Raw genomic sequence first — 70,452 nt, 5'->3', positions numbered from 1 at the left:
GCATCCAACTCAGACTGTAAAGCTTAGTGGCCGCCACCATTTCCAGTTCACTCATCATAAATAATATTAGTATTGCAGCCGAATTACGATTGCCTCTAAAAGTTAATGGTAGAGACATTCAATACTTTAAAAACCATTAAGACTAACAAATTAAACTTGGAACCATTTTAAATGACAGGACAGGTTTTTATCTAGTGGTGCTGGGGAACAGACCAGGATCTGCACATGCTAGGCAAGTTCTCCACTCTGGCCTGTACAGCCATTAGAAAATTCATACATGTAAACTGTACCATGGAAAAAAATGTGCAGTTTGGGCAAAATAGAATTTTTCCGAAAAGGGAATTTCTGCTCCAGTTTTGTTACTGGAGGCAGCACTGGAGAAGGAAGGTGGTGGCGCTCTTCAGCTTCTCAGTGGCCTGTGGTCTTGTGATGAGAAGGCCCGGGTCTCACACGCTTTGTCTCCCTGACTGATGCCCAATTTCCTTTCTCTAGTCTGGTTTTACTTGTGGTCGTTTCCAGTGCGTTTGAATCTGGACTCATTGCTGGTGAGTGTTTTCTTTTGTTTGGGGCTCAGGGTTTTGTTTTGTTTGTTTGTTTGTTTGTTTTTGCGGGGTGGGGAGCTTCAAGACAGGGTTTCTCTGTGTAGCCCTGGATGCCCTGGAACTCTCCTTGGAGACCAGTCTGGCCTTGAACTCACAGCGATCCGCCTGCCTCTGCCTCTTGAGAGCTGGGACTAAAGGCGTGCACCACCACCACTGCCCAGCTGGGATTCAGGTTTTTGAGACTGGGAGTCACGGAGCCCTGGCTGTCCTGGGATTCCTGCATCCCCTGCCTCCTCCACCCACCCCAGTGCCTCCGCCACACCCAGTGAGTTTTGTACACACATGCACACTTTTGTTGTGGGGTAAAGGCCTTGTAGCCTAGGAATTCACAATACAGCCAAGGCCAACCGTGAACTCCTGATTCTCCTGCCTCTGCCTCCCAAGTTCATTACTGAATCTGGCCGAATTATTTTTTCCTTTTGAGCACCAACTTTTTTGTTGTTCACATGGTGCTGGGCATTTAGCCCTGGGCTTTGCACCTACTGGACATACTTCCAGATTACCCTCCACTCCATCCCCACCTCCTCTGTGCTGAGAGTAAACCTTATGCATCCTAAGTACACTGCTGTTGAGCTCAGCCTTGGTGTTTAGGACAGGGCCTCTCAGGCTGGCCTCTAACTCAGGAGCCTTCCTCCATCTCCTGAGTGCTAAGGTCACAGGCATGTGCCACCATACTTGGTGGTTGGTGGGGGGTGCTTCTTAGGAGCACCAACAATATTTTATGCAGGGCACATCTTTAATCCCAGCACTTGAGAGACAGAGGCAGGTAGATCTCTGTGAGTTCGAGGCCAGCCTGGTCTACAGAGCTAGTTCAAGGACAGCCAAGGCTACACAAAGAAACCCTGTCTCGGAAAAAAGAAAAGAAAAGAAATTAATGTGGCCTGAAATACAGGGTTGGGCCACCGTGAGCCGGCTATTCCATCTCCGAGAGACCTGGCCATCAGAGATAACAGCCTTCGGAACCAGGAAGAACCTGCATTCCGATCTCGCTCTTTCCAGTTTGTGCCTCCCATGGGGATAGAGAACAGTAAGACTTGCTTGCCTTAATTCATCTCTGTTCTGCCCTGATACATCTCAAATGTAACTTTTTAGCACTTGACCTAAGAGAGTGGATGTGTGAGTTAGCGGCTGGGTTGCCTCGTACTAGCTGGGGTGTAGAGGTGAGTGAGATGCGCGTGCTGTGTCACATCCCTGAAATTCAGTTTTTTTTTTCCCTGATGCTGCTTCGTGCTGGAGACTGGTAACCATCACTGGTCTGAACATGAAAATGATTTCCCTAAGAGGTAGAGTCTTATGCTGTGGGCTCTTTAGAGTGCTAGATGGAACTTTGTTTATGGTTTATCAGTCCTCTACCCGCCCCATGACTTCTTTTACATTTCAGGTAAGTTGCTTAATAAAACTTGCTGCCTGAATGGAGGGACCTGTATCCTGGGGTCCTTCTGTGCCTGTCCACCTTCCTTCTATGGACGCAACTGTGAACGTGATGTACGAAGAGAGTAAGCTGTTGGGAGGGACTGGGAGGTGGGGACGGAAGGGAGAGTGAGGAATTCACTGCCCGGTTCTCTCTTCTTTCTCAGGCACTGTGGGTCTGTCCTCCATGGCACCTGGCTGCCCAAGAAGTGTTCCCTGTGCAGGTGTTGGCAAGGCCAGCTCCACTGTTTTCCTCAGACCTTTTTACCTGGCTGTGGTAAGCAACCATCTCTCTTTAGTCCTGCCGGGTCCCTTAGACGCCCAAAGGACTCCCTTTCTGTCTCCTGTTCTGCCAGAACCTTCTTCCGGGTCTAACTGGACCTGCCAGTCAGGCCTCTGCTTATAAAATAGCGTAAGGGCTCCAGAGGGCATAGAGCCTAGGAATCCTTGGTGGGTGCTCCCTCAAACACTAGGTCCTTAGGGAGTGCTCCCTTAGATGTGATGTCCCTGGGAAATGTTTCTTTAGATGTGGTGTCCTAGGCATATAAGGAGGTCTTTATGTAATGTCCTCTTAGATGTGGGACCTTTGGGTGCTCCCTCAGATGCAAGGCCCCTGATGGATGTTCCTGAAGCATGGGTTTTGATGGAGAATGCTTTCTCAGATACGGAGCTGTGGGTATGCAGTCCCTGATACAATGGATTTTGATGAGAGCTCTCAGGTGTGGGGGCCTTGGTAAAGGACATTCCTCAACCCATACTGTCACACTACCTTTGGAGTTCCCCCAAGTCTGCACTGGTAATAGGCAGGCTTCTGCTGAACACAGTGAACAGAAAAAGAGCTTGCCACTTACGCATCGAGAACTGCCCTCTGGTGTCGTCTGACCTTGGGCAGAAGATCCCAACAGACTCCAGGCCAGCCACTCAGAACCCACTGCTACAACTAATCCTTCCTGTACGCTGCTGGATTTGGGTTGGTTGTTTTGGGTGTTTTGTTGTTATTTTTGTCTTATTCTGAAGCCCAGGCTGGTCTGGAACTCACTCTATACCTAAGTTGACCTCAAACTCCCATCAGTCCTTGTGCCTCAGCCTCCATAGTCTGAGATTACAGGAATATACCACCAGCCTTGGGTCCCAGCACTTTGAACCCACTGGTGTTCTCTGGAAACTTTTTTGAGACAAGGTCTCGCCATGTAACCCTGGCTGGCCTGGAACTCACAGAGATCTGCCTGCTTCTGTCCCCCACCCCCAGTGCTGGGGTTTAAAATCTCCAGCCACCAGGACTGGTTCTTCCTGCACCCTAAGGGTCTGTGGTGGTTGGTCACAGCACCCTTCGTCTTACAGATCTGAAGGAGACAATGGCAAGAGGGACGTGGACGAGAGCAGAGGAGCCAGTGTCGTCCCCACCCCACGTTGTTGGCCAGAGTTGTCCCCACCCCACGCGGCTGGGTTTTTCTGAGCGACTCACATTTGAACTCTTTATAATTGAATGTGTGCAAGTTCATAAAGTAAATGAAAGTATACTTTCATCTGATACAGGATGGGACCCTGTATCCCCCAGTACAGGGTCTGTGTCTTTACCATTGCGTTTTGTGCATAGACATTATTAGCAAATGAGGATAGGATGATTAGATGAATGGGGACCATATTTTCTCCCTGGAATTTGGGGTCCAAGATGTGTTGTCCCCTTACCAGAGCCTAACCAGGGTCCACGCCAACATTGAGATAGAAAGTATCCAGGGAAGAGCCCATTAACAATAGATCTGCAGCAACTCTTGATGAAAGCTCTTCAGGGGAGTAAGGCAGTCATGTAGTTAGTCTGCTGATCTTGTGGGCACTGTCCTCATCCTGACTGTCCTCATCCAGTCAGGCCCTGCAGAGTTCTGGACCTAGACAGACGTGTGCTCAGGCAGTGGAGGCAGCAGGGAAGCTGGAGGGACTTCCCTTAATGACCAAGCATCTCTGCCTTTCAGGTGGTCATGTGATGGACAGTGATCTCCCAGCATCCAGGACTCCAGGACGAGCACCGTCTGTGCTGACTACTTTCATACTGGCTGGCATTTGCCTTTTTCTGGAAATGAAAGTGTAGCTGTCTGTCATATGAACTCAATGCCAGTATCCTAACAAAAATGATCATTTGTCTATCATTTGGAAGTAATGCTCATATGATCCCTGACACCCCCCTCAACACTAACTAGGCCTTACCTCTGCACAGCTCTGCTCCTTTCTGGCTGTGCTGGCAGTCAAAGCCATAGCCTGTGTGTGCCAAGCATTCTAACATTGAGCTATCCCAGCCTAAAAGCCACTCTACTTAAGAACTGTACTACATGGCCATATCCTGGTTTGTTTTTTTTTAATTTATTTCATTTTTATTTTATGTGCATTGGTGTTTTGCGTGCCTGAGGGTATCTGTCCCCTGGAACTGGAGTTACAGACAGTTGTGAGCTGTCATGGGTGCTGGTTTCTCTGGAAAAGCACTCAATGTTCTTAACCACTAAGCCATCTCTCCAGCCCACATCTTGTGGTTCTTGATAAAAAGTAATTCTTAACATTTCTTGCTAATACTTTTAAGCAGTTCTTAAGAATATTAAACCCTGGGTTGGGGTTTAGCTCAGTGGTAGAGCGCTTGCCTAGCAAGCACAAGGCCCTAGGTTCGATCCTCAGCTTAAAAAAAAAAAAAAAAGAATATTAAATCCTGATGTGCAACTGAGAGTAAATTCAGAGTAGGGGAAAATTGTTTAAGAAATTGTCTTTTAAGAAAAGAAAAGTAGGGGTTGGAGAGATGGCTCACGGGTTAGGTGCACAGGCTGTTCTTCCAGAGGTCTTGAGTTCAATTCCCTATAACCACATGGTGGCTCTCAGCCGTCTATCTGTATTGAGATCTGGTGCCCTCTTCTGGCCTGCAGGGATAGATGCAGGCAGAGCACTGTATATGTAATAAATAAATCTTGAAGAAAGAAAGAAAAGAAAGAGAAAAGCCAGGTGATGGTGGCACATGCCTTTAAATCCAGCACTCAGGAAGCAGAGGCACGTGATCTCAAGTGAGTTCAAGCCCAGCCTGGTCTAGAGAGCGAGTTCCAGGATAGCCAGGGCTACACAGAGGAACCTTGTGTTGAAAAACCAAAAAAGAAAAATAGGCCAGGCATTGTGGCACATGGCTTTAATTCCAGCACTCAGAAGTGCTGAAAGAAGAAAAAAAAAATTTTTTTTTTAAAAAGATTTATTTGTTTATTATGTATACAGTGTTCTGCCTACATGTGACCCTGCAGGCCAGAAGAGGGCACCAGGTCTCATTACAGCAACCATGTGGTTGCTGGGAATTGAACTCAGGACCTCTGGAAGAGCAGCCAGTGCTTTTAACCACTGAGCCATCTCTCCAGCCCCAAGAAAAATTATCGTACAGGGAAGCTGTAGAAGTAACTCGGGTCTGTGCGAAGGGACCAACAGGATAAGAAGGAAGCAACTAGAACAGATAGATTGGGGAAAATAGAATGGATTGTTTGATGCTTAGGTGGGGACAGAGAAGGGAGTTAAAAGGTTAAGTCATTCAGCTGCACTACTAAGTGCAGCTCAGGAGGCAAAGAGGAGGACTCCCAAGAATCCATGGCCAGCCTGGGCTACGTAGTGAGTTCCAGGTCACTACATCGTTTCTCCAAGCTATGCAATTGTATCAACTGTTGTAGAGGAAAGAAAATGTTTATAATATTAGTAGTAAGCCAAATTATAAAACAACATACTGTAAAGTCTGTTTTTATAATATATTGTTTAAGAGTATGCACAGTAAAAATGGGAACTCTGTTGATCAAGATGTGAGGAGTGGTTATTTCTAGTCGTAAGATGAACAATATTTTGTGGTGGTGGGTTGCTTTTTTCCCCTCTCTGTACTTAAAAATTTTCAAGTTCTCCATAATGGGAACATATTTTGTTTGTTTTCATAAAGAACACACAGACCAGATAAGCACCAAGCATCTGTCGGATGCTCAGATTTTGTGTGTGGGGTGAGGGTGGTGTTGTTTGGTTTTGTTTTTGCTTTTTCTTAGTTTTCGAAACATGATCACACTTTGTATGTAGCCCAAGCTGGCCTTGAACTCATCAAGTAGCCAAGAATGACCTTGAATTTCAGATCTTCATTCATGAATGGAGGGATTTTAGGCATGTTCCCTCAGTCCCAGTTTTATGCGGTGCTGAAGATCAAACCTAGAGCTTCATGTGTGCCCTCCAAGCATTCTGCCAGCTGAGCTGCATCCCCAGAGCACGACTCCAGCCCACGCCCAAGTATCAAAAGCCAGGTATTGTGGCACACATTTGTAATCTCAGCACTAAGGATGCTGAGACAGGAGCCAGCTCAGGATACAAGGTGGGACTGTCTCAAAGGGGGGAAAAAATGGGGATGCAGGCTGGAAAGATGCCTCAGCGGTAAGTCTTCACTGTGTGTGCAGTGGACCCCAGATTTGGCTCCCAGTACACCTACATGGCAGCTCACAACCACCTATAACTCCAGTTTCAAGGGATTCAAAATCCTCTTCTGACCTCTGGTCTCATGCACCCAGGCACATATACACATAAAATTATAAAACTTGGGGCTGGAGAGATGGCCCAACAGTACTTGATGCTCTTGCAGAGGACCTAGGTTTCGGGTTCCAGCACCCATGACAGCTTACATGGCTTCCATAACTACCATTCCAGGGGCTCTGGTGCCCTCTTCTGCCCTCCACAGGTGCTAGGCGCACAGTGTATTTGTGTGCACAAAGGTAAATATTTTTCAGCTCTCATTTGCGTGGAAATGATTCATGGCTATGGTAGTGAGGATGCCACTATACATCACCCTGCCTTCTGCTGCGTCATTTGTATTTGTTTTGTTTCGTTATATCAACTTTTTCTTTTTGGGAGAGAGAGAGAGAGGCTGATCTGCAACTTAGAATTCTGCCTCAGTTTCTCAATTCCCAGCATCATTAAGTACATTTACATTGGTTTATACTCATTACCCAACCATGCTAGGATTTTATCATCATTCCAAACAGTCTGCTCCCATTAAACACTGTGTTCCCCTTCACCCTGGTTTCCCTCAGCCTCTGATAACCTTAACTGTCTGAATTTGATCCCAGATGCCATGAAGAAATGGAGTCATGCAGTGTTTGTCTCTTTACAGCTGGCTTAGTTCACTTAGCATGTCAGTAAGTTCTGATCATGTTGGAGCATGTGCAATGCATGCATGCCTTACAGACAAACACATACAAACAAAATAACTTTAAAAAGGTACAGAGCAATTGAGAGAGACGCTTGACATTGACCTCTGGCATCCACATGTGCACACATGAAATTACATACATACAAAATAGACACACGGCTGGAGAGATGGCTCAGAGGTTAAGAGCACTGACTGTTCTTCCAGAGGTCCTGAGTTCAATTCCCAGCAACCACATGGTGGCTCACAACCATCTGTAATGAGATCTGGCGCCCTCTTCTGTATACATAATAAAACAACAACAAAAAGAATTACAGGGGAGACCGAGGAACAACTAAAATGACACAAGGTCCTGGGTTTGGTCCTCAGCTTAAAAAAAAAAAAAAAAAAAAAAAAAAAAAAATAGACACACAAGTGTAAAAGAATTAAAAACAAACAAACCTTTGTGCTGGTTGTGGTGGCACACAGCTTTAATCCCAGCACTATAAGCCTGGTTCATAATCTTGTTTGTGAGAGTCCTTTGCAAACAGTTTGGTGAGCTGTGTCAAAATGCTTGACTTAGCCAGCGAGAGACCTAAACCAGAGCTGGGAAGTGATAGGCTTCTGACCTTCTTCATGTCCCTTTAACTGTTACTCGTGATCATGTTGGGAAAAACAGATAAAGGGGTTCGGTGACACCCGCCTCCCCAAACTGGTCTTCAAGGGGCTAGCAGGAACTTCTGGTTTTTATAGAAAAAGGAAACAAAGAGGAGTGGGGTTTGTACAGATGACAACGGAGGCAATCTAGTCAGGCCTGGGATCCCATCTGTCACCTCAGCTCTGAGAAGTCATCATCACTTGGGTGGAGCACTCCAGTTCCCATAAGATGACGGGTGCTCACTCCTGCTCCAGGATCAGTTCCCATCAAGGAGGTGCTGTTGGGTGATCTCATCCTGAGGGTGGAGTGGAGGCATGGGGTTAGTGTCCTCCCTTGTCATAAATCAGTCCTGTCTTCCCTGGAACTCAAAGTAACCCAGATGAGAGTGAAACCTGGGGGAAACTGTAAAGAGGTCACAGTCAGAGGGGGCGTCCAGCCAAACAAAAGCAGTGGCTCCCTGAACAAAGAAGGCTAAGGCTGACCGGATAGGAGTAATGTAGTGTCCTGCTCTTTTTATTGTTTGGGTTTCTCGTGACAGGGTTTCTCTGTGTAGCCCTGGCTGACTTGGCTGTCTTGGAACTCACCTTGTAGACCAGGCTGGCCTGGAACTCGGAGACCCACCTGCCTTTGCCTCCTGAGTGCTGGGATTAAAGGCGTGTGCCATCACTGCCCAGCTGGTTTGGTTTTTTTAGATGTATTTATTTTTCTTAAAGATTCCTTTATCTTTATTTTATGTGTGTGTGTGTGTGTGTGTGTGTGTGTGTGTGTGTGTGTGTAGTGTGTGCAACGCCCAAGGAGGCCAGAAGAGGGCAGCATGGTTACAGGTGGTTGTGAGCTGCCAAGTGGGTGCTGGGAACTGAACCCGTGTCCTATGCAAAAGCAACAACTGCTCCTAACCGCTGCACCATCTCTCTGGCCTCAAGATTCACTTTGTTTTTAATCATTTGTATGTGGGGACGGGTGCCCATGTGAGTGCAGGGGCCCTTCGAGTCCAGAAGAGGGTGTCAGAGCCCCTGGTCTGGAGTCACAGGCAGGGAGTTATGAACCACTCCAGTGCTCTGGAAGAGCAGGAAAAGCTCTTGACGTCTGAGCCATCTCTCCAGGCCCTGCAGCCTGCCCTTTTAAGTAGCTAGGTGGAAGCATGAGGCTGCTTGTTCTTCATCTAGAACATATGCTTATACATGTTGATGCTCAGCCTTTTGAGAATTTAAGGAAGCTATGGACTTCCATCTTAAGGAAATGCTGTGTGTGTATAGCCATGTATAGCACACATGGCTGTACAAACAAAGACGTGTATGTTCAGAAGGATCTGCAAATTACGTGGCATCCATTCATGTTCCCCCGTGGTCCTCTTGAAGAACTGTCTCTGAAAGAAGAGTGTGGAAGCTGGACATGACCTTGTTTCACACACCAGTGGGTTTTCAAGGCCACGTCCCAACCGATCCCAGCCTTAGCCAAGCCTCTGGACTCACTGCCCCGCTGAGAGGGGGGCCTTGTTCATCAGTCAACACCACAGACCAGGAGGGGGTTGGGCCTCTGGGATTACATAGTGGGGAGAAGGCTGACCCCAGAGGGGCTTAGAGAGATGGGGACAGTGAAAGTTCCTCATATTCAGCTGCTGGCACCTCCATGTCCAGCATCAGGGGCGGTCAAGTACACAGTCACACACAAATACAGAGTCTGTCAGTCATGCTGTGACCTCACAAGCTTTGCTCACTCATTCTCAGGGACAGTAGATAAAGACTCCAACCTCATGGGCCCTCTGCTCCACCCCCTTCTCTATACAGCCAGCATCAGGCTGGCCAGGGGCTGCCATGTGGGCAGCTGTGTGTCCCTTGGATCCCATTGACAGGCTTGGGCTGACCTGAGTGGCTTCAGAGGATTCATTTGGAGTGTCTGGAAAGACCTCAAAAGTCGCTCGCCCAAAATAATCCTCCCAAAAGTTCTGCCAGAGAATCTCCCTGCTCTCATTTTTCCTCAGGGAATGACCTGGAAGACTCCAGAAGACAGGCTAGTGTAATCCAGGCAGCTTACTAGCTGTGTCTGCCTCAGCAGCCAGGCAGGGGCTGCTTATCCAGAGGTAATCGAATATGGATCAGATTTATAGAAGACTTGGAAAAGGTCAGGCCAAGAGTCATACAAATCCAACCCCATCAATTACAACTCTTGTCCTTTGCCAATTTTCAACGGTTTTTTTTTTTGTTTGTTTTGTTTTTGTTTTTGTTTTTGTTTTTGTTTTTCGAGACAGGGTTTCTCTGTGTAGCTTTGTGCCTTTCCTGGGACTCACTTGGTAGCCCAGGCTGGCCTCGAACTCACAGAGATCCACCTGGCTCTGCCTCCCGAGTGCTGGGATTAAAGGCGTGCGCCACCACCGCCCGGCTCAACGGGGTCTTTTAAGAAGTCACCAGGAGCCTGGACTTCCAATTCCCTACAGATTCGTACACCATGCCCCGGCCCTCATCTTCTCAGGCCACTGAGAGGCACTGACAGACCTGGAGGAAGGCTTTCATCAAGTCACCTTCTTACAGAATCTCCAGACCCCACGGCTGTGTTGTGGGGTCTTGAGTAGGCAGGGGAAGTGGAGCATGTAGGTCAGTCCTGCTGTCTCAGCTCTCTGTCAAGCTCTGTCTGGCCTCTACCCCAGAGGCCCAGCTCCCTTGGGCCTGTTCCCCTCCACACGCCTCCATTCTTAACATACTCTTCACAGCTGAAGTAGGTAAGTTACATCCATAGTGCTACAGTCAAATTATCTGACATAGACTAAGAAAGATTAATTTGGGCTTATAATTTTTTACATTTATTTATTTATTCTTCATTCATTCATTCATTCAATTATTCATTTATTTTAGGGTGTGAAAATCATACGTGCCTCAGATCTCAGGACTACCCTTGTAAGCTGGCCTTCTCCCTCCACTGTGTGTGTCCTAGGGTCTTAACTAGGCCATCAAGTTAGGCTGTAAGTGCCTTTACCCACCGAGTCATCTCACTGGCCCTGCTCATGATTTGGAAGGGTTTTATCCACCATGGCAGGGAAGGCATAAAAAAGTTTGTGCCAGTGGCCCCAGGTGACTAATTTCTGCCAGCTAGACCCCACCTCCTGAAGGTGCCACAGCCTCCACAAATCTCGCAGTGCCAGGAGAACAAGTGTGCAGAACATGAGTCTGAGAGAGAGATTTCAGATTCGAAACATCCTACCCCCCAGATTTACACTGAAGCATGCCATCTTTCTACTATCCTTTCACGAAGTTCACACATACTATCCTACGTATTTCACATCCTCTCCGACTATGAGGAAATGAAAGGCTGATAAGTCCTATGGAAAGCATCGTGACGTCCTGGAGGAAATGGAGCCCACCCCATGGAACAGTAGGAAGGACTGTTGTCAATCAATAGGAAGGCCTGTGCTCCCAGCTCTGGGAAGGCCTATCCTGCTGTGGTCAGCCTCTCCCAAAAAGCAGCCAAGTGAAGGCTGGGGATGCCACATGATCCATGTAAATAGTTCAGTTGTCACAAAACCAACATTATCAGGACTGGGGATGTAGCTTAGTTGGTAGAGTACCTGCTCAGCATGCATAAAACCTTGGGTTCATAATGACACTCGCCTATAATCCCAACTCTTAAGACGTAGAAACAAGAGTATCAGAAGCCCAAGGGCATTCTTGGCTACTGTACCAAATTCAAAGCCAGCCTGAGCTCCAAGAGACCCTGTCTCAAGAGAACAACAACAAAACCCGTGACATCACTAAGCAGCAGAGACCCTGGAGAGGTGTGCTACCCCCTCCCTGCCTCATTTCTGCTTTATGGATTTTGAACTTTCCTATGGCAGATCTAAGTATGGCCGGGAGTCAGTTCTTGCGTGTTAGCAGCGAGCGAAAACATCTTCCTCAGATGAAGAGCTGTTCCGAGCCCCACCACAAAAGCCAGAGATAGCCCTTCCTGGATTCTGCTGCATCTACAGACTGGGCTGCAATTGTGTTTCTTGCTGGGCCTCTGTGGCCAGTGACACTTGACCTGAGCTTGTACTCAGTCCGCAGACTTGGTGAGGCAGCCCCCTTCCTTACAAATGGCTGCCTCACGGTCTTGTCTGTGAATCGCTGGCTGAGCCAGCTTGTCGCTTTCCTGGAATGGAATCCGTTCTTGATGGTTAGCATTCTGGGTGCAGGCCCGTCTCACTGGCTGTTGTGCTTCGCCCGTTTGGCGGAGGGTTTTTTGAGCCTGGTTGTTGTCTCCCATGGGGCAGTCCTCTGTCCCTACTATTTATTTCTTTTCCCCTGTCGCCATCACATCTAAAAACTGCTCTTGTAGCCAAGAGCGTCTGCTGTGCTGAATGCAAATGTTTTCAAATCCAACTGTCCCCTGGCAGTCTCTTGAATTTTCCTTCACCATTTTGCAACAGCCCATGGTAACAAATTGAAGCTGAATAAACCCTTTATTTCCAAGAAGGAAGAGCAACTGCAGCAGTAATGCCAGCGATAACGGGCGCGTCGCCATCTGCCGGGGCCCCCTCTGTGGCGGGAGCTCTGCTGGCAGCCAGAGCAGCTTTATTTCCAAATGGCCTGCCTGCTGGGCATCTCAAGAGACTGTAGCATCTGCTTCCACCCTGCCTCCAAGAACTGTGTCAGCCACCAGCCTCTTGCAGAGTCTGAGAAGAGAGTCTGTGGAACTTTGAACTCACCCCACATCCACAAAGTTGGGCTGCTTCAACAGTACATGTGAACAGAAACCAATAGGGCAAAACAGGAAACTCTGCATTGCCCCATGGCTCACATCTAAAAACGCAGGAGACAGATGACACAGGAGTTGGGAGCTGTGACACACACCTCTGCTGCAGCAACAGGCCAAGCACCGGGATGGACTGAACAACGCCTTTTCTCCTTGGAGAAGTGGCTGGTGGCAGGGACGGTCTAGGGCATGCAAGATGAAACTGGAGCATCTCCTGTTGAGAGAAGGAAGTACTCAAAGGACAATGGAGATATATCACAGGACCAAGGGAAGCCGGTGTGGGTGGCTCTTACAGGCCACATCTGGGACAAGTTGAACGTTGGAACTAAATTTTGATAGTAATGATAGTAACTCATTAAATAAAGTAGTAGTTTTTGATGCCATGCTTATAATAAATAGATTGCTATTCAGGTAACGACAGTATGGACAGAAGTAATTCTTCTATGCTGTACAATACCAACTAACAAGAGCTGGGGAGCAGGTTAAGTCCCATGCAAACGTAAGTACGTTAGTGTACTTACTAGAGACTCATAATTGGTTAAAGTGAGACCCTGCCTCCAAAAATCTTCTTTAGGGAAAAAAAAGCCTGAGAAGCAAAAAAGACATTAAATAGATTCAGTGTAGGATGGGAATGTAAAACGGTGCCCGCACTCTGGAGAAGAGTTCATGGCTTCCAAAAACCTTCGGCATGTGCTGACCATGTGACCCAGCATCCTGGAGGAATGAACACTCACTCACACAGAGAAGTGAACTTGAATGTCCCTTTATTGGTAATGGCGCCAAACCAGAATCATCCATAACACCCTTCCTCGAGTGGATGACTACACTGTGGCACAGCCCCCCATGCGGCACACTCTGCGTGGAGGAGGATGAGTGCCCAGGATACGATGCTGAGTGGGAAAAGCCAGCCTCACATGCTGAGCGGTTCCATTTATGCAGCACTCTGGAAATGGCAAAATTACAGACAAGGAAGAAATGAGTGGTTGCCAGACACTGTGGAAGGAGGGAGGGATAGTGGTGGTTGTGACCGTAAAAGGCAACACAAGAGACCCTCGGTACGGGACAGGCCTAATCTCCACTGGAGGGAGAGGCACACACCTACACATGTGATAAAATAGCACAGCACATGGACCCAGTACGACCTGAAGAGGCAGACCTGGGTGGGACACCCTTGTCACTGTCCTGGTCTCAATCAAGTGCTGTAGCTATGCATGGTGCTGAAGCTGGGAACCTGGGGAGAACATGCAGGTTTCTGTATGTTTCTTTGCGGTGTCCTGTGAATCTACTCCAAAAACTTCAAACACAAAACAAGTCCAGGACAGAACCTGGGTGCGCTTCCAGCTCTGCCTGCCTGGAGCCTGGCACGCCTTTCCTTACTTTGTCTGGTACCCCAGAAATTCTCCGTGAAGTCTCAGTCCCACTCTTTGGGAACTTTATCGGCAGGGAACAGATGCCATAAAGAGGTATAAAGAGCAGACACAGAAATCCTGGGGTTGCCTCTAAGGGGGTCAACTCTATTTTTATTTTTTATTTTTTTATTTTTATTTTTTATTTTTTGGTTTTTCGAGACAGGGTTTCTCTGTGTAGCTTTGCGCCTTTTCCTGGAACTCACTTGGTAGCCCAGGCTGGCCTCGAACTCACAGAGATCCGCCTGGCTCTGCCTCCCAAGTGCTGGGATTAAAGGCGTGCTCCACCACCGCCCGGCGGGGGTCAACTCTAAATGCTGGATTCTCCATTGGTTTAAAAAACCCAGTCTGTCATTTACCGTTAATGAAGTCTCAGGTAAGATTCATATGTGTCTCCATTTTTTTTTTTTTTTTTTATCTGTAGGATGGGTTCAGTGATAGTATTCAGGTCGAAGGATCTCTGTATGGCTTAGTCCCTAGAGTTAATAGATGTTAGTTATTATCTACAATAATAGTAAAAATCAATGACGTATTATCACATACGTCACATATATCACAGAGAGATTATCTGATCTCTCACAGATGTTACCATGCCCACTTAAAAATTTCATTACTTTTTTTAAAAGTAACATTCTTTTAAGAACATTATTTTCTTATGCATATGTGTGTTTTGTCTGCATGTCAGTGCACTACTTGTGTTCAGTGCCTTATGGAGGCCAGAAGAGGTCACTGGATCCCCTGGAACTGGAGTTAGAGTTGTGGGTCCTGGGAATCAAACCCATGTCTTCTGGAAGAGCAGCCAGTGCTCTTTACTGCTAAGACATCTCTCTAGTCCCAAATTGTATTAAATTTCTTTCTTTCTTTCTTTCTTTCTTTCTTTCTTTCTTTCTTTCTTTCTTTCTTTCTTTCAGATTTATTTGTTTATTTATTTTTTTATGTACACTGGGGTTTTGCCTGCATGTATGTCTGTGCCAGATCCCCTAGAACTGGAGTTACAGACAGTTATGAGCTGCCATGTGGGTGCTGGGAATTGAACCCGGGTCCTTTGGAAGAGCAGTCAGTGCTCTTAACCACTGAGCCATCTCTCCAGCCCCTAAATTTATTTCTGTATGTGCATGTGTACCTGTGTGGGTGCACACACTACAGCACACACGCAGAGGTCGAAAGACAACTTGCAGGAGTTGGTTCTCTCCTCCCGTCGTGCGGGTCCCAGGGATTGAACTCAGGCTGTCAGTCCCCAGGACAAGCAACTTCACTCACTGAACGTCTCACTGGCCTTATCATTCCTATTTTACAACGAAGCTGGCAAGTCAGTAGAACTAATTAGTGTGGTTTACCTAATGATAGGAGGAAAACAAAAACACAGATAGGCTTTTTCCAAACGGGTCTATTTTAGAGTAGAAATCAGAAAAAGGATAATGTAAGGAAAAATCCAAACAGAGAACAGGAATAAAGAATAGACTGTAGTCCCAGAAAATAGTTTGTGAAAGAACACCTTAATTGTATTAAACTGTGAAGGAAACTGATTTTCACACTACACATGAATTCCTAAGGCTGGGGCCTCCTGGCTTGTCATTCTGGGACTCATCAACGGGTTTAACCACATGGATCTGTCTTCCTTTCAAATCTGCCAGCTTTTGTAACATGTTAGCTCTCATTGCGGACTTTATAGGACTCCTCCATTCCAGAAACATATGGAAACGCAGCAAAACACCAGGGAGAAGGAAGGCGTCCCCAAACATATGTTTGTAGTTTTTTCGTTTTGAATTTTTGATTTTTATGGCATTCATGTATTTATTTTGAGAGTCTCTAGCCCAGGACGGTCCCAAACATGCTGCATTGCTGAAGATGACCTTGAACTTGTGATTCTCCTGCCTCCACTTCCCAGGTCCTGAGATTACAGGAATGTGTCAGACCCTGGTTTATACAGTGCTGGGAACGGGACCCTTGGCTTCCTGAGTGCTAGGCAAGGACTTTATCTAGAGAGCTGCATTGTTATCCCAGGTTTTGTCTCACTCTGTTGCCCGGTGTGGCCTCAGCATCTCAGTAATCCTCCTGCCTCAGTCACCGAAGATCTGGGATTGCAGACATGAGCCCCCTGGCTCTATGTTTTGGAAAGGGAAATCTTAAGCAGTCCTCATGCTAAAATCTCCACATCAGCCAGAGACTTCTGAGCTCAAGGCAGTGAGAGAGGAGTCAGCACAGAAAATCCACCCAGCTCTTTAGTGCTCCGGGCTGAAAGTCTGTGTTCACCTCCTGTCTGGGTCTTTGCTAGAACAAATCCGTGACCAGGAAAGTTGACTACATTTTCTGTCTAAGACACTTGCCATGGAGGGGCTCCTGCTCCACAGGGGTCCAAGCACAGAGGGGACAAGTCTCCAGCACAGAGCCTGACCATTCTCTCTCTCTCTCTCTCATCATGCCTCCCTCTCCTGTAGGCCCCCTGGTCACTGAGGAAGAACTAGCAAAGAGCTTGAGCCAACTAGAACATTTGAAATGAAGCTGAAAAAGTGACAAATACAAAATTTTGCAAAACAAATCCCACAAACATGGTGGAGGCATGCTGAATTGGGAAGACAGTCTGCCCTGTCATTACCCAGGCCCCTCCTAAGCTGTGAGAGTTGTAACTATGCTTTCCGAGCCAGTAATGCAAACAGCACTGTATGAGAGCAGAAAATGCCTTGCCCTAAACATGTCTTACTCTTCCCCATGCAACAGGAAGCTCTGAAACACAGAGAATAAATAGGTCCAGGCAAGTGACTCTGGGTAGACACATGCACACATTTTTTTAAATTTTTTTTTGGTTTTTCAAGACAGGGTTTCTCTGTAGTTTTTCACCTTTCCTGGAACTCACTTTGTAGACCAGGCTGGCCTCGAACTCACAGAGATCCGCCTGCCTCTGCCTCCCGAGTGCTGGGATTAAAGGCGTGCGCCACCACTGCCCGGCTATTTTTTTTAATTTTTAAAGTAAACTGTACTGTGCTTCATTCTCATGGTGAAGACCTTTGCAGAAGTTTCTAGCTATGAAAGGAACTTCGAATATAAAATGAAGATTGGGAATTGAGAAAGTCTTGATCTAAAACTCAGTGGATCTGGGACAATCATAAATGTGTACTCCTGGAAGTAAACACAGAATAGAGGCTATGTGTGGTAGTTTGAATGTAATTCGCCCCCATAATCTCATAAGGAGTGGCATTATTAGGAGGTGTGGCTTTGTTGGAGTGGGTATGGCCCTGTTGGAGGAAGCGTGTCACTGTAGGGTGGGCTTTGAGGTTTCCTATGCTCAGGATACCGCCCAGTGTCTCAGTTGACTTCCTGTTGCCTACAAGTTGTAAGACTCTCAGCTACTACTCCAGCACCATGTCTGCCTGCATGCCACCATGCTCCCCACCATGATGATAACGGACTGACCTCTGAAACTGTAAACAAGCCACCCCAATTAAATGTTTTCATTTATAAGAGTTGCCGTGGTCATGGTGTCTCTTCACAGCAATAGAAACCCTAACTAAGACACTATGAAATCCCACATTAGTGGGTCAAGTGGGTTTCTTCCAATGTCTATAAGCCCAGGGGAGGAGTAACAGTTACATTTAGCTTTACAAGAGTGTTTTTAGATAGCTTGCTAAAGGTTAAGTGGATTGATTGGAAGAACCTGATGTTCACCTAACAGCCAACACCAACCTTTCCCAGTAGTCTTCCAACTCACAAAAGTTTCTTTTAGATTTATTTATACTATATTTTGTATGTATGAATGTTTTACCTGCATGTGCATCGTGTGCATGCTTGGCACCTGTAGAAGTCAGAAAAGGGCTTTGGTCCCCTGGATCTTAAGTTATTGACAGGTATGAACCACCACATGGTGAGATACAGGTCCTCTGTAAGAGCAGCTAGTGCTCTTAGCCACTGAGCCATCTCTCCAGTCCCAATTTTCCAACATTTTAAATGTTCAGTTTCATGGTGGATTTTCAAAAGAATGAATAGGTATTTCAAATCCTAGCTGGGCACAGAGAATTGTGATTTTAGATTTTTAGATTTATTTATACTATATTTTGTATGTATGAATGTTTTGCCTGCATGTGCATCGTGTGCATGCTTGGCACCTGTAGAAGTCAGAAAAGGGCTTTGGTCCCCTGGATCTTAAGTTATTGACAGGTATGAACCACCACATGGTGAGTTTCTTCCACTCACTGGAAGGCTGAGCTGGATGATTACTTGCACCTGGGAGTTAAAAACTAACCTGAACAAGATAGCAACTCAGTCTCAAGAAAGGAAACAAATAGAAAGGCCAGGACTAGCAGTTTATACCTGTAATCCCAGTACTTGGGGGAAGCTGAGGCAGAATGGTTGGCTTGGGGCCAACCTGTCTTATGGAGTAAGTTCCAGATGAGTCTGGGCTGCAGAGTGAGACCCTCTTTCAAAAAATAAGAGCCAGGTATGGTGTTGAATGCCTTTAATACCAGCATTCAGGAGGCATAGTCAGGCAGGCTAGCCCGGTCTACATAGAGAATTCCAGGCTAGCCAGGTGTGGTGATTTGAATGAGAATGGCCTCCATATTTGAATGCTCAGTCACCAGGAAGTGGAACTGTTTGGGAAGGATTAGGAGGTGTGGCCTTGTTGGAGTAGGTATGGCTTTGTTGAGGAGATGTGTCATTGGAGGTGGGCTTTGAGGTTTCAAAAGCCCATGCTGGAGAGATGGCTCAGAGGTTAAGAGCACTGACTGCTCCAGAGGTCCTGAGTTCAATTCCCAGCAACCACATAGTGGCTCACAACCATTTGTAATGAGATCTGGCGCCCTCTTCTGTATACATAATAAATAAATAAATCTTAAAAAAAAAAAAAAGCCCATGCCAGTCTCAGTCTGTCTGTCTGTCTGTCTCTATCTCTCTCTGCCTGCAGATCAGGATGTAAAGGTCTTAGTTACTGCTCCAGCACCATACCTGTCTGCTTCCCACCATGATGACCATGAATTAAACCTTCTTAGCTGTAAGCAAGCCCCCAACTAAATGCTTTCTTTTATAAGCTGCCTTGGTCGTGGTGTCTCTTCACAGCAATGAAAACCTAACTAAGACAGCAAGGTTACATGGTGAAATCCTGTCTCAAAACAAAGAAAACAAACAAACAAAAACCTCAAAATCTTATACTATAAACATTTTACTACCATTTTATTCTATTCTTTTGCTTGTTTTGGTTTGGTTTTTTGAGACAGGGTTTCTCTGTGTAGCCCTGGCTGTCCTGGAACTCACTCTGTAGACCAAGCAAGTCTCGAACTCAGAGATCCACCTGCCTCTGCCTGGGATTAAAGGCGTCTCCAGCACTGGCCCCCTTTGTTTGTATATAATGTTTATTATTAAAAGAACAATAAAACCACCTAGAGTGAGTGAGGGAGTTGATTTATCTATTTAGTATTCACTTAGGTGCTGAAATTTGAACCCAGTGTGTATCATATAGTGCACACAAGCTGACATCTCCAGAGTTTTGTCCTGTTTATACCTTCCATGATAACTGGTGCCATCCCTCTTACACCCTCATAAGCATGTTCAGAAACACAAGCAAAGTTTGATGATAACCCAAGCTGTGCTTATTCTCAGACAAGGATGCCCAAGATATTCAACTCAAAAAATACAACCAATGTGCTCCTTGAAAAGGCATAAAGAGGGGCTAGGGAGAGATGGCTCAGAGGTGACAAGGCTTGCTGCTTGTTTAGAGGACCCAGGTTCAGTTCCCAGCACCAATGTCAAGTAGTTCGATGTCCCAGAGGATACAGTGTCTTCTGGCCTCTGAGGGAACCCGAGCGCTGGTGGTATATACTCACACAGACCCATACACACAAACAAAAATAAAAGAAATCTTAAAAAATGACTAGACATGAAGGACGCTTTCAACCAAGAAGTCCTTCTTGCTTTGGTGCGTTTCTGGGAAAGAGCCACTGGTGGCCAGCCAGCCCTGCTCATGCTGGAGGAGGACTGAGCAGATTTTGAAGCGTCATCACCCCTGCGCTGTCCACGGATTAAGGGCTTCAAAGAACACCATGATTCTGTAAGTCATCCTGTAAGGTGACCCCAAGCTGTAGCTCAGCACGAGAGCCAGGGCTCCTTTACCCTAGAATACAGACAGGTTTGCCTGCCTCTCTGAGGATCCCTGTTCACACATAATCCACACCATGTTCTAAATATCAGCCCCAGTCCAGCCAAGTCATGGCCCCTGCAGGGCGTGCCAGGGCCGAAGCTTGCCTGGTGGGCAGTGGGATCAGGGAATGGGGACAATTTTTCATCAGGAATAAGGCCACCTTGTCATCTCGGTACTCTGCTGCTAATGGGTACCTGCAACCTTGACAGGCCCAGGCATTCCTGGAACTCTCCCTCCTGGGGTATAAAAGGGTTCTAACCTGCGGGTTCAGAACCAGGCAGTGGCCTCTGTGAGCTGCAGAACTGGGGGAGCAGGGCTGTGGCACTTGCTGGCTCTACACCACATCAGACAGCAGCAGACTCATCTCAAAGGTAAAAGATGTCGAACATGAGAGAGCCTAGGATGGAGGTTAGTCCTACGCTTCAAGGAGGAAGGGGAGTGGGTAGCCTCCTTGTAAGCTGGTTGTTTTCAGCTACCGAGTCAAAATGTAGGTCTTCTTGGCCAGTATAGCTTCAGATTAATGATGGCCTCTGGTTTTGACAGCTAACACAGGGCTGCGATTCACCTTTTCCTCCAAAACTTCCTTCTTGTATCTGCTCACCAGTGACCTAATTGTCTTTATTTTTATTTATCCATTTGTGTATTTTTGTTTTTTATTTAAGTCAGCATGGTGGCACACACCTTTAATTTCAGCACTAGGGAGGCAGAGGTAGGTGAATTTCTAAGAATTTGAGATTAGCCTGGGCTATATAGTGAGTTCCAGTCCAGTCACGGCAGCATGGTAGACTGCTTACATTCTGACTGAGAGACATCAAAACTCCAAACAACAGATGCCGCCGCGTCCCGCCCCCCTCTCACTTAGAGATACTGTCTCAATGGCTTCTCAAAAGACTGATGTAGGAGCACTGGCCCTCCTTGTGATCATGGTTCAGAAGTGAGTGTCTCAGACTGCAAAATGTACAGGAACCATGCAGGATTAGGATAAAAAACAGAATTTGATTCAGATTTTGGTCTTGAACCATTGATGTATTTGTACCAACTCCTGAGTGACAAGAATGCTGCTGGCCCAAGGGACAAAGGGGTAGCAGCACTCGGTGTGTTTCCATAGCAATAAATTGTCTTTGAGACTTTGTCAACAAGTGAATCTGATCCAATGAGCAAAATGAAAATTTTATTTAAAAAGTGTTCTGTTGTTTATTTTATTTCATTTCACTTGTTTTGTTATTTTATTTTAGAGAGACAATGTCTCTCTGTTTAGCCCTGGCTGGCCTGGAACTTGCAGCAATTCTCCTGCTTCTGTCTCACCAGTGCTGGGATTGTCCTAGTTTTTTGTTTGTATATTAACACACAGTAGAACACTAGGTTGTGTGTATTCAGTTCTAATGAATTTTACTCTACGTGTGTGTATCTCGACTCCCCCACTCCCAATCAGAATACAGGAGGATGCAAGATAACTCTGTTCCTCCGTATCTCTTGGGAGACAGAGGCAGGCAGGTCTCTGTGAGTTCAAGGTCAGCCTGCTTAGTGAGACCCTGGCAACTAGCACTACATAGATCCAGTCTCTCTCTCTCTCTCTCTCTCTCTCTCTCTCTCTCTCTCTCTCTCTCTCTCCTCTCTCTCTCTCTCTCTCTCTCTCTCTTTCCTCTCTCTATATATATATCTATATCTATATCTATATATCTATATCTATATCTACCAGATGAAAGTCCTTTGTCTTATATGTGATTTACAAATATTTTCCCCATTTATATCACATCCTTTCATTCTCTTAGCGTCTGTTTTCACTTCAATGAAGAACAGTTTGTTTGTTTGTTTGTTTGTTTCTCTGTTGTGAGTTGAGCTTTTCATGTTTTATCTCAGATCCCTGCTAAACCCCAAACTGTGAGAGAAAAGAAAAGAACTCTTGAGGGGCAGTGGTGGCGCACGCCTTTAATCTCAGCACTCGGGAGGCAGAGCCAGGAGGATCTCTGTGAGTTCGAGGCCAGCCTGGGCTACAGAGCAAGATCCAGGACAGGCACCAAAGCTACACAGAGAAAACCCTGTTTAGAAAACAAAAACAAAAACAAAAACAAAAGAAAAGAACTCTTTCCGATATTTTGTCTTAAAATTATATTTAGATCTATAATCTGCTTTGGGTTAATTTTTGCACCGAAGGGGGTTAATACTGAGTCTGTTTTTCTTCTCATGCCAATGTCTGATTATTCTAATGCTATTTATCGCAACATTATCCTTTCCCTCTCGGTGAGCTGCTGGACTCTGTTTTGTGCCGGCCTTGGAACATCAAGTTGTCATACCACCCATCTCCATTATGCAGCTTTACAAGTCAGTTGTCTCTCCAACTTTATCCTTCACTTTCAGAGGTTCTTTGGTTACTCTGTTCCTTTACCTTCGGCAGGTAAATTTCAGTATCAGCTCATCTATATCCGTTTTTAAAACCCACCCTGGGTATTCATCTCGTTATAATACATGGACAAGTTAGTTTGGGGAGACTGATGTCTTTGCTCTACTGAATCCCAAACATTGTATATCTCTGCTTATAAAGATGGCATTTCGTTCATCAGCCTTTAGCAAGCATGTATGTGTTCTATTGGATTAATATCTAAGTGTTGTTTCATGTGAGTGTTGTTTTATGTTATGAAAGCTATTGAGATTTTAGTTTTCATTTCTGATTGTTCATTGTTAACATGGCTTGGTTTGGGGGCATTATTAAATTTATTGAGTAGCTCCAGGAATTTATAAATTACATTTATTTGTTGGGGGAGTCATGTTCTAGTGCACATGTGGGAGCAGAGGACAACTTCTGGAAGTCAGTTCTGTCCCTTCCGCCATGTGGAACCGCTGAACACAAGTCGTTAGGCTTCAAAGCCATCTGACCTCAACCCCACCCCATTGTTAAAGACAACGTCTCTTGTAGCTCAGGCTAGCTTTGAGCTTATTGTGTAGCTGAAGATGACCTTGAATTTCCGATCCTCCTGCCTCCATCTCCCAAGTGCTGGGACTTTATGACTCACTGAAGATTGAACCTAGTTTCAAGGATGCTAGGCAAGCACTCTACTGACGGTAGCCCATCCTGGCTCCCCCAGGAAAATTTTGAGTACTTTATTCCGTGTGTACTTGAAAAGAGTGCCTGCTCAGCTGTCGTTGGGTGGAGTGTTTTGTAGAATATAAAACATTCTAGTCAGTTGGCGCTCAGATGTTTTTATATTTATGATTTCTTCAGCTATGCACTCTCTACTGGTTCCTTTGATTATCCAGAGAGGAGAGATGTCATCTCCAACCATACCCAGATGTGTCTGTTTCCTCACCCAGCTCTGCCAGGTTCTGTCGGTGTGTTCTGAAGACCCAGCCGCTTTCAGCACTGTGGCCCTTTCCGCTCTCAGTACATTGATTACCGTGTCTGGATATGGGTTTCTTTGGATTCAAGTTCTTGAAGCTATGTGGGTTTTTTTGTTTTCTTGTTTTTTGGTTTTCGAGACAGGGTTTTTGGCGCCTTTCCTGGATCTTCCTCTGCAGCCCAGGCTGGCCTCGAACACACAGAGATCCACCTGCGTCTGCCTCCCCAGTGCTGGGATTAAAGGCGTGCGCTACCACCGCCTGACACTATGTGGGATTTTGTTTGTTTGTTTGTTTTGTTTTTCCAAATTTGGGGAGTTTAGCCTTTATTTGTTCAAATGTATTTTCCTGCACTTCACTCTACCCCTCTCATTCACTGCCTCTAAGCTCTGAATTCCCTCTTTCCAATCCCTTAAGCTAAAACCTAAGACTGGGGTGGCTAAATTTTGCTGGGACCACCGAGACAGAAAAGGCCCGAAGGGTCAGCTCCTCCCTGCCAGGCTGTGACGCCCTCTACTGGAGGGCGGGTGTTTCAGCTTCAAGGCATTGGGAGCGTTAGTCCTTGTGTCTGTTTCTGGGTTTCAGGTTGTCCTGAGTCTAAACCGAGGATCGCTGAAAGCAAACGGGAAGTTTTGCAATTGTAGTCTTTCCCTGAAGGCCTCCTCCTGCTGTGTGCAGCTCAGAATCTCACGTGGCAGCACATGGCTTGTGTCCATTCTTTAGTGGTACATTCTTTGGAGAACAGTGGGGTGTCCGTCATCCACTTTGCCAGGAACTAGAACCTTTCTATTCAGCACAAGACATAAACATAAAGAAAATTTGAGGGGTAGGGGTGGAAAGATGGTCAAACACTTTGCTGCTCAAGTATGAGGATTGGAATTCCAATCCCAACACCCATGTAAAAGTCCAGCGTGATTCCATGTATACCTATAACAGAGACAGGAGGATCACTGGGACTTGCTGGCTGCCAGTGTAGCCAAAACATGAGCTTTAGGTTCAGGGAAAGACCCTGCTCCAAAGGAACAAGAGGGAGAGTGATGAAGGAGGATACCTGCAATCTTCTCTGGCCTTTGTGTGTACTCGTGGATGCATCACACACACACATACACACACACACACAAACACACACAAACACACACATAGACACACACAGACACACACAGGCACACACACAGGCACACACAAACACACACACAGGCACACACAAACACACACACAGGCACACACAAACACACACACAAACATACACACACACACACAGACACACACAAACACACACATAGACACACACAGGCACACACAGACACACACAGGCACACACAAACACACACACAGGCACACACAAACACACACACAAACATACACACACACAGATACACACAGGCACACACACACAGGCACACACACAGGCACCCACACACTACACATACACAGACACACACACACACACACAGACACATACGCATACACACACAGACACACACAGGCACACACACACACAGGCACACATAAACACACACACACAAACATACACACACACAGACACACACAGGCACACACACAGACACACACACAGGCACACACACACAGGCACACACACACACACACACACACACACATGCAGACACCCACACACTACACATACACACATGCAAGAAGGAAGATGGGGAGGTTAGATCACTGGCTGCTCTTGCAGAGGACCTGGGTTCAATTCCCCACATTGGGTGACTCACAACTACCTGTAACTCCAGTTCCAGGATATCTAATGCCTTCTTACGGCCTCCTTGGACAGACACTCCATGCATATGGTGTATATACGTACACACAGGCAAACACTCATAGTCATAAAATTAAAATAAATCTTTAAAAATAATAATAGCAATAACAATAAGAAGAATCTGAAAAGTGGCTAGACATTTTTAGAAATGTGAAAAACAATCCTGATAAAATAGTTGCTGCTAGCAAGTGCTGGCCATGGAGTTTGCTGTTCCATACACAGTCCAATGTGTAAGCAATGAGGCACTCTAGCCAAGAGTCATAAGAATGACCAGGATAAGCCGAAACTCAATAACAAAAAACAAAACAAAACAAAGAACCTTCTCAGATTCCTTCATTTAGACTTAATGCTCTAGGTAACCTGAGACTTGAGGGATTAAATTGTTGGCATGGCGTTGGACTCACAGGGACAAATTTATTTGACTCACTGAACATGAGTGGGCTCCTCATGCAGAATGGATGCCTCACAGATGTTATAGGTTCAAGTTTTCTGTAACTGAATGAATGTTATGGTTGAAGCATTGATTAATCTGGAAGGATGGCGCCATGGTGACTGTCTGAAGCAGAATTAACAGAATTAACTGCAGGGCAGTCTGGTCAATGGTGTCCTCAGCTGAAGAGACACAGAGGGGACATTTATTTCTCTAGAACAGTCCCCTGTACTCCCAAAGAGCCTTCCGACAGTTAACACCTCTACCTCATACTTCTGCAAGGAGGAGCAGCTGGTCTCTTTGTAAAAACCAGGAAACCAACATAAACACAGGGAAGTCATGCCCAGTGACAGATGTGCTGACCCTAGAGATGAGATGCTAATTCCAAGGTACCCCCTCACATCCCCATGGGTGAGAACAAGGGGGCAGGAGTGAATCTCTAGTCCAAAGACAGAAAAAACAAAACAAAACATTTCTCTACCTTTATGGACCCTTAATTTGAGTGTAATAAAATCTATCCATTTTTAGTATACAGGTTGATAAATGTTAACAATTACATACAGCTACCCAGTCATAATTATAAACAAGGGTACAGCACGTTTTCATAAACTTATAAAGTATCCAGGTACTTCTGCAGTAAGTGTCTGCCCCCAGCCCAACCAGCAAACTCTGTCCAGCTTCTGTAGATGGGGCTATGCCTCAGCAGAGTCCCTGAACAGACCAACTTCCCTCCCAGGTTGCTCCTGCCTATCAGCCTATATGCATGCCCCATCCCCAGAAGCACCCACATGCCCCTCAGACCAGAATGTGGACTCCATTTGTCTGAACTCCTATCCCAACAGCTGTCCCAAGAAGTACCCACTGCACTCTCCATTATAGCTGAAGTCACCTCAGGGCAGCCCTGTCGTATCCCAGTGTCCATTGGGGATGAGGTGGATGGGGTGTTAGATATCTTTGTTTGTCTCTAGTCTCTTGCTTTCATATTGTCCTAAAAGTGTGTTCCTAAAGTTGCCATTGATTCTTTTTCTTTTCTAAAAACAATGTATTTATTTTATTTTACTTACATGAATGTTGCGCTGGCACGTTTGTTCACCACGAGTGTGTCTGGTGCCTGCAGAGGTCAGAAGAGGGTGTCAGACCCTCTGGTACTGGAGTTACAGATGATTGTGAGCCACCATGTGGGTGCTGGGAACCGAACTCTGGTCCTCTGGAAGGGCAGCCAGTGCTCTTAAAGGCGGAGCCATCTCTCCAGCCCCCGAGCTTGTTTTCTTGAAGCTGCAGAGTTACTGACAGCAACTGCTACAGTGCCTCTCACAGTGACAATGACAATAAAAACAGATTCAGACGCTGAGGGAGTTTGAAAGTAAAAAGCATTTTTAAAGACGGTTTCTCGGTGGGGTGGCACGCACACAGCACAGCCCGAGAAAGCAGCAGACAGCTCGAAAGAGTCAGTTCTCTCCTTCCACCATGTTGGGACCAGGAATCCAACTCAGGAAAGTGCTCTCTACTCTGAAGCGTGCAGCTGCCTGGACTTTTCCATTTCTTCCTGCACGCATGGAATCCCTGTGGGTGTGTGACAACCTTGTAAGGGACAAGAAGGCTTCCCAGACGCTCCTCCGGGTGTAGGCTGCTGTGTGACACTGCTTATCCTGAAAGAAGAGTTGCCCTGCCACCAAAGCAGTACTAGCCAGCGAGCAGCTGACCAGGCACAGGGAGAGCGAGTCCCATACCCAGAAAGCCAAGCAGCACTGTGCACAATGAAGAAAATGGACTCTACGTTGAGATACCAGTATGCTGTGGGATGTCCTGTATACTGTGAATATATGTTGCTATGATTGATGGATAAATAAAATGCTGATTGCAGGAAGGATAGTGTAGGCAGGACAAGGAGAGAGGAGACTGCTGATGGAAGAAGACTGGGTCATAGCCAGGCGGTGGTGGAGCACGCCTTTAATCCCAGCATTCGGGAGGCAGAGCCAGGCGGATCTCTGTGAGTTCGAGGCCAGCCTGGGCTACCAAGTGAGTTCCAGGAAAGGCGCAAAGCTACACAGAGAAACCCTGTCTCGAATAACCAAAAAAAAAAAAAAAAGGAAGGCTGGGTCGAGGAGACGCTGCCAGCCTCCGTGATGATAAGTAACATGTTAAGATACCAGTAAGCCATGAGCCACATGGCAACTTGTAGATTAATAGAAATGGGTTAATTTAAGATATAAGAACAGATAGCAAGAAGCCTGCCACGCCATACAGTTTATAAGTAATATAAGTCTCTGTGTGTCTTATATAATAGTCTCTCAGCTATTCCTTTAGCTTTGATGATCCCACACCAGAAAACATTCTTAGAAAAATTTGAGGTCCAAGGATACAGTCCTATCCCTGGGAAAGATGAGATGCACCCAGAAGTTCAAGACTAGCCTGGGCAATATAGTGAGATGCTTCTCTTCAGAAATTCCAAATCCCAACTCGGGGATTGTACAGTACAATCCTAGTAATTCTAGTACTCAGGAGGTCAGAACAAGAGATTTAGAAGTTCAAGGTCACCCTCAGCTATGTAGGGAGTTCCAGGACAGCCCAGGCTGGAGACCCTGTTTAAAAATAAAATCCTTGGGAGGCAGAGCCAGGTGAATCTCTATGAGTTCAAGGCCAGCCTAGGCTACCAAGTGAGTTCCAGGAAAGGCGCAAAGCTACACAGAGAAACTCTGTCTCGAAAAAAACAAAAATAAATAAATAAATACATAAATAAATAAATAAAATAAAATCCAAAATTCAAAATTTTTTGAGTGCTGACACATTGCCACAAGTGGAAAATTCCACATCATGAAACTGTTTCATGCATGAAATTCTCTAAAATGGTGTCTAAAATTGCATCCACGCTATGTGCATAAGGCGTGCACCAAACATAAATGAATTTCATGTTTAGAACTGGGAAAACATCCCATTATGCATATGTAAATATTCAAAAATCTTTAACCATTTCTGGTCCCAAGCATTTTGGATAAGATATTCAGCTTGCAAGTGTATTCAAAACTTTGTCAGTTGCAATGCACTTTAAATCTATGACCAAATTTGAACTTGAGAGACATACTGAAGATAAGAAAAGTGGGACCCACAGGGTTTGTTTGTTTGTTTGTTTTTTAAGGAAAAGTCTCATTCGAGGCCAGCCTGGTCTACAGAGCGAGTTCCAGGACAGGCACCAAAACTACACAGAGAAACCCTGTCTCGAAAAAACAAAAACAAACAAACAAAGCAAAGTCTCACTATATAGCTCTGGCTAGCCTGGAACTTGCTATGTAGACCAGGTTGGCTTCAAACTCACAGAGGTCCATCTACCTCTGCCTCTTGAGTGCTGGGATTAAAGAAAGTATATTACTATGCCTGGCAAGAATTTTAAAATTTTTAAATTATATTTAATTTAATTAAATAATATTTTAACTTTTTTTTTGAAAATTTTATGCATGTAAGTTTTATTCACGCCACATACACGCCTTTGGGGACCAGAAGAGCACCCTCTGGAGCTTGAGTTACAGGAAGTTAGAGTAAACTGCCCAACATGGGTGCTGGGAACTGAGCTGGGGTCCGCTGGGAGAGCAGTAAGTGCTCCTGACAGGTGAGCGGTTTCTCCAGCCCTCAGAGAATGTCTCTAAGAAGCACTGAGGACACCAGCTGAGTGGAAACAGAGGTCTGGAGAGAATGTCTGGTTTCAAGCTCCCCTCTCCTTTTACCCCGTTCAACTGCCATGGTCACTGTCTGTGAGAGACTGATGGCCCAGATCTTCAGGCGGAGTCATGGTGGTCCTTCAAGACTCCCCACTTAGACATCAGCACCCAGGCTTTACTCATCTCTATCTGTGTTGCTGGACTCTGCTCCCCAAGGTCTCTCCTCTGGCTTTCCCAGGGTACAAGGCACAGCCAGGGGAGTCTCCATGGATACCGGCTCTTGTTCACTCTCCTGCTGGGATGGACCACCTCTGGATCCCTTGAGAATCGGTCCCCAGGGCAGCACTCTTATCACTCCCCCTCTGGCCATAGCTGAGCCCAGGCTGCCTCCAGCAGCTTATTCATCCTTCTCCCTGGACCTTCTGGTCTAATCCCCACCTTGCACACCTTGCACACTGGTGGTCTGCCCTGGTTTCCTCCTCACACACATAGGCAGACCTTCTTGCTCCTTAGAAAAAGAGTCAAATCCTCTCTGGGTGCCAGGGCATCTCCTGCAGATGGACGTCTCCCATGCCTCTCAGGGAACTCTAGCAAACAGGAGCAGCTGCTGTCTTTGCTTAGTTGAGATAGGGTCTTCCTATGCAGCCCTAACTGGAGTGGTACTCCCCGTGTAACCCAGATTGGCCTTGAACACACTTGCCATCTTAGTTGTGTCTTGTCTGCTGGACCTACTGAGCTCTGGGAAATGGGCGGTTTCTTTGTGTTAAAAATAAAATGGGGCTGGAGAGATGGCTAAGCAGTTAAGAGCACTGGCTGCTCTTCAAGAGGACCCAGGTTCAATTCCCAGCACCCACAAGGCAGCTTACATGCAGGTAAAACAATGAACAAAAAAAAAAATAATAAATATATATATTTTTAAATGTGATCCCACTGGGCAGTGGTGTGGCGCATGCCTTTAATGCCAGCACTCAGGAGGCAGAAGCAGGCAGATCTCTGTGCGTTCAAGGCCAGCCTGGTCTACAGAGTGAGTTTCAGTACAGCCAGGGCTACACAGAGAAACCCTATCTCAAAAAACCAAAATAAAAAAAAAAAAAAAAAAAAAAAAAGGAATCCCAACACTACTACAAAGGAAGAATTGAATGGTTTTTGCCACTCCTCATGTGGGTGCCCAAATCCACAGCCCAGATGCCTGTGCTTACTGCTGAGGGCTCTCCTTTCAGTAAGGAAGAAGGACAGAAAGCCCCTCCAGGCCAGTGCCCATGTCACTGCTGCCCAGGAGCACTCCACTGCCCATGCTCAGACCCTCTGGCTCCAGTCTTCCTGCACCCTGACAAGGGACGCACTCAGAAGGCTAGGTGACTCTCGTTCTGTGGCTGGGTCATAAGAAAACAGCAGAGTCTGGACAAATGGACCCTGGACCCTGCAGAATCCGAGGGATCATGCTGGGGGTTGGGGCTTCAGTGCCTCTTTTCTTTTCCAGGGGATGAACAGTCAGTACGTCCGCCGAGAGGTCTTCTGTGGGAACACTTGCCACGAGCTCAAACGCTTCTGGGAAAGGGAGATTGGCAAACAGACGTACTACCGCGAGTCTGAGGAGCATCGCCTGGGAAGGAGCGCTCTGAGAAAGTACGCAGCCGCTGTCTGTTTTCACACATTTTAAAAAGATTTATGTATTTTTGTTTTACATGTATGGATGTTTTGCCTGTATCTGGGATCTTGTGCACGCAGTGGCCCTGGAGGCCAGAAGAGGGTGTTGAATCCTCTGGAGCTGGAATTACAGGCTGTTGTTAGTTACCATGTGGGTGTTTATAGCCACCTGTAACTCCAGCTCCAGGAGATTCACCACCTCTGGCCTCCTTGAGTACATACACACTACACACACACACACACACACACACACACACACACGCACACGCACACGCACACGCGCACACGCACGCACACGCACGCACATTATTAAAAATATTAAGTCTTGGAATATAAGATGGAGATACTGGAGATGGCTGTGAGGCAAGTCTGGGCAACATGAAATTGTTAAAAACAGAAAAGAGGGAGGGAGGGGAGGAGGGAGGAAGGAAAAAACCAGTTAGAAAATGGACTGAGGAGACGGTTCAGTTGGTAAAGCATTTGCCAGGCAAGCTTAAGGACCTGAGTTCAAGGACCAGCCCAAACATAAAAATTCCAGCTACAGCAGTGCATACCAATTATCCCAGTGCTGGGAAGATGGAGATGGGAGCCTCACTAAGGTCTGCTGCCTAGCCAGTCTAGCTGAATTGGCCAGCTTCAGTTTAGTGAGAGATCCTGTATCAAAAAAATAAAGTAGGCGCTGGAGAGATGGCTGGAGAGATGGCTCAGTGGTTAAGAGCACCAGCTGCTCCTCCAGAGGGTCCCAGTTCAATTCCCAGCACCCACATGATGGCTCACAACCACCTGTAATTCTAGTTCCGGGGGATCCAATTCCTTCTTCTGGTCTCTGAGGGTACCAGGCACATGCATGATGCACAGACATGCATGTGGACAAAACATTCATAACATAAAAATTTTAAATTTAAAAATAAGGTGGAGAACAACAGATAAGACACCTGACATTGACTTCTGGTCTCCGCATGTACTCCCACACACAGGCAGACACATGTACACACAGAAAACCCCCCAAATCAGAAACTGAATCTGTTCATTTTTCACCTATGGAAATAAACATGCATATATATTTGATTTGCAAGTCCTCTGCACACCCTCCCAAAGCCTGAACACAAAGGGTTTCGGGAGGAAATGGGAAGACGCTTCCTGGAGCCACAGCTGTAGAGAAGCCCATCTGTGCATGTTTCTATTTCCAGACTCAGGGAAGAATGGAAGCAGAGACTAGAAACAAAGCTGAGGCTGCGGAACGGTCCAGATGAGGCGGAAAGGCGGACAAATGTCAGCTGAGAGCTTCCCGCTTCCCCGGCCCCTGAGGACACAAAGCACTGGGTCCCTCGGCTGGAAGTCAGTTAAACCCCAGTCCCTCTGCTGTGGCACATCCCTTCCCAACGCCCATGGCGGCTGTTTGCCAAGTCGTCCTCTCTGCATGGAGGCCAGGCTATTATTCAGAATGTCTCTGAATGTGAGCTTGTTTAATATCAAGGCCTCAGACACTGTGTTTTGTTTTCACATAATTTCCCTCCAGCTTTAAAATCCACATATTTTAAAGTATGTGCGCACCAGAAGGGATTCAGATCTTCCTGGTGCTGCTTTAATGCTGTACCGTTTCACCACGAAACATAATTGCATGCAATCTTTTCTCGTATTTTCCTTTGAAGAGAAGAGCAGCGCCCCATCTACACCACTCAAAGCAGCACCTGAAGTCATACAATAAGGTTTGTAAAGATCTGGTCTCTGTGTGAACCTACATGGCCTTTTAGAATGTTTATCAATAAAATTTGGAGGTCATTTTAATAAAATCCAGTCTTTTGCATTGCATTCTGTGAGCATGCTTTTCTTTGCACAGATTTAGTCCAATTTCCACAACTGTGCACTGGTTAGCTTCCAGTCTGTTAGCACAACAAAACTGATATCAGGCTACAGATTCTGGACTTTGAAATGACACTGCCACTCCATCTCTCACATCTAGAAGCATCAGGGGTCTCTGCTATTGAGAATGCAATGAGAGAGTCCAGGAAACTTTTTCTTTTCACAGAGGAAGAAAGTAAAGAGATTCATGACTATGGTCCATGATGCCTGTAAGGCTTTTTAGACACAAGGGTAATTCAACTGGTCAACATGAAAGTAATTCCTCTGATCACATACACATATATTATTATAATTATACTTTAAAATATTTATTTTTATTTCAAATTACGTGTGTCTGTGTATGGGGGGTGTCACGTGTATCTGTGTGTGGGTGTGTGCATGTGTATCTGTGGGGGGGTGTGTATGTGCATCTGTGAGGGGTGTGCATGTGTATCTGTGTGCGGGTGTATATGTATCTGTGTGGAGGTGTGTGTATGTATATGTGTGTATGGGTGTGTCAAGTGTATCTGTGTGTGTATCTGTGTATGGGTGTGTGCATGTGTATCTGTGGGGGGTGTATGTGTATCTGTGGGGGTGTGGGGGTGTGTACCTGTGTGGGAGTGTATGTGTATCTATGTGGAGGTGTGTGTATGTGTATGTGTGTATGGGTGTGACATGTGTATCTGTGGGCGTAGGTGTGTGAGTGAGGTGCCTCTGATGGCTGTCAAATCCTTGGGAGCTGGAGTTACAGGTGGATGTGAGTATCCCTATATGGATACTGGGAACTGAACCCGGGCCCTTGGCAAGAGCAGTACGTACTCTTAACCACTGAGCTATTTCTACAGCCCCAATTATGCCTTGTTAAGGAAACCGAGGCTCAGAAAAGTGATACAAGTATAGAACTGATTAGTGAAAGAGTCAATGTCAGTTTAACTTCAAAACAAACCCTCAAATCATAGTGCTAGTTAATTAACGCCCACACATTCTTATTTTCAGTGATTTGTGCTTGATGGGAATGTATTTTAATCAACTATTAAAATCCATGTATAAGCCAGGTGGCGGTGGCACGTGCCATTAATCCCAGCACTTGGGAGGCAGAAACAGGCAATCTCTGTGAGTTCAAGGCCAGCCTGGTCTACAGAGTGAGTTCCAGGACAGCCAGAGCTACACAGAGAAATCCTGTCTTGGAAAAAAAAAAAAAAATGCGTGTATAACATGAGTGTTTATATGCTAAAATCACATTAATTAGAAAAAATCTTCAGTGGACTTTAAATTGAAGGGTTGCACTGTGAACAGGTGATCATGGCAGGAGTCTGCACGAGGTCCCTGGAAAACACCATTTGTCCTTGTCATGAGTCCCCCATGGGCTCATGTTTGAAGCACCTGGTCCTTAGCTGTGAGCCCTCTTTTGGGAGGCTTTGGAACCTCCACAGCAATGCCACAGCTGGCCAAAGTGAGCTCCTTGGGGAAGGCATTGTTGAAGGCCATGCCTGGTTCTAGCCTGAGCTTTGAGCTCCCTCACTACCAGAATGTGAACACGCCATGCCACGGGTTCCTACCACTGTAAGCTACGCTGTTCCTGCCACCGTCCATGATGGACTCGCTCTCTACACTGTGAGCAGACATGAGCCTTCCCTCCCAGAAGCTGCTTCTGCCAGGAGTTTGTCACAGCACACATGTCACAGACAACACACATGTCACAGCACACATGCCACAGCACACATGTCACAGACAGCACACATGTCACAGACAGCACACATGCCACAACACACATGTCAGAGCACACATGCCACAGCACACATGCCATAGTGGGCAGAGCAGTGGTATCAACGGTGCTGCACACAACGGAGCAGGCTGACAAGCTTCTGAGAAGGACAGCTTTTGGAATTAGAAGAGGACTGCCAGCTTACTCCCGCACTAATGTCAATATCAAATTGTGGGCTGTGTTACTGTTTGTCCACCTGTTTCACCCAAGAGCTTTTCCAGAAGTCTTTTCCACATCCAGTCCCAACTTCTCCTGACCGCCAATTCCATTATCGCAATAAACTTTACATCTGTCCTGTCTCAGTCACTCACAGGTCCTGAGTCGGCTCCGGGCTAGCGATACGGCTCAGTGGGTGAAAGTACTAGGTGTGAAATCCTGATGACCCAAGTTCAACCCTGGAACCCACACTGGAAGAAAAGAACTGACTCCTGATGTTTGTCCTCTGACCGCCAATGTGCCGTGGCGCACACCTGTCCATACTCAAACATACATCGCACGCACACATTACAGATACACACACTTAGTGATAATAAATAATTTTTAAATGTCAGCTTCACTTTCTTAAGATTAGAAGGTTTAGAATCTAAACACTATGCCTTGATTCAAATGTGTCCAAAATTTTAGCACACTTGAAATTTACCATCTTAGGCCAAGCTTAGTGGTCCATACCTGTAATCCCAGCACACAGGAACGAGGTGGAGACAGGAGGATCAGTGGTTTAAAGCTATACTGACTACATAGAAAGCTGGAGGTCAGCCTGGGCTACATGAAATTCTGTTTTGATTTTTTACAAAATTAATAAAAATTTATCATCTTTAGTATAAATACTGCTTAACTTAGAAGAAAACTCAGTTTCCCATGCTCTTATAGCCTTACTCTTATGTACTACTCATGAGAATGCAAATTGGTCCAGTCATTATAAAAATTCCATAAGAAAGAAAGCCTGAAAAATAGAATTACCATACAATGGACTCAATTATACTACTCCTGGGTATCAGCCCAAAGGACTCTAAGTCAACACACCACAGAGATGCCTGCACGTGCATTTATTGCAGGACTTTTCGCCATACCCAAGTCATGGAGTCAGCCTCGGTGTCCATCAGCAGATAGAGGACACACATTATAAACACACAATGGAATTAGCAAAAAAAAGAGCAATTAGCCACAAAAAGCAAAATTATGTTGTGTGTAACAAAAGGGTTGGGAGGCTGGAAAGATGTCTCAGCAGTTAAGAGCACTCACTGCTCTTGCAGAGGACCCTGGTTCAGTTCCCAGCACTCACATGGCAGCTTATAACTGTCTGTAACTCCAGTTCCAGGGGACCCAAGACCCTCTTCTGACATCTGTGGGCATCAGGCATGCATATGATACATACACATACGTGCAAAACACTCATACTCATGAAATAAGATAATAAATCTTTAAAAAGTTACATTGTTTGCTAGAAAATTTAATGAAACTGGAAACCATTATATTAGTGAAAAAGCCAGACTCAAAAAGAGATATATCATGTTTTCTCTCACTTGTAGAGTTTAGATTGTATATAGGTACATAAACTCTCCTCTCCCCCCCCCCCCCGTGTGTGTGTGTACGTGTGTGTGTGTGTGTGTGTGTGTGTGTGTGTGTGTGTGTGTGTGTATACTAACACATAAATGGTTAATTCAATAAATAGAGCCCTGGTGGATGAATTAGTCTCTGTGTTCAGCTTAGTGCATCCTGCCCCATCGACGTGGTGTCCTTACAGAGATCTGAACTGTCTTAGCTGGTGCTACCTGAAACTGTGATACCCTGGAGACAAGCTGTAAGTACTTCCTTTTGCTTTCTGGGTGCAAAAGCAACTGGGTTAACATGCCTAGTGGACACGGTGGCCAGCTTTGGGAGACCTTGAGCAATACAATGTGGAAGGGCCATGAAGGGAAGGTCACAGCTACCTAGTTACCTTGTGGAAAGAAAAGACAAGTTGAGAAGACTCAGGACCCACCACATGGGGCTTTGAGGCTGAATATGAGCCTCCATGGCATCCAGAACAGCCCCTAGGGATGGGAACAACAGTCATGTGACGAGACACAAGACGAATCTGTTGGGCAAATGAATGGAAGGTTTGCATACAGGCGGTACTGTGTTTTACAAGAGCCTCCTCCATAATACCCCCATTCAGATCAGGCTGAGGGGGTATTATGACACCACTGAGGGCCTCTTTCCTCTCTCAGCAGAGAGCCAGCATAACACTCTGAGTTAGTCAACGTGAAGCAAGCAGCAGTCCATGGCTAAGCTTTAGAAGGTCCTTTTATAAGGCCACTTCCTGATCAGGAAGCTTTCATAATTGTCCAAACATTTCCTTTTGGCCTATGGAATGGAGAAGGTCATAGTGTGGGGCCTTCTAGAAGCTTCCTACAGTGTGTCCACTACGGCAGTGCCCACTGTGGTCTAGTGCCACATGCGCCCGGCCACTTTGCTGCTTGTAGTTTTCCCTAATAAATGTGATTCCTACTCTATGGTGGGTGGCTGTAGAGACATGTGCCCTGTGCCCTGTGCCCTTGACAACTGGCTCCATTCAGACTCTCCTTGAACCCAGAGGCTATCTTCATGACAACTCCCTAGGCCACAAGGGAGTTGAGGCAAGAAGAGAGAAAAACATAAAGAAACCAAGAACAAATGAGGAAAGGTAAGGAGCAGAGGAGACAGTGTAGTGTTCTGGAGAGCTTGCAATTTAGAAAAATTCATTTTTGATCATCGCTGGTTCTCTCACGGGTTGGTCTGATCCAAAAATAGGAAAAAGGAAAAAGAGGAGAAGGGGTAAGAGAAGACCCCTCCCCATTGCTCACAGCAGGGGTTGAGCACAGTGCATGGAAAAAAGAAGTTTATGCTGGGCAGTAGTAGTGCATGCCTTTAATCTCAGCACTCAGGAGGCAGAGGCAGGAGGATCTCTGTGAGTTCAAGGCCAGCCTGGCCGGGCGGTGGTGGCGCACGCCTTTAATCCCAGCACTCGGGAGGCAGAGCCAGGTGGATCTCTGTGAGTTCGAGGCCAGCCTGGGCTACCAAGTGAGTTCCAGGAAAGGCGCAAAGCTACACGGAGAAACCCTGTCTCAAAAAAACAAAAACAAAAACAAAAAAACAAATCAAGGCCAGCCTGGTTTACAGAGCAAGTTCCAGGACAGCTAAGGCTGTAAAACGGAGATACCCTGTCTTGAAAAATCAAAAAAAAAAAAAAAAAAAAAAAAAAAGAAAGAAAGAAAAAAGAAAAGAGAGAAGTTTATTTACCAAGAGGTTGGATTGGAGTAGCTGAGATGCTAAATGGGAGGTGTATCATGGGGTAACCCAGAGTCTCAGCAATAATTCCCAGCAGGAAGGATAAGGTGGGTTGCTGGGTAAGAACCGGAAGCATTCTAATGAGATGGGCTGGGGTGGGGAAGCAGTGTCCAGTGGGAGTTGAGATGGAGGAGACGTGCTTCCTGAGACAGTCTACATCTTTTGAGGTTACCTGTCACACAAAGACCCTCGAAACAATTACAAAACAAAGGCAGGCAGAGCCTCTTCTCATGAGAGACACAGAACTGGAGACCAACAGGAAACTGTCTCCCAGCGGTTTCCACCCTTGTTTCTATACTGTCTTGGCCGCTGGTGAATTTCCACTGAGGTCACTCTGATATAAGTGACTGACAGATGTTCTAGAGATGAAGTAAATGCCTCTTGCTCCTTGGTAGATGGACCATGAGCTCCTTTTGTGACAGCAGAGCAAGGGAAGATGTCATCCATTCCAGCCCCCATCAATCTCTTCCAGGGGCACCATATCCTCGACTCGCTCTGTCTACACACCACTAGTAGTAGTATGTTTCTGTCAGGACCACCAGCCTGAAAATAATGATAAGGAGACTTATTATTAACTATGAAAGTTTGGGCTTTAACTTAGGCTTGTCTTAACTAGCTCTTAAAATTTAAATTAACTCAGGGGCTGGAGAGATGGCTCAGCGGTTAAGAGCACTGCCTGTTCTTCCAGAGGTCCTGAGTTCAATTCCCAGCAACCACATGGTGGCTCACTACCATCCGTAATGAAATCTGGCGCCCTCTTCTGATCTGCAGGTGTATATGCAGACAGAACACTGTATACATAATAAATAAAAATAAATCAAAAAAATTTAAATTAACTCATTTATATTAATCTACATTCTGCCACATGGCATCACCTCATCATCGTACTTCCTCTGAGTCTGGCTGGTGCCTCTGCCTTTCTTCTTCCCAGTGTTCTCTCTGCCCAAAAGTTGCACCTATACCTCCTGCTTAGCTATTGGCCACTCCGCTTTTTATTACACCCAATCACAGCAAGACATCTTCACACAGAATATAAATATCCTGTAACATTTCCCCCTTTTTGTCTAAATAAAAAGGAAAGGTTTTAACTCTAATACAGTACAATTGTATACAATAAGAACAATTATCAAGTAAGAATTATATTCACAATGTTCAGTCCATTTGTATTTAGCAAATTTGGAGAAATTATTATCTTGAGGAGTCCAAAGTTTTATACCTAAATCATTTTTTAATCCTAACTTGTATTATCATGCTAAAAATATCTTTTTAGATCATACAACATCTTCCTAGATAAACAACTTAAACTTTTATTTTTCTCAACCTTAGAAATTTTACATCTTTTATGTAAGGTTTTTTTTTCTTCTGAATTTGGTAACAAGGAAAACCGTAACTATAACTATCTCATCTTCAACTCCATCAGAGACCCAAGAAGGAGATAATATTACCTGAGTAAACAGGAAGTACAGAGCAAACAACTTCCCAAACTGCAGAAATGACAAAAATAGCTGGCTTCCTGGACAGTCACTCAAGGTTCTCTGCAACATTGGTGTATCCATATTCAGCCTACAGGCCTAGAATATCTGACAGACTTTTCTATGAAGCTGGAATTCTGAAGGACTGTCCTACCTTGTCTTAGCAAAGTTCTGCAGTCGACCTCTTTTGTGTCCTGCTTGTCCGATTTAGACAGCATATTGTCAGCAGTTGAGGCAAGGGAAGTGTCTTGCCCACTGGCTAACTTTGCCACAAATAAAAGCAAACTCCATATGGAGTTTCTTCAATGACCATCATTCTTTTTAAAGTAGATTGGCACTGCCAGGAGCAGATGTATCTCACTGTCATGAAAAGCCTTATGTTATTAAAATATCTTAAATGCCATATTCTGTAGGTCTCTGAAATGTTTGAAGACTACCAAACTATCTAAAAAAAATCTGTTTGATCTTGAAAACATATCTAACACAGTCACAAATTTGATTGTTATAGATGGCTAACTACTAACCTGTATTTCTTATTATTCTAAATAACTTTCAAGGTCTAGAACTTTATATTACATTTTTTAAATGAGCTGCATGACTACAATACCTTAAATAAGAGTAGAAACATATATACAGTGTGTTATAAGAAAAATAACCTTAAATTTGTATCAAACTACAAAAATCCATACCAATGTAAAATATTTGAAACTAGTTGCCTTTTAGTCTAAAAGTAGATTCAATAATCTACCCTTTTATTCTATCATTCCCACATCTCCCCTTTTTCTTTTCAGAACAAGATCCCTGAATCTAATTTCCTTTGCTTAGTTTTCTCCCTGACTATGACCAATAACAACTTGCAACCAACCCCCCCCCCAACAATGACAAACATTCACCAAACAACCAAAAAAAAACCCACCCCACCTCTTGTGAATGTGGGCATCATGTTCTCTAGACTGCTTCCTATTGTCTGGGGGTGACAGCATCTTTAGGGGACTGTGTGAAAATTGGAATCATGGTCAAATCCTAGGAGAGCTAGCTGTATTGTTGTCCAGTCTCTGTGTAATGGAGAAGTGCAGGGCTTGTCTGAAGTAGTTGAAACTAGGCTGGAGTAGTCTGTGAGACTGGACCATCTCAGCTAGCAGCTTTGAAGTTGTTATAAATGCAGAATTTTGAGAAAACTGTAACAGAGGGATTCTGAGAGGATTGATCACCCGGGCTACTTGTTTTTATTGGTGTTTGGTCCTTTTTTCCTGAAAACACACAAACTTTTAAAGGTAACATACATATCAGTGTTAATACAAGTATGGAATGTGCGTTGTCCACAAGTCAGCTAAAGATTTTTTTATTCTATGTTTGAGCAGGTAAAAGGCATCTGTCAACTTTGTAAGTCCATTTGGACTGTATATCAAATTGTAATATAAATCTCTAATAATAAGTCATGAGGACTCTGTAGCCAACAAGATTTATCATGTCTCTTTCAGTCTCAAAGCTGCTCCCATACATCAGCATACATGTCACCTGTCCTGTAGTCTTTTCTGGTTTCTTTCTCATGTCTGTAACCAAGATGCTTGGGAGATCTTTCCTGATCAAATCTGATATTTATTAATTTTGAAGAAATCCATAGCTATGGAAATAAAAGCATAATCTCCCTTCCAACTCAACATATTTCCTGACTTCCATTCTGAAGTTAAGACATTTTAAAAATATATAGGTTGGCTTAATTTAGCAATTTCCATAATCCAATGTCTCTCAGTGGCTATTTTTTTTGTTCATTAGCATTTAAAAAATTCAAAGTTAACAAAGCAACATATAGGATCCAGGCACCCTGTATATTTTCTATCTTTTCATAGCTTATTCTTTTTACATTACTTTACTCTCTCTTTAAAGACTTAATTATTTTTAAACTATTATTTATTTTTCTATACCCATTTTTTTTCTTTCTTTAGGATCTACATATTTTTTAAATACACTGTAACCTGTTCAGTGGTTTTCTTGGCTTGGACCTGGCTCTCTGTGTGTGTGTGTGTGTGTGTGTGTGTGTGTGTGTGTGTGTGTGCGTGCGCGTGCATTTGCAACCTCCTCTGACTCTGTGAGTCAAATCTTAAACTGCTAGGTTGCCTCTGCACAGCTCCATTTAGCATATGGCACACTGGTAGCTGGTTCTACCCCTCTTGGTTCCATGAGAGCCTAACCTCATGTGGGTGGATACCAGCCCTGGAGCCATATTTACCCAAATTCCCACCCCAGCTCTGGGAATTTGTTGTGTCCACCTGAGGCATTTGTACCCAATATGGGATGCTTAAATGCTTGGCTGTACAGCAGGGCCTTTTAAAAGAGTCATGCCTCTGTATGCCAAGCCTACCTGAGAGACCACTTTCTCAGGCCCTATGTGGATATTTGAGTCTCCATGTTGGACACCATAGGTAGTTGGACTTTTCTTTGGGCTGCCAGCTCATAAATAACAACACAGAGACTTATTATTAATTATAAAAGCTTATCCTTAGCTGCAGGGGCCCACAGAGGCTCCCTAGTAAGGCCTTACTCAAGGTCAGAAAGTCTGAGCTTGCTTTGCCCAGCAGGGCTGCATAATGGGATGATTTGGCCAAGGGCATGGTTACCAGGTGTTTTGAAGGGTCTACACTTGGTTGTACATTGTGCTTTGATCTTGAAAGGGGGAGGTCTTTTGCCTCTCCCCTTGGTAGTGTATAAAAAGCCCATTAGGATAAAAGTCAAGGTGGCTGGGTATTGACCCTGGGCCCTCCCAAAGCTATCCTGTGTCTCTGTCTTTCTTTCCATCTTCTTTTATATTTCTATCTAATACTTCCTCATTCCTCTCTCCTCTCCCTAAGAACCCTTCGATAGGTTGGAACTGGACTCCTACACTTAGCTTAGGCTTTTTAAAACTAGTTCTTATAACTTAATTAACCTGTTTCTATTAATCTATGTTCTATCATGTGGTTTGTTTACCTTTCCTCTGTCCCGTATGTCCGACTTGTTCTGTGTCCCCTGGCATCTCACATGTGCCTAGACTCATCCCTCTGATTTCATCTCTCTGCCCAGAAGTCCCGACTATTCTCTCCTGCCTAGCTATTGGCCGTCCAGCTCTTTATTACACCAATCACAGCGATACATCTTCACACAGTGAACAAATATCCCACACCACCACCCAGCCAAACCACGTGGTTGTTCTGAACCTGGGGACTGAGGGAGGCAGCCAGCCTCACACGACCTTGTTGCGGGGTTCCCATTTGCCCAGACTGTGACTTCCCTCTAGAGAAAGATACACATTTTATCTACCCCTGGCCCACTTCTGCCCTGCTTCCCTGCAGCCAGCCCTGGGTTGAGGGACCTTCCTCTCAGCAAACTTGGACATGGATGTGAGGAAAGAAATGCCATTCCAGACTTCTCTTTTCTTGCTCTGGGCACCAGGGCAAAGAATCTGAAAATCATTTCCAGTCTCCACTGCCCTCCCCCACCCCTCACCTCACCTATCCTCAGTTCCACAGAAACCAGACCCGATTTCCAACAAAATTCTACTGGGAGATGGTTGGAACCCTTGTCACTCTCTTTTCCTGCTTCCCTCATTGACTTTAAACCCCTCTAAGCTAGGAAGAAGGTTCTTGAAGAATTAGAACCTCAGGTCCCCAGCAGTCCTCTTGACTGTTTGAGCCTCCTCTTGGAGTCACACAGAACCCCGCCCTCCTCCCAGACAAGCACCACATAGTGCAGTTCTGGCTGCTTTGAACACTTTTGTTGTTACTGATCTTCACGAATGAAGAAGGAGGCAGACGGAGGAACACAGACCAATCTGGGAGCTGCAGTTAGTTTCACTGTTATCAGGTTGTCATGGGATGGATTTGAAAAGTGTGGATCAAATCCCTGGGGATGAGATACTGACTAAGACAGCCAAGATCCTCCCCGGACATCCCCAGCAAGGGGCAGGAAATTAAGATGCAGCAGCAGAGACAGAACACACATGGCAGGGTGCAGACAGGGGCAGAGGCCGCAGACCCTGGGGGAGCTGGCTTCTGCAGGAAGTGCTATGGAATCAGGAAACCTGCAGGACATGAAGGACACTGTTCTGGGAAGAGCAGGGGTCAGGGGGTGGAGGAATCATACCAGGGACTATAGATCTACTAAAACAGGTAGCAAGTGTAGCCAGAAGACAGGCAGAAAGCATGAAGAGTAGACAGAGACTCAGGGCAACCATGTGGGCCAAGGTAAAGGGGCTGGATTGGACTCCAGGTGCTCTGTAAGGCCATTGGAGGGCTTCCCAAAGGTCCCTCCTGCTCTGTGTGGACAGCTGACTGACTGTACTGGGCAGGAGAGGTCACGGGAGGACCAGGAGGCTAAGACTAGGGTCCATTGGAGAGTGACCATAACCTGGATAAGGACGCCCTTAGACATGGAGAGAAGCAGATGTACACATGACTAGGTGGATGAGATCAGAACAGAGTTGGGGAGGGCAGAAGGAAGCACAGAGCACTCAGGACTTCTGGGAGCACTTTCAAGGCCTGTCAGGGATGAAGGGATGCTCAGTTCTCAAGTAGAATGGAGAGTGATAGCCAATCTCTCTTTGCAAACTAGGAGCGGAAAATGGGCTATGACTCTTTGTGACACTCTGGGAACCTTGCTTATCTCCACATAGACCACTTAGGCAAGGTCTATGTATTGGTGATATGTATTGGTGCAGTGCTCTACAACGGTCCCTGGAATGAGGAGATGCTGGTAAGGAGCCACTATGAGGCCTTGATATCCACCTTCATAGTTTCAGTTGATGGCAGACCTTTCTAATATACACATCATCACCACCACCACCATCCTCACAACCACAACCATGGCCACTGTTACTAACACCATCCCATAATCTAAAACCACCATAGTCATCATGGTCGTTATCACCATTACCACCACAATCACCACCATCATTGCTTAAGGTTTTGCTGCAGGCTACAAACTTGCCTGGCTATAATTTGAAAGCAGCCCTGCAGTGGTTAGACAACCCACTGCCCGTTAGGTAGTGCTATGGCCCTGGTCATTCAGTCTGTGTCATATAGTGGGACTGGGGCCTTTGAGCTGACATTATGCTTGTATCACTTCTGCTATCCTTGTGAAAGACAAACTGAATCCATGTGGGGCCCATGTTTCTTTGCTGGCTGGGTTCATGGAGATGTGCCAAGTCTACCGGAAGCTATAGTAGTGTTAGCCATCATCGGGCCACTCAGGCACTGTCTCAGTCAACGTTGTATTGTTTCGAAGAAACACCATGACCACGACAACTCTTATATAGAAAAGCATTTAACTGGGGCTTGTTTACAGTTTCAGAGGTTTAGTCCATTATCAGCATGGTAGCAAGCAGACATAGTGCTGAAGAAGGGGCTGTGAGTTCTGCATCTGGCTCCTCAGGTGGCAGGAAAAGAGAGAGCCACTGGGCCTGGCTTGGGCTTTTGAAAAACTCAAAGCCCACCTGCAGTGACACACTTCCTCCAACAAGGTCATACCTACTAATCCTTTCAAATAATGCCACTCCCTAGTGACCAAGCATTCAAATCTGTGAGCCTATGGGGGCCGTCCTTGTTCAAACCACCTCATGTACTGTACTTGACACACTGACACCAGTGAAATTCTGCCTTTTTGGAGAAAAGAGACAGGAGGCCACACAGCCAGCGGAGTTGAAGGCTATGAGAGGAGGGGAGCAGGGTACTCCCCAATTCCACCTATGGAGGAGTGTTTGCAGGCGGCATCGCAAAGCAGAACTGGAGCTGGCCATCCGAGTGCTGGCCCCTCTGAGAGTCAGAGCATCCCTGGGATCTTCCCTAAAAGCTGCCTAGGCTCAGCAGACAGAGGCAGCACCCAGGGCTGGAGGAGATGTGGTACTCTGATTGATGTGGTTCCAAGGATCGACCAGCTCTTCACTATATGGAGTGCTCCCAGTGGGGAGCACAGTAACATGGTGAGGATGATGACTGTGGGACAGGCTGGTGACTGGGAGGGCACTATGCTCCCCTGGCCCAGCCACGTGGTAGCGGGGGATCACCTGCTGGTCTTTATAGGATATCTCTGTCCTCACTCAAGGGGAATGGAATACAATACAAGGTGGGATTAGGAGTCACTATAGCTAAAGGGCAGGTAGGGACAGATCTGCAGAAGGAAACTGGTCAAGAAGCTACAGACAACATTCCCTGTCCGGCCTCAATGTCTTCTGGAGCCTTCAAAACCACGAGGCTCAGGGGTGATTCTGCAAATTGCAGTCCCCTGCAGGCAGCTGGCGGCACTCAGGGAAAATGCTGGCCTGTGTTTGGAGTGCAGCAACTAACTGACCCATATTGTTTAGTAGGTCCTAACTTGGGTACCTGACACAGGAGGACACTGAGAGATCGGTTTTATTGTTACTCTCAGCATCCTCGTTCAGAGGTGAGTCTGCAGGGGAAACCCCAATTAGGTGAGCTATACCACAAAAATCTGTCTTCAAATGAAAATGGAGCCAATTAGGTATCAGTGGGACATCCCACTTGTAAGAAAAAGTCACACACACACACACACACTTCCACCTTACGTGTATAGCCATTCCATGGTGAGGTCTGTATAGCACCTTAGGCTCTCTGCAAACCCCTAAGGTCTCTGAGGAAACTTGGGCCTGACTCGCAGATGAGCTTAATTAAAAGCCCTACCAGGACTGTAGTCACAAGCCAAGACTATACCAAGAAAAAGCTGCCTTATGCGCAGAGGTCCAGTCGGCAATGCTTGCCCTGGAAAGGATCCTTCCAGACACAACACACCATGTTCATGAGGGACAATCAGTACAATGGGATGCCAGTGTCGGCTGGTGCTTGTCAATGGAAGCCAGATGATCCAGGCCCAAACCAGGTAAAGATAGACATTAAGGTGCTGGATGGCACAGGCCCGTTCTCTGTTCCTACCTACCACACAGGGAGCCTACAGGAAAGGAGCCTTTGGCAATGAGTATCAGTAGAAGCATCAAGATGCCTGATTATGCATGCCCAGGCTAGGACCACAGCCACCCAAACACAATGTCACACAGGCATGGCAATATTGTGGTGTTCAAGACTGGGCCAAAACCCAGCACATGAAGTTCAGGGACCCTAGCAAATGTGCCCAAACACCAGATTCACAGCTGAGTGCTGTGGGATGTCTTTCTGTATGCTATGTATATGTGTTGCTCTAATTGGTTGATAAATAAGGCTGCGTTGGCCTATGGCAAGGCAGCTTAGAGGCAGGCAGGAAATCCAAGAGGAGAGACAGGAAAGAAGAAAGCAGAAACAGAAGAGGCGCCAGCTGCCGCCAAAGGAGCAGCAAGACGCCAGCAGACCAGTAACGCCATGGCCACGTAGCAACATATAGATTAATAGAAATGGGTTAAGTTATAAGAGCTAGCTAGCAAGAAGCCTGCCATAGGCCAAACAATTGGTAATTAATATTGAGCTTCTGAATGATTATTTTATAAGCAGCTGCGGGACTGCGGGGCTGGGTGGGACCGGAGAAAACTTACGGCCACAGCTGAGTAAACACTAGATGCACAGTCCGACTCCACCCGGCTCTGGCAAACAGACTTTGTAGACCCTGTGACCTCCCGGGAGTGCCCCCGGACAAAGCACATAATACGTACATATCCTTTGTAGGGACGACACAATCCCCACTTTCAGGGTGAAAGGAAGCTCTGTATTCCCAGTGTTACTCCGTCTGAACATGACCCTTGCCCTCTTGTAGCTAAACGTTCCATCAGTGGGCAGCTGTCTGGGGCATTTGTGAGCATTACACGCTCCCTGTCCCTCACAGGCGGGAGGTGCCGTGAAAAGATGAAATGGGGTGCGGGGGACTCGAGGTGACAGTCAGTAAAGTGCTTGTTGTGCAAGCATGGGGACCTGAGTTCTAGTCCCGGCACCCAGTGGGCACAGGGGTGCAAGCCTGCAGCCACAGACCTGGGGAAGCAGAGAAAGGAGCCCCAGGTTCAAGGAGAGACTCTATCTCAAAAAATAAGGTAGAGAGGCCAGGTGGTGGTGGCACAGGCCTTTAATCAGAGCCAGGCAGATCTCTGAGTTCGAGGCCAGCCTGGTCTACAGAGCGAGATCCAGGACAGGCACCAAAACTACACAGAGAAACCCTGTCTCGAAAAACCAAAAAAAAAAAAAAAAAAAAAAAAAAAAAGGTAGAGAATGATCAAGGAAGACGCCTTATATTAGCTCTTGCCTTTATACACACACACATAAAGATAAAACGGCTTTATTAAAAATCCCAAATAAATAAGTAGACTGTAACTGTGGCCATTCCCCCCCCCCCCAGAAGTAGCCAGAAAAAAAGAAAATTATAAGTCAGGAAAAGAAATGAAGAAGGCCCGGCTGAGATAGAAGAGATTTTAACCACATCATGTCTCATCTTTCAGCCTTCCCTCCGGAAGCCATGAAGTGAGATGGAGCGAGGGGGTGTGCCATCTGGCCTGCGGATTCTCTTATTTCGTAAGGGTATTGATGACAGCAACCATGAACTCCTAAGACAGCCCTCTTGCATGGCTCACATGTCAAAAACGGGACGCATTCTAGGCTGGACAGTTAACACCCATGAAAGAATCCATCCGGGAGAGGCCATCACTGAGATGGCCCCATCAGCCTCCAGAAGCACCAAATGTGAGCGGCTGACTGGCACCCACTTGCACTCAGTTAGTCCTGTGTCCCTCTCAGATGTTAATTTTGTCTCAGGAGTTTGCTACAGCCTTGGCTGCTCCTGGAACCTACCAGGACACTAGGGAAACCCTGTGGACCCATGAGGACCAGAGGCCCAAGTTCAGTCAGTGTTGGAAGCAGGAGAGAGGGTGGCAGGGTTTTGTCACAGCTGAACTGTGTCACGGGTACTTAGGGCTGTCACACTCACTCACACACACACACACACACACACACACAGAGACAGAGAGAGAGAGAGAGAGACAGAGAGAGAGACAGAGAGAGAGAGACAGAGAGACAGAGAGAGAGAGAGAGAGAGAGAGAGAGAGAGAGAGAGAGAGAGAGAGAGAGAGAGAGAGAGAGAGAGTGCTCCATCATTTTGACCCTTCAAAGGATCTTCCTGGGGACACAAGTTCCTGACAGAACTCAAGACCAGGCCCTATGTTCACACAACATTTGGTGGATCCAGCCGGGGAAGGCCTCTCTTTGCTTGCTCTGGACATGGCAGTGCAGGAGAATAATAAGCTCTCTTCATACAGTGCTCCACACTTCCTGAGACGCTCTGAAGGTGGTCCTCAGCCCTGGCCTGTGCACCAGTCTCAACACCTCCCTTGACCTTCCCACACAGGCTGAATTGGTGGGAGGCATTACCTGCAGCCAGAAACAGTGACCCAGAGCCCAGCACTGTGACCAGACTTGCTGATGGTCCTGAGCCGGAGATGCTCATCTGTCAGGGCACTAGCAAGCCTCGAATATTCCTGCTGTCCCTCCCACAGAGAGGCCACAAAGTATCTCAGGTATGTCATTTAAGGGGCCACCTGCAGTCGGCTGGTCAGGGAGGCCAGGCGAATGACTGGTGTTTACATCCCCTGCCGTTGCAAAGGGCAGGGCCTGCCAGAGGCAACAAGGCAGCTTGGCACAGAGCTGAGGTCTCCTGCCACAGGGTCCTCCTGAGAGCCCAGCTCAAGCCTGAAGCCCAGCTGAGGAGGAGACAGGTCCCTAGGCAGACACTCACAGGAAAAGGAACAGAGCAGCTTGGGACCTTCTAGCCAGGAGCAGAGAGACAGAAATGAGATGAACAGTCGCGTGAGGATTTCCATTTCAGTCCAAAGAAATGAATGAGGCCAGATCTGGGGGAAGGGCCGCCGAGCTCGGTAAACTGGACTGGAAGAATGTTGGAAATCACCTCCACCATCACATGGCATGCAGCCCAGATACTGACGCCTACAGAGGAAGGGCTGAGGCGGAATGAAGCTAGGAGGGCCCCTGACCCAAGACGGTGCTACTTTTGAGAAATCAGAGCCCAGCCCAGAGGCCAAAGGAGAGCTATCAGCCATGGGGTCACAGCAGCTGGGTGTGTCCCTGTAGGAAGCAAACCTCCATCTCCTTTGAGAAGCATCTCCACAGCCTGCCCTGACCCAGGCGATGGGGAGCAAGTGGGGAGTCCTTGCTCCACAAAAGTCCACTGCAGCCATGCGGCCCCTGGCTTTGCACTGGTCCGGAGTGGCCGTGTCACCAGAGTTCTCTCGAGTCCCAGTGGCCAGGCAGACGGTGCAGCCGCACTTCCTCCTTCTGGATGTGCTGATAACAGGACTGCGGGGAGAGAGACGAGGCGGGGACTTGCCGGCAGACCTGCTCCCAACTACATGCATGGCCTTAGGCCCCCAAGGCTGCCATCACCCCCACCTCCCTGTGTACACACTGCTCCACTTAGGACTAGCTGTCAGCCACATTCTTTCTCTCTGCACATGGCTTGGAGCTGCAACCTGAAGGGCTGTGAGGCTCATCTGCCCTGTGCACAGCACCAGGGACCCTTTCCATGGAAACATGTAAGGCAGGGATTTGAGCTCTTTCTATCATGGTGTCTGGGGCAGGGAAGGAATCTCCTTGGGCTCACACACAAGCCCTGGTCCCTCACCTCCAAAGCTGTGAGCAGGAAGTCATGGAGGCCGCCTGTGTGGATGGGGTCCATCATGTCACGGATCAGGTGGATCTCAGCTCCCAGATGCTGAATTCTAGAGGAAGTACCGTGACATCAAAGGGGAGAAGGGGGAAGTCAGTCACAGACAGATACCCCACAACTGGGCCGGGGCGGGGGGCAGCCCTGGCCTAGAGGGCTAGACACCTCAGGAAGGGCCCCAGCTCTGTCCCAGGCACCCACGAGACTGGTTCCTTTCTAGGCCTTAGCTCCCCCTCTGTCCTGTGTTTGGTGCAGACAGGGTAGAAACGAGTCTTACTTCCATCTACCCCCGTTCCCACTCACCGAGCTCGTGACACCACGTAGATAAGCAGAGGCAGTAGGTCATCCATGGGTAGTTTGTATTCCCGGCCCAGCACCCGAGATACCGTGGCCTCAATTTCCCCGTAGGTCTTCTCCAGCACCTCCAGCTTCTCCCAAGGGTCCACTGTGGTGCTGTAAGGAAGGTGCAGCTCCTGGTCAAGGAGGAGGACAGCACTCCTGCGCCCTTACATGCACACCGCCCCCAAACCAGGGCAGACACTCACATGATCTTCTGCAGACATTCAGTGGCTGACAGGAAACACTTGTCCCGAACCAGAGAATATCTCTGTAAAGGTGAGTGGAGAGGTAAAATAGGGATCCAGCTTAACATGCTCCCATCCTCAGGGTCCCTTGCCACTCACACCTGCCCCATCACTGACGTAAGTACATCCCTGCCCTGATGGCGAAGTAATCCAGGGCAATCCCACAGCCCCACTGCGAGCTTCACTTTAGGCAGCTGTAAAAAGGGGGACCTGGGTTCCAAGAGGTTGAGAGGACCAAGGTGGACAAAAAAAGACAGTCATCTTGACAGCCAAGGCTGCTTGGTGATGCAATTCCACAGCTGATGCCAGTGGTCCCCAGACCCAAGGACTTGTTGGAACCCAGGTTTCTGAGCTGACCCCTGCTTTCTGACTCGATAAGACAAGAACCTGGACGTGGCTCAGTGGCGGAATTGTTGCCTAGCATTGTAAAAACCGTGGAGCCCACAGAGTCTGCTTCCCTAGGAGGCTCCAGATAGTCCTGGGACAGCCGGCAGCCTCGTGCCCTTGACCATGGCTGTCTTATGAGGTGGGCCTGGGGTAGCTCTATTTACACAGGAAGAAACGGAGGCTCAGCGCTCAGGTGTGCTACCCACAGTCACAGCCAGGCGGGAAGAGCCTGAGGTTGAGACTGCTCGTGTGGGAGCCACTGGAGACAGGACGGAAGCCTGGGCTCTCCCTCACCTGCCTCTCTCCCCAGGCGATCCTGACTCAGAAGCTCCAGGACCACCGGCCCCTCCCCCAGGCAAGCAGAGCTCTCTTACCTGATTGCTCGTCAGCCTGAGGTCCTTGAAGGGCCACAGGTGCCTGGAATTGGAGACAGGAGGTGGGAGGCTTTGCAGCTCTGAGCTCAGAAGACACACCCCATTTCTGTGTCCCTCCCAGGAAGGCTAAACAGGCAATGGGGAGGGATTGTGGGGCCATCCTGGTGATGTCCTCAGGTATATGCACACAGCCTGAGGCCAGGGGAAGCCACAGAGTCCTGGGGAAGTGACCTGCCACTGCCGTGACAAAGGGGCCCTGGGCTCTGGAGGAGAGGGGGAGTGGGGGGGATATCAAGCACCTGTGACATGCACGTGTCAGAGGGGCACTACAGAAAAAGGATGTGTCAGGGGCAGGAGGATGTGGGAGGGCAAGGGAAGTACTAGGCTTTAGTGACTGGACTATGGTAAGCACCTGTCTGACCTGCTCCCAGAACATCCCTCAGTTTACCCTTGAAGACCTCTCCTCCCCAACTCTCACTCCAAGTGTATGGGCCTAAATGGTGGATCTGGAGGCAGGCCCAGTCAATGCTGAGTAGGACACCAAGCCAGGAGGGGCTTCAAGAGTATCACTGGAGCTAAGGGGCAGGACATGCCGGCTCTCCCTGGAGACAGTGGAGGGACTGAGCCAGAAGGCAATAACCCCCGAAGTGGCCGGTGCAAAGTCAGAGGGAAGAGCAAAGGTGTTTTCCTTTGTGGGATGGTTGAGCACCTACATCTGGCTGCACCTGACTGTGTGTCCCAGAGCTCTGTGGTGTATGTATAAATGAGCATGCCTCACTGTTGTGGAATATTACTTTAACTGTGGAAAGGTGTGTTACATTTGTTTATGTGGCATTTGTTTAATGATGTAAAGATGTGTTGCATTTGTTTCATCTTGCCTGCCTAAGGCACCTGATTGGTCTAATAAAGAGCTGAACAACCAATAGCTAGGCAGGAGAGGGATAGGCGGGGCTGGCAGGCAGAGAGAATAAGGAGAAGAAATCTAGGCTCTGAGGGAAGAAGAGAAAGAGGGAGAGAGAGAGAGAGAGAGAGAGAGAGAGAGAGAGAGAGAGAGAGAGGGACATACCCAGGGTCAGAAGCCAGGCGGCCACCAGCCAGACACGAGTAAGATATACAGAAGGAAAGAAAGGTAAAAAGCCCCAAGGCAAAACACAGATGAAGAGAAACAGGTTAAGTGATAAGAGCTAGCAAGAAACAAGCCTAAGCTAAGGCCGAGCATTCATAACTAATAAGCCTGCGTGTCATGATTTGGGAGCTGGTTGGTGGCCCAAAAGAAAGTCTGGTACCCCTCACAGCTGAGGTTGGGTAGAACCACCTGCTCCCCGACAGCTCTGGCTGAGCACGTAAGGAGGCGCTTACTTCTGCACATCCAGGAACTCCAGCAGCTTCGTGTCAGGAAACAGGCTGAGGTTGGTGATGCCCTGGCTGTACAATCCGTCCTCTCTCTCATGAAGGAGCAGGTAGAGTGTGAAGAGCTCTGAGTAGAAGCTGGGCAGGATGAGGGGCAACAGCAGCCTGTGTACCTGCAGGTCCCTGAGAGGCCAGAATGGGTGGGGGACACTGTTGGCAGGCCCACCTCTGCATCTGCAGAGATGAAGTCTCCCGGGGACGGCTAACTCCTGCTCTCTGTGACCTTAGGCTCATCTCCTCCACACCGCAGTCTCGTAGTGCACAGGAAGGAGGAGGCCTCGGGCAACTGCTTCCCCCTCTGCACAACTCAAGCATGAGGCTGGAAGGGCACATTTAGAACGGAGATGTATCTAGTGCGTGGTGGCACCACTCCTGGATGGATCCCAGGACCAAGGTCACGGGCCACTGTGATGTCGAGTCAATGCACCATGCTTGGTAAATAATAGCACACATGCCCAGTGCTTTCCCAAGAAGCACTGCCACCCAGAGGGAGGCCCCAGATGCAGCGGCCTGGCCAGGTACCTTGTCTCCATGTCCTCCTCCTTCAGGGTCTGGCCCTGGCGCTGTAAGGCAACCTTCAGCAGACCTCTGCAAGCCAACGAGAGGAACATGATATGGCTGCCACTCACAGAAACAGAATTCCACCCTCCCAGCCACCAAAACGGAGAGCAGGTGGTCCCATCTCCCGGAATTGGCTGGCTAGATCTGGATGGGATGCCTGTAGAATCTAGCCTTTCCTGCCACAGTGGGTCCAAGCCACTGTGGGTCCAAGGCTGGAGCTTTGGTGTGAGTGCTGGAGGGTCCTGGCACTCCAGTGGCAGCTGAAGCTCCTATCTGTAATGCTCAGAGGATCTAGGTTCTCCCTGGGACAGGACAGATAGATCTGAACACTAGAGTCACACTCAGCCTACAGCAAGGGTAGAGTTCTTATGGGGCAGGGGTATGCCCAGGGACTAGACAGGGATTGGCCCCTGGCCAGGAGCTGTTGGAAGTTCCTGCTGACATCTCTCATACCTCTGGTCACCATTGACACTGACCAACCTCTGGTCCTGAACTGAATACGACTTGAGTTAGAGGCACTGGATAGAGCCAAGCCTTGGAAAGGGTAATCCTGGGCAATCCAGTCCCTAGGCAGTGCTCTTCACCCTGCGCACAGGCTCACCTGTAAGCAGCCCAAAGCTCCTGGGCATGTTGCTTCACCTCCTCCTGAGCCATCCCCTGTAGGTGTTTGTTGGCTCCGATGCCTGAATACGTGGCCTGGAAGGTCAGCATCAGGGTGCGGAGTAACTTCCCCAGAGGGTGTCGGGAATTGCTCAGAGCCTGGGCCCGAGGGAGACAACAGGGATGCTTAGAGCCAGGATGTGGAGCACTGTGAACCCAGACCAGCCTCCCAGACCGGGAACACTGAGGCCCTCTGAGGACCAGGAACACCGTGGGCCCCGTCCCCTCCAGTTAGCACCATGCTGTGAGATACAGGAGACCTTCCCCAGCCTGGACCCTCACCTTCCTGAGGTACTGCTGCAGGGCCTGGGGCTCGCGGTGCTGCAGCAGCTCCTTCAGGATGTCCTCCATGCTGCCCGCACAGTCCTTGGGGTGGCTCCTGGGGCACCATGCACAGTGTCCCTCACCCGCCCGAGCCCGCACCCAACCCCAGAAGCTCCCCTAACCCGTCTCTGACCTGCAGGGACACCCAGAGGGCCAGGCTCACCTCTCACAGCACAGGTACTCCTGGGATTCGCGGAGCTCCCTGGAGCTCTGCACATGGAAGCCCAGTAGGGCTTCCTGCAGGTCCCCAGGACAGCCTGAACGCACGAAGTCCTGGAAGGGTCTGTAGACTCCCTGCCAGCGGCTCTCCACAGGGAAGGCACCCAGCCCCAGCTGTCTGTGATCAGGGAACAGCAAGAGATGTGGAAGATGGAGCAGAACCCAGCAAGCCCCTGGTGCAGGCTGGGTTGGTGAGGCCAGGCTGGCCTGTGACCAGGCCCCACGAGTCGGGATGGATGGAGAACGCAGAGTTGACCTCCAAGACAAGTGGAGGAGAAAACAAGGCAGAGCCTGTGTTCTGAGATGGAGGAGAGACGGGGTACATGGTTCTGCACAGGGCCTGGAGAGCTGGAGGCCAAATCCAGACAGACCGGTGCCTGGAAGTCCAGGAGTTCGCTCTGTCCTGTCCTCTCCCATAGCCTCCCTGTGGGGGATACTGCCTTGCCAACAGGCTGAGCGAGACCCAACTGTGAGTCTAACAGGCAGCGTCTCACAAAGGGAACCCTCTCTGGCTGTCACCTCACAGGTATCCCACATCTGCACCCCGCCAGGCTGGGGCGGACCTCTCCAGGACCACTGTTCTCTCCCAGCTCCTGCTGTCAGAGAGAAGTAGCACGCAGGGACCATAGGTTAATGAGTCCGCTGTACCTCTTCCCTACCTCTGAAATTCCATCTGGGACCATTTTCCATCATTTTCCCTCAACACACCCAGATTCTCAACAAATATGGCGAGTTATTCACCTGAACTGAGTTTTCCAAAGGGGCTTCTGCTGTCTTGGGAAAATAACCTGCCTCACAAACTAGTGCTTGTGGGAAGGTGAGTCTACATACCAAGTTTCTTTCCTTCATTTCGGCTGCTGGGAAAGTCAGAGTCAGTAAGGGGTATTATAACTATATCTATAACCATGTGTCCGTCTCTTTAAGATCTAGTCACAATTTTATTTTCTATTTTTTTTTTCCTTGTGTGTTTGACTTGGAAACCGTCGTGTATCCCTTCTAGGAAAAAGAAAAGCTAAAACCAGGGTCAAAGTGAGACAAATCCTATTTTTCTTCCAGTTTATGTATGGCAGTATATCCTCCTAGCCCTAGACTTCAGGAGCGTCCGGCTGGAAGACCTGTGGCTCTGGAGTCTTCTACAGTAAAAGGCCTCCACTGAGCCCTGAGGCCTTGGGTGGGAAGAGACACACACTGCCAAACAGGTTGGGCTCTCACCTCTTGCGTGTGCTGGCTAGGTCGGGCGGGAGGGCAGCTGTGTCCAGCACTCCCTGCGTGTACAGTCCTTTATCTGTCCCACTGCTGAAAGAACCATCCAAGGTGAAGCCATTGGGGAAGGTGACCTTACCCTGGAAGCAGAAAGGGAAGAGAGATACGTCTGTGTGCCCAGCCAAGTGTGTCAATGTTGGGCCTCCTTGAGTGGGTCAGATGGAAATGTCTGACCATGTGTTCTACCTGTCCGTTAAAGGTGCCGGAATATTCTTTAAGTCTCACCCACCTCCGTTGTGAGACTTGATCCAGGGAGCTAGAGGGTCAGTGTCTTGCTGTGTGGAGTTGCTCCACCCATAGCACTTCTGATCACTCATGAGGTACCAGACCCACCTATCCTTCTGCATCCAAAACTATCCCCAAGTTTCCAAAGACCTCCGCATGGACACAACTGCTTTTGCTATGTCAACTTGGGCAGGAAGAAAGAACAGTGACCTCAGGGACAGCTGCCCGAGTTTCAGGTGGTGATGGCTATGTAAGGGCACAGCATGGGCACAGCCAGCCTGTGCCCTCTGGGCATGAAGCAAATCCTCCAGTCCCTGTCACCTTGCTCTGTTAAGTCAGGACTGCATGCAGCATGGCAAGGACATGGAGCCCTTTGGACACCATGGTGGTGGGAGGAGCATCCTCCGGCTGCCCATACTTTATCTTCATCCTCAGCTCTGAGCCCTGGCTTTATGGGGTAGGATGAGAAGTGGATGGCTCTCACCTTCCCTAGGAGTGCCAGGTCCCTGGTGAAAGTACCCTCGTGCAGAGAGTCATCCTCCCACAGTAGGATGCCCGGGCCCTTGAGAAGAAGCAAGAGAATAGAGGGAGGGGGCATGAGATTGGACAGAAAACCAGTGGGTGGACACTGACCCACAGGGCCAAGAGCACCCCGGCCCTGGCACCGCCCACCCCAGATGTGGGAGCCCCTAGTTATCTCTCAGATGTGGCTCCTCCTCAGGAAGTGCTGGCTTCCTTTCAGCTGCCTTGGCTTCCCTGTTACTGCCCTGGGTCCTAAGGACCAATCAAGTCCCCTTCCTACTGCACCTGCCAGGAAATCATTGACAAGTTCATGTTCCACTTGTTTCTGACTGTTTTGTAGGTCTACTCTTGCCTTGCCTTCTCCTTCTCTTTGAGGTCTAATTTGGTTCTTTCCAGAACAAGGTGGAGTTTAAACAAACCCATAAAACCATGCACAGCTGTTGGCCAGACCCCCACCGCACATCAAGGCCCTGGCTCGCAGAGAGGCAGAAGGTAAGAGCTGGAGGCCTGGCCTTGGAGGAACTGGGTTTGATCTCAGGCAGGATGTGATGTTGGGTGGGTTCTCTGATGTCTGTCATCAATAAACATGTGCCATTCATATGCTAAGGACATCAATTGCAGGAGTCACAGGAAGACCCCAGGAGGAGGACCGAGAATCAGCTAGGGCCAGGAAGGGGTCTACTGAATGCCACTAGCTGTCCCTTCCTAGCTCATGTACAGTAAGCACCGTTGACCTGAAGATAGGGAAGGGGAGGCCCAGAAGAAGCCTGGATCTTGCCAAAGCCAGAGGAGATGGGTGGCAGAGCTCAGCATCTCGTCATCCACCCAGCTTGGCTTTAATTCAGCTAGAGCGCCCAGGGAAAGGACTGCCACTCACGGCCATCTTGTCCCCTTGGAATGTGCCTTGATAGCAGACGCCTGCCTGGGTGACCAAGACCCCAGGGCCATGACGCTGGTCAGCCTGCCACATGCCGATGTAGCGCTCACCCCTAAAGGAAGAGGGAATGTGAGAGAACAGTTCTCTTGTGCCGTCTGGATGCTCTGCCGACAGGGGCTTTGGGGAGACAGGTAGTAACGGGAGAAGATGAAGGAAGGACCCCAAGAACAACAGAGGATAGCAGAGAAGGGAATCATCCTTAGGAGCCGGCGTGCTGGGTGGAGCCCCCCAGAGAGAGCACGAAGCACAGATGGAGGGAAGAACCATGGAGGCAGGCGCCCAGGACAGAGCAAGACAAAAGGCTGAGGGGTCCAGGCGGACCAGGGAGAGCCTGCGGCTTGAACCAGCCGGACTTCTGGCTTCTCTCTGCCAGCTCTCACCTCTCACTGTCGTCCTCAATGCCATAGCCGCTCCTCTGGCCTCTCTCCCAGTGGCCGGTGTACTTGAAGGGCTGGGAGGCCTGTGGGGTACTCTCAAGGACACCAAATCCATGCCGAAGGCCAGCCTGAAAATAGCCCTTGTACACCCTGTCAGTGCCGTACCTGGAGAGATTCACCAGCAGTCGGTCGGCTCCACCTCAAGGAGCTCAGTCCAGAGGATGTCCGTCCCCTCTCCCCTCCCCTCCAGGCCAACGGTCACTTACTCACAGATGCCATAGTCACACATGCTGCCTTCCCGCCAGTGACACTTGTAACAGTCGAACTCGTCCTCAGAGGCCTGGGGCACCAGGCAGATGCCAAAGCTGACCGTGTGGTTGGGTGGGGTCAGAAGTAAATGTCCAGGCCGCTTGCCTGATCAGATGCCCCGTCACCTCCCTCCACACTACCCAGTTGTCCTTGTCTCCAAGGAGTCCCTCAGAAAGTACAGAAGATCTCAGAGTCCCCTATTGTCTGGCAAAAAACCCTCAGGACACCCCTCCCCCACCATGGGAAGCCAGGGCCTGAGACCCACATTCCAATTCCAGCCAGGTTTCCCTTCTGTGGTGAGAGGAGCTGGGCCAGCTGCCCACTCCTGTGTGAGGTTTGGGAATTTGGGGCGGCCCAGTGGACGGCAGCTCCTCTGGTTCCCCCGTATGCCAGCATCTGCCCCAGTCAGCTTACCCATGCTCTAGGCCCTGGCAGAAATCCCCCACATGGTTCCGCCCATCCGGCCACTTCAGGGTTCCCCTGGAACACAAGTGAGGTCCACTGCATCAGGCCATCAGCCCCAGCCCCAGAGAGCTGCACCCGGAGACTCTCAGCACCCGTCCCTTCCTCTACCCTAGGACCTTCCAACTAGACTTGAGCACTGAGCTCCCTTACAGAAAGCCCTCCCATCTCCTGCACCAGCAACCCTGTGGAGCACTGGGGAACTCTCCACACTTCCCCTGGGAAGAGCCCTGGGAACATCTGTAGTCCCCTTTCCCCTTGAATCACAGTGCAATTTCTAGCACACTTCTTTCTGATGACCTGCCGGAAGTGCTAGCCCCACAGCAATGGTGACTCACTTGCCGTGGGGCTTGGCCCGACACCAATTACCCTCATAGGTAGCCTGGTAGAGCCGGCCCTCATGGCGGAAAGTATAGGCCACACAGCGGCAGTCAGGGGGTACGGGTGAGTCCCGGTCTGACCCCAGCAAAGGGAAGTCCTTCTTGCCACACAGGGCCTGGCACACAGCCTGGGTCACTTTCCACTGCCAGACAACCTGGTGGGGACAGGAAGGCAGGGAACATGTCATTGCTGCTGCAGGTATGCTCTAATGAGGCCTCCTGGGGCACCCAGGTCCTTCCCCACCACTCTGTCCTTCTAAGATGTGACATCCGGCCTGAGTAGCCCAGGTGGCTACACAAGAGGGTGGGAACAGACATCTACTTAGGTCTCTACTTCAGCCTAACGGTGGGAAATGCCTTTTCCTCTAACATCCTCATACTGAACCCTAGGCATACCCCTGATGCCCTTCTAGCCCTGTAGGATTGGCACTCTGCCCTCCCCTGGCTTCTGACTTGATCCCCACCATTCACGCTCCCACCTCATTCACCTGGCCCTGGGGGTCTCTGGCCTGAAAGGAGAACTCTTCTTCGGGTGTGAGGATGTGCAGCACGCACCTAGGCAGATAGAGGTGACCGGTGAGCCCCAGTTCCATCTAGGGTTGGAAGTGGGGATCATGTGGGAGCCTGGAGGGGTAAGCAGATATCATGGGGCACAGGGAGGGAAGTCCAGGGACACCTGCAGAGGAAGTCACTCACTTGTCTTGGCCAGGATCTACCCACACCAGCTTCAGGTCAAAAGTGTGGATATTGTGGCCCTGGAAGAAGATGAGTATGGGTATGGTCCAGAGCCGTGTCTACAGAGACACCTGCCCTGGGGCCCCCAGATGCCCAGCAAGAGTTCTTCCATCAGCTCGGTCCCCTTCAGCTGCAGCTGCTCTTTCCTTTCTCATCCTAGGCCTAGCGAGGCACCTGGACAGGCCTCCCTTACCCCAGAGGGTTGCCAGGGTTTTCTAGAAACATAGTCGGCCCCTGGCAGCCCCTGGTGCAAATGTCTAAGGCTCCTCTTGCCTGGGGACCGAGGTTCACTATAGAGCCTGACACGTCCAGGTTCATACACCTGTCTTCACATTCTCCATGCTGAAGCTGTCAGTTCTGCCATCACACCCTCCTGAGCTTGCCCCAAGCACCCCTCACGTCACCTTTTCCCATGTTCCTCTTCCTACCGAAGAAGTGACCCTGCTCAGAGTCTGATGGAATGTCCCCTCTCTGGATTGTTGCCATCTCCCAGTTGGCCCGAGCAGGCCCTCACTAGACCAGGAAGTGGGAAGGGCACAGGCCAATCAGAGAATGGAGAACTTTATGAGACAGCCGAGAGACAAGAGAATCCCACAGAAACAGCAGCATGAGCAAAGGCCCTCCATCACTTCCTTCCTCCATCACTTCCTTTCTCCCCCATCACTTCCTTCCTCCTCCATCACTTCCTCCTCCATCATCACTTCCTTCCTTCCTGCATCACTTCCTTCCTTCCTGCATCACTTCCTTCCTTCCTCCATCACTTCCTCCTCCATCACTTCCTTCGTCCTTCATCACTTCCTTCCTCCTCCATCACTTCCTTCCTCCTCCATCACTTCCTTCCTCCATCCCTCCCTCCCTCCAGTTGTTTTTGTCAGGCACTTTGAGCAGCAACAAGGAAAGGAACTCGTACAAGCAAGGAAGGGCTGGAAACATTTCCTAGTGAACAAACTGTGACGTCAGAAGAAGAGGGTAGAGACACAATCAGAACAAACCCCAAACCAGGCCACCATGCTGAGGCAGGGGAGACAGTGCGGTGAGCACAAGTGAGTTTGGTCAAGGTCACCAGCTGTGGGACAACCGCTGAAGCCCAGTCAGTCTTCCTCTTGACCCGCAGTCCCTGGCCTTTCAGTCCCCATCCCCATGCCATCCTCCCCAGAAGCCTGTGGCCTGTTCAGTTTCTAACCTGACCCCAGAACCCTACCTCACATTATCCCCTCCTAACCTGTAGCAGCACAAGGGCATCATCAAAGAGCAGCACACGCTCTGCTCGCAGCGGGGTGACCACCACAGGGATGTCCTGGCTATCCTGTAGGAGTCGGTGAGCAGGGGCACAGAGCACATCCTGCTGGGACAGAGAGAGGCAAGAAGTTCAGGTGCCTATACTGGAGGCTGCTGGCCAGCCCTGCACGTCCCTCCTGCACCCCAGACACCTCCCAGAGACCATCCCAGCAGGCCTGGAGCAGCCCCCAGGATGGACGGACGGACACAGAGACACACACACACACACTGATGTTCCAAGATGGGTGTGTGTGGGGGGTCATCCCTGGGCTAGCCCAGAAGGGCAGCACAGCTTCTCTCTCTGGGGCACCCTGTCACAGTCAGAGAGTTCCTGGTACCCTCACCCAGTATGTTACACCCTCTGTCTCCCATGGTTACTCTGGCCCTCTCTACTCCTGGTCCAAGCCTGTCATGTCTTCTGGGGACACGAGGACTCTCTTTTCTGCAGGGGCATTATATGTTGTGCTAAATAGTGACAGGCATATGTAACTGGTGGCAGTTCTGCTGACCCAGCAGGTGGCCAAGGGTGATAGACAGCTACCAGGTTATCAGTCCTCCTTCCAGATGGGGAAACTGAGGCAGAGAGCTGCTTAAGCCACCCAGCATAGCCCCATATCCAATGTGGAACCCCCTTCCTTAACTGTCCCAAAGCCCCAGACTCACCCTCACCCGGCTGCTGAGGCTGTGCCACAGGGCCTGTGTGGCCACAGCTTGGTCCAAGGCCTGCCTCATGAAGGACTGCAGGTTCCCAAACAGGGTGACTGCATGCATCACCAGCTCCTGGGCTGGGTGGTGCTGTGGAAGGACAGGGCAGGTGGGGAGGCTCTGAGGGTCTTGGATCCAGCCCCCACCCCTGTGATGGCCATGAGGGCCCCTCCACTGGTCAGGCCTAAATTTAAGCCACAGCTCACTGTTTTTCTCCCTGATTACTCTTCTGGGGACAGGGAGGGTGCATTAAGATGCTTCCAGACGGATTAGGACATTTCACTGACATCAATAGCATGGCCCTGGGTCATAAGTCCTCACACCCGGTAGAGAATTCCATGTCGGTTCCTGGAGTGTCAACTGCCCCCATCAAGGCAGAGCCGTGTGCCCAAGATTCCATAGGGCAGATTCATGCACCCAAACCCCTCCCCAGGGCAAAGCTATGCTCTCCTGGGGCCCCTCCCCACTGCTTAACTTGGTCCCCCAGCCTTGCTTCTCATCACCTCCAGCTCCTTCTCCACACGTCCATCCTTGGACTGCTCTCGGTACCAACCTTGTCAAGGGTGTCCCTGAGGCTCAGCAGGAGGACCACGTATTTCTGCACGTGCTGGGTGAGTGGCTGGCTGAGGGCCTGGCACAGCATGGTGCCCACTGAGCCCTCAGAGCTCACCCAGGACAGCAGCTGCGGCAGCTTCTTCCTCTGGCTCCTCCAGTACTCACTGCATTTAGGAAGGGCCACATAATACCTTCCCCCCTTCCAAGCCCACACCCACCCGTACCACCCCGTTCTAACTGCTTCTTCCAGCTCCCAGACCCAGGACCCCAGCCCTGTACCCCATTAGTCCAGCAAAACACTGAGTTCTCTGGAGGTGTTGCAACCTCACCTCAGAGGTGATAGGGAGACTAACTGCAGACACTCAAGTGGTGAGTGGACAAGACACCTGCTCCTCTGGGGTGGGCTTCCCCAAATCCCCCTCAGCTAGACACCCACACCCACATAGGGAGCTACCATGGCAGTCCCAGGCTCACCTCCTCCTCTTTGAGACACTCTGAAAGGCCTGCACCACCACACAGTCGGTATAAGACTTGATGTACCTATGGGCAACCCAGGATCGTCTTGAAAGCCCAGCTCCCAACACACTCAGCCCCTGCCCTTTTGGGATCCCAGATCCCACCCACTGAGCAGCCAGAACCCTATGGCCCAGGCAATTCCCTGACACCCTCAACCTTGGCAGCCCTGTCTCAACAGTGGCATCTTATAGGCCTAATCTAGGTCTGAGCCTCTGAACCTGCTGCCAAGCCAACAAACTAGCCCACAGGAACCCCACTCCAGCTGACCCTTAGAACCAAGAACAGAGGTGGCACTTTGGCACTGTGGCCAAGCAACAGACTGCTCCAGGGGGGTCTTACTCCACGTGGACCTGCAGGACATAGTCAGCGTTGTTCAGTAACAGCAAGGCTTCCAGACCCATGGAGGGCGGGTCGTACAGCCTCTGCCGAAGTGAATGTAGGCTCTGGTCCGTCACCTCCCACAACCGCTGGGTACTTTCATGTAGCTGCTGCAGAAGCCGAAGGCACTCTCTGCCACAGGAGTCGGAGGGTTCCGGGTCTGTGGAAACAACAACCACCTTCAGCTGGCATTGAGAAAAGGTCCTGTAGTCCTGGGGTGCTCAGGACCATACTAGCACCCCCTAGACTCTGGGGCCTAGAGGGGCATGCTGCGGTAAAGGGCTGAACCCTTGAGTAAGCAGGGTTGTGCATATGCCTCCTACTCATCAGGACAACCCTAATTATCTTGGGGGAGCCAAGTCGCCTAGCTCCCCTGAGTCTCTAGACCCAGATGCAGAATGTGGATCTTCAGGGTCAGTCCCCAGCCACCGTATAGATGTACAGTGAGAGGAAGGCACCCGCCCAAGGTCACGTGACAAGGGCGAACCCCAGGTGAAAGAAAGCCTTGTGTGTTCTGCCTTCTAGTCAGGCCTTTCCAAAGCACCACAGGAGCCCTGAGTGGGAAGAAGAAGTGAGGCGAGCGGTCTATCCACGCCTGTGCTCCTCCCAGGCCATTTGAGAAGGGAGCCACCCGTTTCCTGGGCCAAGGCCTCGGCTCCACCAAAGGATGGCAGGATCAAGTGGCATCACTCCCCCTCGAGGCTGAGAAAGCTGCCTTAGAATGTCTAACGAGGCAGAAATCTATTCCGCGGGGGCCACTCCTGTGCCCCCTCCCTTCCCCACTAAGGGCCTGACTCACCAGCCAAGAGCAGGGGCTGGAGAATGAGATTGTTGGTGCGGGCAAGGGTGGTTGAGAAGACCTCCTCCAGCCGAAGCAGGTCTGCTTCCTCAGAGCTACACATAGCCAGGGTGTGAGACGCAGGGCCTATGGGACAGGAAGGACACAGGTCACAGCCAGAGAACATGACAGGGTCACAAATATCCTCCCAGTTCCCAGAAGCAAGTTCCCATAACCATCCACATCAGACTCTCACTGAGCCCAGCTTCTCTCAAAAAGAGATCTATTCTGGCCACTGACCTCTGCCCTGCTACCTGATGGGGCCCTGGAATAGGGAAGCTGAAAACTACCAAAGGAAGCATCCCTTTCCACCCAGGAGTAGTCTTCAAACTCAGCTTTGGCTTACTAAAACACTGCCACAGATCCATGTGTGTTGTTGTGTGGGTGTGGGTTCACACAGGTCCAGCTGCAAGGGGAATCAGCCTGAGGGACTGAGACACCTTCCCTTAGCCAAGGGCAATTTTATTGTTCTCCAAATTTACACTTTTAGCAAGTTGATTTCCATGTCCCCAAAACATCCTGAAGAACTTCCAAAGGAACAATGCCCAAATACAAATTCTCAGTTAAGGAATATCACAGTGTGCCTGAATTTTTCCCATTCAAGTTTTGCATACGCTTTGTACCCTTGGGAAACTCTCAGACGCGATTCACACAGAGGGCAACAAGAGAAACAAAAGATGGATTAAGGCTAGGTGCTACCCAGACCAGGGGCAGCTCAGTGGGAATTCTCCCATCACATGCGGCCAGGGAGATGACTGCCTAGTCATTCTTTGTCCTGGCCAGGCTCAGGCTCCTGGTCACTAGATAGAGCTGAGTAAGCCAGGAAAGACTTGTACAAGAGCCTCTGGAGGCCTCCTGCTGACGCCACAAAGGAGAACAAGGATGAGCCGCAGATCCAGCACTGGGGAGACTGAGGCAGCAGGATTTTGCTGTGAATTTGAGGGTAGCCTGGGCTAAGACAGACCTTGTCAGAAAGAAGGAAAGAGAAGGAACATGGGAAGGAAGGAAGGAAGGAAGAGAGGGAGGGAGGAAGGGAGGGAGAGAAAGAGGAGGAGAGTGGGGAAGAAGCCAGCATAGTAGTGGGGGGGAAATAAAAGCAAAGGCTCGCTGGAGTGCTGGCCCAGCCTGTGAGGATGGCCCACTTTTTTTTTGGTTTTTTTGAGACAGGGTTTCTCTGTGCAGTTTTGGTGCCTGTCCTGGATCTCGCTCTGTAGACCAGGCTGGCCTCGAACTCACAGAGATCCGCCTGCCTCTGCCTCCCAAGTGCTGGGATTAAAGGTGTGCGCCACCTCCGCCCGGCAGGATGGCCCACTCTCGATGACCAGCAGACAACCCTGAAGATCATGGAGGCTTCAGAACAAGGTAGTAGCAGATCAGAATCAGACTCCGAAAGACAGACCTGACGACAGGTGACAGACAGGGCCGGGCAATGAGAAAGCTCAGCACAGGCAAGAGCCCAGACCCTACATGTCTCCCTCCCCCAACCAGACTGAGCCTGCTGGATGGGTCCCACGCAGGAACAGCGTCACTGGGGCAGGCAGGCAGGTCAGCTGGAGCCTTGAAATGTTCTGCTCTAAGTGAGGGATCTTTTTTTTTTTTTTTTTTTTTTTTTTGGTTTTTTGAGACAGGGTCTCTCTGTGTAGTTTTGGTGCCTGTCCTGGATCTCGCTCTGTAGCCCAGGCTGGCCTCGATCTGCCTGGCTCTGCCTCCCGAGTGCTGGGATTAAAGGCGTGTGCCACCGCCACCTGGCTTAGGGATCTTCTAAGCAAGCAGCAGTGCAGCATCCTGCCATGAGGCAAGGGTAGTGGGGAAAGATGCTTGAACCCCCTCCATAGCTGGGCTGTCTGTGGCTCTGCTCAGGCAAAGCCCCTCCCAGCAGCCCTCGCGGACCTCACTTAGCAAGGATAAACATCTGTCCAAACGGCCTGACCTGACAGCCGCCTCAGGGTATAGGTAAAGTGTCTTCACTCTGCCTAGTCCTTACACTCTGAAGCCTTGATTTAGCAGACTGGGTAGGGCAGGAGATGTCATCATCAGGACAGCCAAGGATGGGCAGGTGGCATCAGGCAGACCCCAGCCAATGGGAAGGGGGATTAGTCTTCCTGAATCCACCCCAAAGATGCTACAGGAGCACCACAGGTCTCCGGCAGAACCCAGGACTCCAAGAGAATTGGCTCCAGGACACAGGAGGGCGGGAACCTCTGGCCCAGATCCTGGGCCAAGGCATTCCTGCCCCACCTTTCCTGCTGCTGTTCTGCTGCGTGGGGAGGGTGAGGCTATGGGAAGGACTCAGGAAAAGGGAACCGCTGGACACCCAGCGGCAGCCATCTTTGTTGGTCATTAAATCAGTCTCCCCCACACATGTGGAGGGTGGGGAGGACAGATTCAGGAGCCTCTGATTCAGTCCTCACTGACCAGGAGAGCCCAGCTGAGGGATTACAGTGTGTCACCTGGCCTGGACCTCCCTGGCCCTCAACCATGCTTCCCGAAATTGACAGAAGGGAAAGTCTATGACTGCAACCTTGGACTACCCTGGTACCCAGCCCACACCTCACCTGCTCTCCACAAGTGAGACATCTCAGCCTGTTACGTCACAGCTTATCCCCATCCCTGATCCTCTCTGAAATGGAGCTCATTCATTTCAGATTTCCCTAGATCGGAACACTTCAAACTACCGTGGTTGCCCCTCAAAGGAACAGACTGTCCAACCTGGTCCTTAAGCTCCACATCCCCAAACATCCCAAAGCACAAACTGGACCTGGGTGAATCCTATAGACCCAGGTTAATTAACTCTGCAGTGCTTTTCAGGTCTGTGGCCCCAGGATTTCCACCCCCAGGAAATCTCATCACCCAGGGGGAGAGGGTAGAAATTAAGCAAAGATGGTAAAGGGGGCCTGGGAAGACTGCGCTTGGGAGTGGGAGTCCGATGTGGAAGTCTCCAGGCTAGGAGCTCTGGGTTCATCCCGGAAGTGGTGAGGTGGGGAGAAGCCTGGGGCAAGGCCAGTGTCTGAGAGGGAGTGTGCAGGACAGTGGCAGTGTGGAATAGCAGAGGAGGCCAGCCAGGGCACTCCCCACCCCCACCCCTGGGCCCACCTCCCATCCCATATCCCTCTGGTCAAGGACATGGCCTCCTTATAGTTGTCTCCCTCTTGCCAACTCTGGGGCCCTTAGTGGCAGGCTGTGCGAAGGGGGAAACTGAGGCACAGAAAGTCCAGGAGAGCAGAGAGACATCATCTGTAGCTCAAGTGCTGAGCTCAAACTCCCAGCCCCAGCAAGCTCACTAGAACCAAGTGGCTCAGAGGGGTGACTCACTGGGCGCACAGTGCGTTCCTGGAGGGCCCAGCCTCCTGTCTCTCCCCAGGTACACTTGATGCTCACAGACAGGGTGAAGCCCGAACAAGTACACAGGTGTGTCAGCTATTGTGCTTGTGGCCATGTCAACAGTAGTCGGGCCTGCTCCCTTCCCTCTGCATTCCTGGCCTCTGTCCACACCAGACTTCTCCCGAGCAGGGTCACTGGGGCCTTCCCCCGCCCTCACCCAGCCCCGGCCCCTCAGGCCCCTCAGCCGCACCCTAGCATGGCACTCACTCTGGTATTTCCTGGTCTGGACTGGCATGGACTTATTTCTGCCGTGGAGGCCTCTTCCTAAACCGTGCTGGAGACCCATTAATCAACCTACATGCCCAGTGGGGCTGTGGAAAGAGTGTCTGCCCCAGGGAAGTGCACGGAACTGTCACACCTGTCCTCCAGGCTCCAGCCCCGGCCTCTGCCTCTCCCCGGGTCCAAGATTCTGACCCTAGACGCCTCGCAGTCTCTGTAGTAGTGTTTGTCTCAGCCTCCCTTTCCTCTGCCTGTCCTGGCGCAGTCTTGGGAGTTGCCCTAACTACTCTGCTCCAACCTTTGGGCATTTGTCTACGCTCCTCCCAGGCAGGCAACACCACCTTCTCGGCTTCTCTGTCGGCCCTTCCGCCTTGACCAGCCAGCGTCACCTCCTCCTGGCAGCCTCTCCCTCTGGGTGATACACTGGCACCCGGGTCCTGGCCAGGCCGTACTGTGCTGAGCTAGCGCTCCTCACTGCTGCAGGGGGTTGGACCCCGCGCTGCGTTTAAACCCGAGCCAGTGATCAAGGGACAGGGAGGAGGAAGCTAAGAACTCCACTGAGACCGAAGATGGAGGGGGATCGTGACCATGGCAGCGGGAGGAGGAGAGAGCCCCCGCCCGCCGCCGAGCTCGTGGGGCAGCGGACCCCGCCCACCGAAGCGCGCCCTTACCTGCGCCACGCGCCGCGGTGCCCCGAGTGGCCGCGCAGCTCCGCGCCCCGCCGCCCTCCCTCTCCGCGCCCCGCCCCGGGGTGTTGCTCGCGCGGGGGCGCCTCCGAGGAGGCGGAGCGCGGCCTCGGATTGTTCCCACGCCAACAGCTCTCTTCAGGCGCCTCTCCCGTCACCACCCGCCTGCAAAGGCTCCGCTCCGGCGGGCGTGCACTCCAGGTTCGCACCCTGGCTATCGGTCGCCTTTTACCTTCCCCTCCCGGATCCGAAGACGGCGGGCGGTGCCTGAGGCCACCCGATTTGCTTGGCTCACCGACTCTGCCCAGGCTGCAGCTTTGGGACCTGGCCGACCCCTTTTGGGTCACCGAGCCCCAACCCTCACCCCCACACCCCCGCGAAGGAGTTTTTGGGGTATTCGGGAAACTTGTTGCTTAGAGCAGTCGGCCAGGATGCCCCGCAGCCCCTAAGCTGGGCGTCCTTCGGTAGCAGCTACTGCTGCGTGTGACCTTGAAGGAGGGCCCCTGCATCCATTCCGGGTACAGCCTGAAGCTGGCTAGTTTCCTGTGCCAAAGCCTTCGACCTTGGAAAAGGCGGCGCAGTTCCAGACCAAACTCTTGGAAGGAGAAGGGATCATGGTTCAAACTCGTAACAAAGAGGGCTGCTGTTTGGCTGCCGGGCTCCCTTTTTGGCGGGCAAGTTAGTCACCCCTGCACCTGCAGTGGCATCTGGCCTCTAGGAGCTGACTAGCCTGGCTGAGTTGGTTCTAACCCTTCCAAGCCTGAGCACAGAGGGAAAAAGCCTGGGCAAGAGAGTAAGAAAAAGAAAAAGAAAAAAGAAAGCAAAGGTCCACCTGCCCCTACCCGAGTCTTGGACAGCCTCCGTCCAGTCCATCTTGCCAGGGAGAAGAGAGACATCCAACTTTAGCAGCCCTGACTCCCTCAGGTTGCTTTTTGGTGAGAGCTTCAGTTCTGCCCTGGCCCCTACCACAGGTGACACTATCACCCACCCTCCCCCCACCCCACGCTGCTCCACAAGAACCCTCCCCCAGCCTCTTCTCTCACCACCTGGCCAAGACCCTCTTTCCAGCCTTTGCTTTCCTTTTTTTTTTTTCTTTTAAATACTCTTAAAAAGGTAAATACATTACTCTTTGTGTGTGTGCGCGCGATGTGTATGTATGTATGCAGATGCACATGTGTGCGTGTGTGGCTATATTTCCTCCGATGGTGTCCTTTTTATTTTTGAGACAGTCTCTCTCGTTGGCCTTGACCTACCACATTGGTCATAGATGGACTGGCTTGCCTGTCTCTGCTTCTGCTTCCTCAGTGATGGGATTACAGGGGTGCACCACCACATCACCACACCTGGCTTTTTCACATGGGTTTTGGGGATCAAATTCAGTTTCTCATGCCTGCAAGCAAGGACTTACCTAACTGAGCTATCAGCTCAGCCCGGCTTTGCTTTCTTTCTTTCTTTCTTTCTTTCTTTCTTTCTTTCTTTCTTTCTTTTTTTTTAAGATTTATTTATGTATATGAGTGCTCTATTGACTTTATGCCAGAGGGCATCAGATCCCACTATAGATGATTATGAGCCACCATGTGGTTGCTGGGAATTGAACTCAGATCCTCTGGAAGAGCAGCCAATGCTCTTAACCACTGAGCCATTTCTCCACCCACCCTCCAGTCACCCCTGCTTTGCTTTCTATACCCTCTCCTGTGCCCCTGAGGGAGCCTCGTTCCCCCAGAGTCCTCCTTCTCTACCTCTGCCGTCTGTCTGCCCGCCTCTTTAGCAGGCGGGGCAGGTCATGAGCTGGAAAGAACTGGTTTTGTGCCAGGTGCCCCTGAGCCAGCCCTTTCCTTCTTTGGGCATTGGTTTCCTCGTCTGCACGAGTGTCCAAAGAGAGGCAGGGCCTGGCAGGAAAAAGGGAAGGGCTGTACCAGGTTCCTTCACCAGATGTGACTTCCTGGTCAGGGGCATTTGGAAGGCTCCTGAGCTCTGGGCTTCCCCGCCCACTGAGCCACCCCACAGGCATCATCACACCCTGTCTGATTATCTGCCAAATGAGGCAAGACCTGGCCAGCCTCTTCCAGTTAGTCCTTGACTGGGGACCAGGTTCTGCCCCTCTGGTAGCACGCGGAGGACTGTCTACTGAATCCATGCCCATGCCTCCAACATCACAGGGCTCCTACTTCAGCTCCCCACAGATATGCACACGTCATGTACATACATGCAGTTCCAC

General features: G+C 49.1%; 3 protein-coding genes across 3 annotated transcripts in view; 2 read left to right on the top strand and 1 right to left on the bottom strand.

The window, feature by feature from the left end:
• Cripto (cripto, EGF-CFC family member) overlaps positions 1 to 4,431 on the top strand; it is a 5,056-nt gene extending 625 nt beyond the window's left edge. The window contains exons 2-6 of the mRNA XM_059267137.1: positions 493 to 545; positions 1,495 to 1,629; positions 1,984 to 2,098; positions 2,180 to 2,289; positions 3,983 to 4,431. Coding sequence (XP_059123120.1) covers positions 493 to 545; positions 1,495 to 1,629; positions 1,984 to 2,098; positions 2,180 to 2,289; positions 3,983 to 4,098 — 529 coding nt within the window. The 3' untranslated portion in view covers positions 4,099 to 4,431. The remainder of the gene's footprint in view (positions 1 to 492; positions 546 to 1,494; positions 1,630 to 1,983; positions 2,099 to 2,179; positions 2,290 to 3,982) is intronic.
• Positions 4,432 to 30,756: 26,325 nt separating this feature from the next.
• Positions 30,757 to 32,273, top strand: Fam240a (family with sequence similarity 240 member A). The gene is given in 2 exon segments (XM_059269094.1): positions 30,757 to 30,905; positions 32,117 to 32,273. Coding segments are annotated over 2 exon segments (300 nt in total). The 5' UTR covers positions 30,757 to 30,762.
• A 16,061-nt stretch (positions 32,274 to 48,334) lies between these two features.
• On the bottom strand, positions 48,335 to 68,158 carry Als2cl (ALS2 C-terminal like). The gene is made up of 26 exons (XM_059268769.1): positions 67,890 to 68,158; positions 63,910 to 64,035; positions 63,072 to 63,270; positions 62,691 to 62,756; positions 62,215 to 62,380; positions 61,620 to 61,751; positions 60,901 to 61,020; positions 59,640 to 59,698; positions 59,432 to 59,498; positions 58,902 to 59,098; positions 58,516 to 58,581; positions 58,059 to 58,157; positions 57,796 to 57,957; positions 57,356 to 57,467; positions 56,441 to 56,518; positions 55,681 to 55,811; positions 54,413 to 54,586; positions 54,208 to 54,304; positions 53,867 to 54,024; positions 53,227 to 53,292; positions 52,654 to 52,827; positions 51,295 to 51,337; positions 50,495 to 50,556; positions 50,253 to 50,402; positions 49,908 to 50,004; positions 48,335 to 49,582 (listed from the first exon to the last, which is right to left on the bottom strand). Exons 2-26 carry the CDS (start codon positions 64,010 to 64,012, stop codon positions 49,502 to 49,504), a joined length of 2,859 nt encoding a protein of 952 aa, XP_059124752.1. The 5' UTR covers positions 64,013 to 64,035; positions 67,890 to 68,158; the 3' UTR covers positions 48,335 to 49,501.
• Between the last annotated feature and the right edge of the window lie 2,294 nt (positions 68,159 to 70,452).

The sequence above is a fragment of the Peromyscus eremicus genome, chromosome 7, assembly GCF_949786415.1.
Source record: "Peromyscus eremicus chromosome 7, PerEre_H2_v1, whole genome shotgun sequence".
In the NCBI taxonomy this organism is placed as follows: Eukaryota; Metazoa; Chordata; class Mammalia; order Rodentia; family Cricetidae; genus Peromyscus; species Peromyscus eremicus.
Note: the sequence above shows the minus strand (reverse complement) of the source record. Positions and strands in the feature narration are given on the sequence as shown.

Excerpts from the sequence above, each read along its gene's own strand:
- Als2cl (XM_059268769.1), bottom strand. The coding sequence starts at position 64,012 with ATGTGTAGCTCTGAGGAAGCAGACCTGCTTCGGCTGGAGGAGGTCTTC. Across the intron at positions 50,557-51,294 it reads TCAGGCTGACGAGCAATCAG|AGATATTCTCTGGTTCGGGA; the intron begins GTAAGAGAGCTC and ends TCACCTTTACAG. Across the intron at positions 49,583-49,907 it reads TCCTGCTCACAGCTTTGGAG|TCCTGTTATCAGCACATCCA; the intron begins GTGAGGGACCAG and ends CTCTCCCCGCAG.